Source organism: Saccopteryx leptura, chromosome 8 (genome assembly GCF_036850995.1).
Source record: "Saccopteryx leptura isolate mSacLep1 chromosome 8, mSacLep1_pri_phased_curated, whole genome shotgun sequence".
In the NCBI taxonomy this organism is placed as follows: domain Eukaryota; kingdom Metazoa; phylum Chordata; class Mammalia; order Chiroptera; family Emballonuridae; genus Saccopteryx; species Saccopteryx leptura.
The window spans coordinates 75,723,555-75,795,643 of record NC_089510.1 but is presented as its reverse complement, the minus strand read 5'-3'; the positions used below and the strand labels follow the sequence as shown (position 1 = coordinate 75,795,643).

At 38.8% G+C, this 72,089-nt stretch overlaps 1 protein-coding gene across 4 annotated transcripts; it reads right to left on the bottom strand.

Moving 5' to 3' along the window:
• Positions 1-19,971: 19,971 nt before the first annotated feature.
• Positions 19,972-62,536, bottom strand: ZMAT3 (zinc finger matrin-type 3). Of its 4 annotated transcripts, none has more exons than XR_010746771.1 (7): positions 62,311-62,536; positions 58,267-58,593; positions 32,683-32,802; positions 30,363-30,529; positions 30,141-30,241; positions 24,012-27,421; positions 19,972-23,972 (listed from the first exon to the last, which is right to left on the bottom strand). XR_010746771.1 is itself a non-coding variant. In XM_066346770.1 (7 exons), the coding sequence occupies exons 3-7, from the start codon at positions 58,534-58,536 to the stop codon at positions 27,213-27,215; spliced, it is 867 nt and encodes a 288-aa protein (XP_066202867.1). In that variant the 5' UTR covers positions 58,537-58,593; positions 62,060-62,179; positions 62,311-62,536; the 3' UTR covers positions 19,972-27,212. The 4 variants fall into 4 exon arrangements, 3 of the variants coding, with proteins under 3 accessions (XP_066202867.1, XP_066202868.1, XP_066202866.1); XM_066346770.1 differs by adding an exon at positions 62,060-62,179 and having other exon boundaries at positions 19,972-27,421; XM_066346771.1 differs by adding an exon at positions 62,060-62,149 and having other exon boundaries at positions 19,972-27,421.
• Between the last annotated feature and the right edge of the window lie 9,553 nt (positions 62,537-72,089).

Genomic DNA, 72,089 nt, shown 5'->3' with positions numbered 1-72,089 from the left:
AACGGGGGTGGGGGGGTAGGAGGAAGGAGGATGGGGCGAGGAAGGAGAGAGGGGGTGGGGGAGGGGAGGGGCACAAAGAAAACCAGATAGAAGGTGACAGAAGACATTTTGACTTTGGGGGAGGGGTATACAGCACAATCAAATGTCAAAATAATCTGGAGATGTTATCTCTCAACATATGTACCCTGATTTATCAATGTCACTGCATTAAATTTAATAATAATAAAAAAAAGAAAAAAAAGGCAATATCAACACAACCATTCTGGAAGCAAGTATGTATCAAGGACATTTTAATGTTTTGTACCTTCTGATCTAGCAACATCTCTTCTAGAAATATATGCTAGAAAAATAATCATAGAATTAGATATTATGAAAAACTATGTTTACTTAATGTTATCTACACTAGTGAAAAAAACTGAAAATAACCTAAATGTAAAAATAAATAAATAATCAATTGAAAAAAAGTAAGGCCCCTCAAAAGCCACTTTATATTATAAAACAATTAAAAGTGGCGTTTTTCAGGGACTCATAGCCTATAGAGGATCCTTATAATAACTTGTAAGTTGAAATAGCAGCAATAGCTCTTAGCTGATTTTCATTTTGTGGAGGTATGTATCTAAAAAGCTCTAGACTTAGGCTTCTGGGAAGAGAGTAGGTGTACTTTTTCCTATTCCTCTTACTAAGTGCAACTAAAATCCCTGGACATTGTATGTAAAGGAAACACAAGAATAATCAGAAAGCTGGAGAAAGGAAAGCAGAATGGCTAGACACATCAAGACCAAAGGGATGATTTGGTCATTTTCTTTTGGCTTCATATACCACAGACTTGTAGGGAAGGAAGCCACTTACCAAGTAACCAACAAGTACAGATTTTTTTAAAACCTGCTCTCTCTGGCAAAAAACAAACAAACAAAAAAACAAGAAAGGGGGAGCCAAGCAAGATAGAAAACTTTTAGAAAATAACTATTCTATTTCAGCCAAATACCACAGAAAAACTATGGACCCAACCCTACCCATGCCAACAAAGGCTGCGTGGGGAGCCTGGACTTCCACCCTCACCAGGCTACAGTAAGACCTTCCAACTCCCCTGCCAGGCTTGTGTCTGCAAAGGCAAAACAGAGGGCTGGGGCTTTCATTCCCACCAGACAGTCATGAGCACCCCCTCTGGCTGTGTCAGTGGAGATCACACAGGAGCCTGGTCTTCCATCTCCATTGATGCCTCCTAATTCTCCCCACTTGTGCAAGGTCAGAATCCTACTGAGGAATCACGATTTTCACCACTGCTCAGTGGTGATGAGGCCACTCTCCCCTCATGGTGTCAGCTGAGGCTACATGGCAAGCAGTAACCAGGCACCCCAACCCCACCCCAGCCAGGGAGGTCTAATGAGGAACCAGAATTCCCATCCCTGACCAAGAGTATTAAGAAGTCTCCTACCTGAGCATTTACAGCAGGGGTCCCCAAACTTTTTACGCAGGGGGCCAGTTCATTGTCCCTCAGACCATTGGAGGGCCAGACTATAAAAAAACTATGAATAAATCCCTATGCACACTGCACATATCTTATTTTAAAGTAAAAAAGCAAAACGGGAACAAATACAATATTTAAAATAAAGAACAGGTAAATTTAAATCAACAAACTGACAAATATTTCAATGGGAACTATGGGCCTGCTTTTGGCTAATGAGATGGTCAATGTGCTCCTCTCACTGACCACCAATGAAAGAGGTGCCCCTTCCGGAAGTGCAGTGGGAGCCGGATAAGTGGCCTCAGGGGGCCGCATGCGGCCCGCGGGCCGTAGTTTGGGGGCCCCTGGTCTACAAATATCAAGTGGGAAACCTGGACTTCTATCCCCACCAGGCAACCACAAGACTCTCTCCTTGCAGAAGCAGTGTTTCAGAAAGCCAGTTAATATAAAAGGTTTAAATAAGACCCACAGTCTTGTGACATAAGTCCCCATATTTTAATAGAAAATCATTTGGCATACCAAGGAACAGGAGGATCTCAAACTGAATAAAAATACAATGAACAGATGCCACTACTGAGATAACAGAGATGATAAAAGTATCTGACAAACATTTTAAAGCATCAATCATAAAAATGTTTCAATGAGCAATAATGAGTACACTTGACCAGTGTGATGGACAGAGACTTGCCTTGGGGTAGTAAATACACATTACAAGACACAAATGACGTATTGTAGAATTTTGTAACTGAAATCTATGTCATTTTATTAACCAATGTCACCCCAATAAATTTAATAAAAAGGACAAAATAATATTTGTCACGGCAACAAGGAACTACCTGGAGACCAGAGGACATGCTCCGAGGCGCTGAGGGGAGGCAACAGCCCAGTCAGCAAACCAAAGGACTCGAGCCCCATCCCCACCCTTACTCATATATTTATTAACCACTACAAATAACCCAAGGAAGCAGACAGCAGAAGTTTTCAGAGGGTGAAGTAAAGGACAAGAAACATGCTGACTTCTAATCTCTGTTTTGAGAGCCTAAACATTTCTGATACTGAATCTTATCCTGCTGTTTTGCTGTTTCCAGCATGCACTGTTTCCAGTACGGGCCAGAGAGGCCCCTGGACTCTCATCCACTCAGGGCTTTCACCCTAGGGCACCTTGCTGTCTCTAGTTGTCAACCTAACTCTGCATATTTTTATAGCATATTTCTACATATCCTTATTTTTTTGTTTTAGAAAGATTAACAAAAGGTAAGATGGTTGGGTGGTTCAATGATGATTTGCTTGTTAATGGGTGGTGGTGGTTGAAATGGAAGGTTAAGGGCAAGTATAGATAGAAACAAGTTTTTAGGGCTCACAGGCATGCCTGTATTTTGCAAAACTTCTTCAGCATGCCTGGTTAGATGTTTTAAAGTGTCCCAGGTGATGTCAGGCACTCTGAGTGCTTGGGAGTGAATTATGTGCCCTCCTCTTTTTTGGGTTCATTTCTGGAGGTGGATCCACTATCAGCTTCTGGATCTCTGGAACCGGGTTGCTTTCTAGGGGCTGATGCCAACTCATGATAGGGCTTCATGTTTCTCACTGGTATTCAAAGAGGACCTGTTGATGACAAAATTGCAACATACCCTCGCCCCCAGATTAGCAATTTAACTGGATTCTGCCACTCAGGGCCCGCTAATACGTCCCGGTACAACATGAGAGGCTTAGGCCATTGATCAGCTGGTAGAAAATGCCTCTTCGCTACACTAGGTCCAGATGAGGAAATGTTCAAAAAGTTAAAAGTAAAAGGAGCCTTATACAATTGTTCTTTTGGGATGCTTGTCTCCTCCTGACTCCACCTTTTTTGTTTGTGTAGTTGGGGCTTAAGAGGGTTGTTGGTTCTTTCTGTAATACCAGTAAGTTTGGGTGAATTTCTTAAGCTCCTGAGGCCCCTAAGAATGATCTAATGTTCCTTTTTTATTTTCCTTTCAGGGCAATCCTTTTTCTAAAGTCCTTCCTCCCCTTTTCTCACCTTTGTTTACTTTCTCAGTTCTTTCTCTTTTTGTTTCTTCCCTCTGCACAAACCTTCTGCAACTTGCATAAACTTTCTTATCTATTCAGAAATAACTAGCTTTCAGAACTTATTTACTTTCTTCCTTATCCTTTCAAAAGTATCTCTATACCTTATACCTTTTATCATTAAAACTATACAATTTCTTTATAATTAATCAGAATTCTCAACTTCTAAAAACCTTAACTTTCAGTGACAACTAAGTCAGTTATAAGCACCTTTAGATTGTATACTTTTATGAACATATTTTATGACCTTAAGAAAGAGGTCTTTTCATTGGCAAACAAACTCATATTTTCAAAAGATATAATAGAGATAACAGGAATCTTTTGTAGACCTAAGAAAAACAAATATTTTTTGTGAAAAACTTTAAAACACATTAATTAAATTAGTAGTGATATCAAATGTATTTCTAGACCACCTAGTTAAAAATTTTTGGAATAGTTTTATATTTTACAATATTATTAATAATTTTTCTATTGTTCTCAAGATTACAGTAGTTGCCAGCTATCTAGGAGAAGGCTTTAAGATATGTAAATGAACTGATTTCTCTTTTTTCTTCCTAAAATTACCCTTAGTTATTTTTTTAAGAGCCAAATTAAGATTATTTTAGTTGCCTGACCTGTGGTGGCGCAGTGGATAAAGCGTCAACCTGGAAATGCTGAGGTTGCCGGTTCAAAACCCTGGGCTTACCTGGTCAAGGCACATATGGGAATTGATGCTTCCTGCTCCTCCCCCCTTCTCTCTCTCTCTCTCTCTCTCTCTCTCTCTCCTCTCTATAATGAATAAATAAAATCTTTAAAAAAAAAAAAAAAAAGATTATTTTAGTTACAGTATTAAGTCCAGTTTTAACTTGGCCTGGTAATTTGTATAAACACAAGAATAGTAATTGATCATATTGGCTTTTTACAATCTGCTTTGCTGGAACTTTATAAGGAATGTTTAGATTGGGTTTTAATTAGCCTCTCAGAGCACACACAAAGCCAAGCTACACAGTTGCTATTAGACTCTGCCTGCAATCTTCCTGAAAATGTCCTTTCCCAAGTTGTAACAGGTTTGTGGCTTTGCTCACAGACTGTCTCCCTTTCCCAACCCTCAGGTCCCTTCTGAAGGTCTTGTCCCAAGGACACTCCCCAGACCCTTCCCAGGGTGGGTCCCTGAAGGGAGTGGAGGGGGAGGGAGGGTTGGGTGAGGGGGATTGGAGATTAAAGGGGTCCCATACTTAACACTCCAGCCTTTTGTTGTTGAAGGAAAGGGAGTGAAGGTCCCTTCTTCTGTAGGAAAAGGGGTGAAGGTCTCTTCTTCTGTAGCTGCTGCCTGCTGGTTAGCCTTGGTGAAATATCTAGGGGGAGGGGCTGGTCTGAGGTTCAGGCTAAGTGGTGAGAACAGTTTTTACAAACCCTTTCCAATCCCAAGGAGTCATTTCATATCCCCTCCTGATTGCTTCAACCGTCCCCTTGGTAAAAGTGCATTCCTAGTATTCTAACTCTAATTTATCTCCTTCAGACACCAAGGGCATTGTTGTTGGATTGTGAGCAAGAGTTAAATTCCAACCCGACACCTTGCAGCTCAGAGGCGTCCCCACAGCTGTAACTTGACACTCCGCTGCTCAGAGGAAAGGGAATTCCCCATGATGAGGGCGAGAGGAAAGAAAAGGGAAATCCCCTGGTCTGACCCTTAAAAGTGACCTCATCACAAGATTCAACGGCTTTTCCCCTGCTGCTGGTGTCCCTTACCAAACAGGATGAGTGGACATCTTTTTCCTTTGCCAGGCTTTGTAAGGTTGTTTCTTTTGGTACCTCATGTGGGGAACCACTTGTCATGACAGCAATGAACTACTCAAAGTAGCAAACCTGTCGTCTGGTTTCCCATTCCTCACACAGGGCACCACTTGTGGTGAAAATGAGCTACCCAGAGACCAGATGACATGCTCCAAAGGGCTGAGGAGAGGCAACAGCCCTGGTCAGCAGACCCAAGGACTGAAGCCCTACCCCCACTCTTACTGAGATATATATTTACTATCTAGTACAAATAACTCAAGAAAGCAGAAAGCAGAAGTTTTTCAGGTGGTGAAGTAAAGGACAAGGAACATGCCGACTTCCAATCTCTGTTCTGGGGGCCTATACATTTCTAATTGCTGAATCTTATCCTGCTGTTTTGCTGTTTTCAGCCTTCACTGTTTCCAGTACGGGTCAGAGATGCCCCTGGACTCTAATCTGCTCAGGGCTTTTGCCTTTGGGCGCCTTGCTGTCTCTAATTGTTAACCTAACTCTGCATATTTTCATAACATATTCTTTCAAATAATAATGAATACACTTGAAACAAATAGAAAAATTGAGTCTCAGCAAACAAAAGATATAAAGAAGAGTGAAAAGGAAATTTTAGAACTGAAAAAAATAGAATAAAAATTTAAAAGTAAGTGGATTTGACAGCAGAATGAAAGGTATAGAGGAAAAAATATGTGAAATAGAAGTTAGAACAATAGAAATTACCCAACCTAAACCACCAGAAAGAAATATTTAAAAAATGAACATAACTACAAGGAGCTATGGGTCTATAACAGCAGATCAAACATTTGTGTCATCAGAATTCTAAAAAGAGAGGAGAAAGATGGTTGGGCTAAAAAAGTGTTCAAAGAAACAATGGCTAAAAATATCCCAAAGTTGCCAAAACACAAAAGAAACATAAACCTATTTCCAGATGCTTAAAAAATCCAAAATAAGGAAATCAAAAAAAAAAAAAAATACACACCAGGACACATCTTAGTCAAACTTCTGATAATAAAAGACAAAACTCTTAGAAGTGAAAGAGAAATGAAAAATTATAGGAGCAAACAATTTGAATTACAGTATATTTCTTATCAGAAACTATAGACATTAGAAGGAAATGGTAGATATTTCAAGTTCTCACCCCAGAATCTTACACCCAGCAAAAATAACCTTAAGGGAGGAAGAGAAAACCAAGACATTTCCAGATGAAGAAATACTAAAAGAATTTACCACCAGCCTATCTACCCTGAAAGAATAGCCAAAGGACATTTCTTAAACAAAAAGGAAAATGTAAAAAGAAAGAAACTTGGAACATCAGTAGGGAAGAAAAACCAGAAGAGCCAAAAATATGGATAAGTACAATAGAATCCTTTGCTCTTCAGTTTTTCAAGTTATATTTGAGAATTGAAGCAAAAAGTATAATAGTGTCTGATGTGGTTCTAAATACATGAGGAAAAAATAGTGAATAAAATTATAAATGGGGGAGGTTAAAGAAATGTAATGGTGGGTAAGGGTTCTACACATCACTTAAACTAGTAAAAGGACAACACTAGTAAACTGTGATAAGGTAGGTATATATAATGGGATACCTAAAGCAACAACTAGAAATGTTATACAAAGAGATACCACCAAAACACTATAGATAAATCAAAATGAAATTGAAACAATATTCAAATAACCCACAGTAGGATGGGAAAAATAAACATAGAAACAAAATAGGGAGAGAACAAACAGAAAACAAAAAATAAAATAAAATGGCAGGTTCAAGGCCTAACACATCAATAATTATATCAAATGGAAATGGTCTAAATACAATAATTAAAAGACACAAATTGGCACAGCGGATTAAAAATCATGATCTGCCTATATGTCATTGAAAAACTCACTTTAAATATAGCAATATAGCCACATAAAAAGTAAAAGAATGGAAAAAGGTATACCATGAAAACATTAATAAGAAAAAGTAGTAGTAGCTATATGAATATCAGAGCAAAGAAATTACAAGAGTTAGAAAGAGACATTATATATTGATAAAGAGGTCAACCTGTTAAGAAGATATTGCAGTCCTAAATGTAGATTTGCCAGTCAATAAAGGTGCAAATTATGTGATGCAAAACTGATAAAATTAAAAAAGGAAATAAATCCACAATTATTGCTATAGATCTCAACATTCATTCCTTAACAATTACTAGAACTATAGAGAAAATCAGCAAGAATATAGAACTCAAAAAAAAATCAATAAGCATGAGCTAATCAACAATCATAGAATATTCCCATCCAACAGCAAAACACACATTCTTTTCATATAATTCTTTTCCTACAGAATATATAGCAATTTAGACCTTATTCAGGTCTATGAAACAAACCTCAACAAATGTAAAAGGATCAAAATAAGACAGACTATGTTCTTTGACCATGGTGGAATCAAACCAGAAAACTGTAAAAGGAACATCTCCAACATCTGGAGTTAAGCAACATACTCTTAATTCTTAAATAATCATGAGTCAAAGAGAAAATCTCAAGTAAAATTTATATATAAATTTACATATATAATTTATATATACAGATTTACATATATATACATATATATATACACACACATACACACAGCTGAACACAAGTTAAAATAAAACATATCACAATGTATAAACCACAACTAAAGCTGTGCTGAAAGTGAAACTTTTGACATTAAATGCATACATTAGAAACAAGAAAAATTTTTTTTTTTTTTTTTTTTAAGATTTTATTTATTCATTATAGAGAGGGAAGAGAGAGAGAGAGAGAGAGAGAAGGGGGGAGGAGCAGGAAGCATCAACTCCCATATGTGCCTTGACCAGGCAAGCCCAGGGTTTTGAACCGGCAACCTCAGCATTTCCAGGTTGACGCTTTATCCACTGCGCCACCACAGGTCAGGCCAAGAAAAATTTTCAAGTTTATAATCTACCCTCAATAATACAGAAAAAGAAGTGCAAAGTAAACCCAAAGCAAGCCTAAGGGAGAAAATAATCAAGATAAGAGAAGAAATCAATGAAATTAAAAACAAAAACAATAGAGAAAAAACAATGAAACACAGAACTAGTTTCTGAAAAGATCAATAAAATTGACAAAATTTGCAAGATGGAAAAAGAGAAAAAGAGAGAAGACAAATTACCAATATCGTGACTAAAATGGGGTATCACTACAGAGCCTGCCAACAAAGGGCTAGTCAGGAATACTATGAATAACTCTACACACATAACAAATATTAACATTTTGAAGACCATTTCATCAAAAAGCACCAACTACCACAACTAACCTTCACTATCAAGCTTTTTCCAAGCTACTCATTCCCAGCAATAGGTTAATTGAAGCATTGAAACAGCACCTTCTTTTCCTTTTCATTACCTTTGAAAACAAAATACTATAACAGTCATGTGGCTCCCCTTTCATCCACTTTACCTGAGGTACTTGTTCAAAATTCCAGCCAGGTTTACTTAATCCCAACCACTGAGGGTCGCTGAGACTAAAAAAGAGCATCTTGGGTATTCCACTGCTCACTGAAGCTTGAGAACTACAGGCTCTACCTCAAGAAGCCATGAAACCCCAGGAGCCCTCTGAATATTTTCAGAAGGTTACCTTTTATTCACTCTCGTTTTTTCTTTTGTTAACAACACCTGAGTGAAGGTAATCACCACAACTGAAGGGCTCTTTTAGCGTTAACCCAAAGGCAAGAATGATATAATACTATGGCAGACAAGTTTTTCACCAAACTCAACATGGAAAGAAACAGCCAGAGTGGGAAAAAGGGAAAATGCAATCTCCCATTCCCACATTTTCCCTCCATTATGTTACCCACATATACATCCACACTTTTGGTTGGTTTGCTTCCAGTTAGGCTCCTAATCAAATTTGTTACATGTGATAAGTTTGAGTATTACATCCCTGAATTGGGCACATATCCTTCTATCAGTCCATGCAGCTATATTCTTGCCCAGGTTGTGATAAATCAGTTGTATGTGTCCCCCAGGATGGTTATAAGATGATGGAAAGACATCAAGGATATAAATTTCTTTAATAGAAGAGGATATGAAAACTTTGAACATGGTAGTATAAAACAGACAATAATACAAACCGAAGCAAAACCTGCCAGGTCCCCCACAACACTGCACAGGGAAGTGCACTGCTATGGATGAACCACCCTCCCAGAGAGGAGATTTGCCAGACATGAGGCCTCTTCTCCATTTTCATGGAGACCTGATGCTTGTCTGTTCTGGAAAGCATGGAGGCTATGCCTAACTACAAAACACCCCAAATCTCTCCTATGTGTTTTTACAGCAAGCACTGAGAAAAACAAATCATTTTTCCATAAGCCTGTTCCTAGACTGAGGCTTCTAAAGTTCCATTCCTGTAACTATCATTTCCAAAACATGCCAGAGCCTCGGGCACTGTGGTTTCTGGAAGTGCCGCAGGAGAACAAGCAGCAGAGGAACGATGCCATCTGGCAACAGTAGAAGTTCAGTTGCCAGGTACTTAACAATGTGCTAAGAGACGGGCACAGTGTTACTGATATTTTAGGAGCTTTTGAAAAACAAGACCAAGACCAATTTACTCTCCCAGCTTCTTTTTCTCGCTCCCTAGTCAAATTCAAACAGGGTCATTGCCTCTTGCAATTATATTGTCTGGCCTTAGCTCCTGCTTCATTGAGAAATTTGGGCCAATGGGTGTCAAGTGTCTCAGCTTTCTTTTCTTTTCCATGTATGTTCTGCCTGAACTTCCCTTAAGAAGTAATGAGACACAGAGTGGTAAGCAGCATGAGACTAAAACCACCTGACTACCTGCCTGCTGCGTGGTATTGGGCAACCTTTCTGTGCCTCAATTATTTTTAACTTTTTTTTAAATTTTATTGATTGATTGATTGTAGAGAGAGTGGAAGGGAGTGAGAGAAATATTGATTTGTTGTTCCACTTTCTACGCATTCATTGCCTTGACTCCCATATGTGCCCTGACCGGGGATCAAATCCGCAACCTTTGTATATTGAGACTATGCTCTAACTGAGCTACCCAGCCAGGGTTGTGCCTCAATTTTCTAATCTGTAAAATGGGGATAGTAATAATATGTATCTAAAAGAGTCCTCATGAAGAGAAAAGGCTAACATTTACTAAATATTTTGAAAGCTCTCAGAACAGTGCCTGGAATGTAGTAGGTATATATCAGCATTTGCTATCATGATTCTAATTTCAGAGAAGGAAGACTCCTCCTTTAAGTTCCTGCACCGGAGTCCATGATGTCATCTCATCATCTCCAACAAGAGCTGGCCCCATCAGCACCTTCCTCCTCTATCAGTGATCACTCCCTCTTCCCTAGCTCCCTCTTCTTAGCCTTTAATGATGCATAAGTGCAGAGGGGTTAGGGAAGGGCCCACAGAAGAAGCTAAACTGAAGTTGGCCTTAAAGACTTAATAGGAATTTGCCTGATGGAAGGAGGGTAGCAGAGAGTTGGTGGGGGGATACAGGGGTGAGTTTGAAGCAAAGAAAACAGTAGTTGTAAAGAGCTATGATGCTTGAGGAGCTGCACAGGTGGTCATGGTGTGGGATACCAGGAGTGTGATCCCACAGGTGATTCTCTAAGGCAGGGTCACACCTCCTATGGAACCAGGAAGGTAAACGGAATGAGTCAAGTAAGCTGGTTAAGAAAACCAGAAATGTGGTGATGGATGGAGACTTGACTTGGGGAGGGGGGTGTAGAGTTGTGTTGTAGAATTGTGCACCTGAAACCTGTATAATTTTCTTAATCAGTGTCACTCCAATAAATTCAATTTTTTAAAAGAATCAGTAATAAAGAAGGTCTTAGCCTTGATTCCCACCTAAAAGCAGAGCCTGAGCCAGGGGCTCAAGCTCCGGCAGTTTATTTTAGAAGGTGTTCCCGAGGAATGTGAGAGAGGGGCTAGAAGGGTAAAAATGAGGAGAGAAAGCCGGTGTAAGGGTGAACATGGACCCAGTCACTGCTGTGGAAAATGGCAGCTTCTTCCCACTGGAGGCTCTCGGGGAGCTGTAGAATTCAACACCTTGAATATGTTACCAGGGGGAGCCAGGTTCAGAGCAGCTCATTGTATTCAGCCAATCTAAAGAGACAAACCAGACTGAGTATATGAGTGTTTTTAACTCAGAAATACCAGTACCCTGGAAGGCAGGGGAGTCCTGTCCACATAGCTGCCTTCACACTCTCCTGGTGCTGGAAGTTTTTATAGGGTTCAGGGAAAAAGGAAAAAAAGTAAAAAGTCCATGCAGTTAGTCATGTAAGAATGTGCAGAAGGTGGGGGTTCAGCTGTAGAAACATCCCCTCTGCAAGTTCTTCTGATGCAGCACAGGCCTAATCAGCATGGTCCCATCTGGTGTCCTTGGTGAATCTTCAAGACAGCCGAGGGCAGATGTCTCCCAGGAACAGCTGGGGCCATCTGCCTCTGGGAGTTATCTGGGGGTAAAAAACCGCCCTGTTTTCTTAGGATACAAAGTAAAGATTTAAAATTGGTAAACTAAGTTTTAATTAATTTCTAGGCCTTAACTTTTCACAGTAAATCCTGTCGCTAGGCTTTTATAAACTATTGTGATTTAAACTCCCCTAACTGTCAGGTCCCTCCCCAATGTAAGCTTTCCCTGACATTCTTACAAAGGTAAACTTTTTTGCTACATTTCAAAGTAAAGGCCAGGGGGCCATTGAGAGAGACTAACAAGCAGATTAACTGTTTCCTAACTGCTACGGATCTCCTACTCATTGCAACCAAAAGGTTACTTATTACTAAAGCCAAATTTCTCACTTCTGGGCTCCCCTATCAAAATCACTCACCTGAGATGTAAAAGTGGAGCTTATTTATCAACTATCAATAGTTCTTGGTCGTGGTTTCTCAGGGGTAGCCCCACAGGGTAGGAACATCTTCTCACTTAGATGTGCACCTGTGTCGGAAAGGTTAGTGTATTCCTTCCTACATCCCACCCTGCAGAGAGGCTGTGGGCAGTAAGTGAGGCTCCCCATAACAGTAGCCCCCCCGGGGTCTAATAAGGGAGATTGTTGCAAAGTGGAGAGAGCTCATGCCCCATCCAAAGGACGCAGCCACACAAATTCCATCTAATATATATAGAAATGTTGGCCAATATGGCCAGAAATTAAAAAAAATTATTTTTATTTTAGTGAGAGCTGGGGAGGCGGAGAGACAGACTTTTGCCTGTGCCCAGACCAGGATCCATCCACCCAGCAAGTCCACAAGGGGGCGATGCTCTACCCATCTGGGGCTGTTGCTTCCTTGCTCAGCAACTAAACTATTTTTTAGTGCCTGAGGCAAAAGCCACAAGCCATCCTCACTCCCTAAGGCCATCTCACTCAAATACATCCAAATCCATAGAATCCATCAAGCCACGGCTGCAGGAGGGGAAGACAGAGAGAGAGAAAGAAGGGAGAGGGGGAGGAGTGGAGAAGCAGATAGTCATTTCTCTTGTGTTCCCTGACCAGAAATCAAACCTGGGACATTCACATGTCAGGCCAACACTCTACCACTGAGACAACCAACCATGGCCAAACTTTTATGTCAAATCTCCCAACCTTGTTCTCTTAGTAAGTGATCCTATTTTTTCTAAAACACTGTGGGGCCAGGCAAAACCTACTTACCAGACAGGTTAGTCCTAGGCTGCTAGTTTGTGTCCTCTGCTTTCAGAAAGCTTGATTTTATTCCATGACAATAGAATTTAATTTTTTTCCATGGGGAACTAGCAAACGTTTTGAAGCAAAAGAATGTTATAGCCAGATTTTACTTGGAAATATGCTCCTTCTGCAAATGCTTGGCATTTCCTCTTCTAACCATCAGCCATGAATTCCAAAGTTGTAACCACCTGCGATAGGGTGGTTATGAGGCAGCACACAAATCTCTCTTGAAATCCAGCCCAGGCCACAGTTTTTCTAATCAGTAGTGACTTTGCAAAGTCCTTGAGCCCAGAGATAAATTCCTGTTTTCCTTGCCAGCTACCAAGTGATAAAGTGGGGATCACATGCAAAGAAACCCGAGGCTGCTCATTCTCTCCCCGGCAACTTTGGCCTTTCCAAATGACGCTCTTACTGACTGAGCTAACCACCGGGCCATTGCCTGCCTTTTAAATATGATTCTGATAGAGCAGTGAACTCTACAACTTTGGATTTATTTCTCTGGAGTGTATTTTTAAGCTGTATCCTAGGTGAATTAATTCATATCTAATGTAGCACAAGAAAGAGTTTGGCAAATCTGGGAGAGAGATGAGGAAATACAATTAAATAAGAAGCACTATGACAGATATTTTAAAAAGAGGATGTGGCCTGACCTGTGGTGGCACAGTGGATAAAGCGTCGACCTGGAACGTTGAGATCACCAGTTCAAAATCCTTGGCTTGCCCCGTCAAGGCACAAATGAGAGGCAACTACTACAAGTTGATGTTTCCTGTTCCTCCTTTTCCCCCTTTCTCTCTGTCTCCTCTCTCTAAAATCAATAAATAAAGTCTTTTATTTTTTAAAAAAAGTAGAGGGTGTAGAAATTCTCCAATAAAACATAAAACTACATATTTACAATGCATAGGAAATGGTTTGGAAGGATACACGATACTAATAATATCAATAATTACTAAAGTGGGATTGGGAAAATGGGAATTTTAAGGAGTATTTCCCCATTTCAAACATTTTTTAAATATTTGGCAGTGAAAATGTAAGTAGTTAAGTAATTGAACATAAATTTAAGTAATGGAAAGAAATTCCCTCTCTCTGAGAAAGTTCTTTCAGGTCACATATATATACTTTGAAATAGCTCAAATAGTTGTGATTTAAGTGCTCTGCTCCACAACTTACTTGCAAAAATGCAGAATGACTGGATATATGAAAATTTGCCCTAAGATGCCACTGGGAGAAAAAAAGATTTTCTCAATTTTGACCACAACGACACTATAGTGTTGGGCAGAAAAGGTCACATCACTTAACAAATGAAGTCCTGAGTTCTCTTCCTTTGGAAGCATAGCATTGTATTATACTTACAGGCCATGCCCTGTCGGGTTACAGGAAGGGAGGGTGGGTGGCCCCTGCCTTCAGGAAGAATCCCAGAGTGATACTGACCATGGAGAGCTAGCTGTTCTGCCTCCCTGACCACGAAGCAGGAAACTCACCGTCCTGCATCACATTCTGATTAACACATATTCTTCTGAATTTCTGATAAACTGCACTATTTCACTCCAAGTTTCAAAGCTTTAAGTGGAAAGCGAATTTTTCAACACATTAAGATAATATTCATAACGTGTTTTTAAGATTATCTGAGACCCTGGCTGGTTAGATCAGTAGGTTAGAGTGTCATCCTGAAATGACAAAGTTGCAGTTTCGATCCCCCAGTCGGGTCACACATGTGAAGCAGCCAATGAGTGGAGTGCACAACTAAATGAACAATAAATGAATGCTTCCCTTCCTCCTCCCCCTCTCTCTCCCTTCCTCTCTGTCTCACTAAAAAAAAATAAATCAATCAATAAAATAAGCCCTGGCAGGCTAGCTCAGTTGGTTGGAGCACAGACCTGAAGGGAGTTCGACCTCCAGTCAGGGCACACACAGGAACAACTCAATGTTCCTGTCTGTCTCTCTCTCCCTGCTTCTATCTAAAAAAGACAAAAACAAAAAGATTATCCGATATATAGTTAGTGCCTTATAAATGTGATTAAGTAAAGTAGTTGTACTTAAAATAGGACAAAGTATTTGCTCAAGTGTTGTGATTATTTACGGAACTAGAGGTTTCCATCATAGTATCCACCTGCCTGCTCTAGCCCCTTGTGGGAAAAGCTCTCCCAGACAGTAAAAGCTAAGTGACATATACAATGCAGCCATGACTGTTTGGGTCCAATCATTCTAAATCTGGGCTATGTGTCCGACTCACAGAAGGAACACACCCTAGAACAATTAAATCAAAATCTCTGGGCTCTGCCCCAGGCATAAATTTGTTGTTGTTTCTAACTTCCCAGGTGCTAATGAGTTTGAGAACAACTGCTCAACCTGTAATATGTTTATGAATCACTTGGGATCTTGTATTAAGTTAGGTTCTAATTCAGCAGGTCAGCAGTGGGGCCTGGGATGCTGTATTTTTTAAGCTAGAAGGAATTGTAGCAAGGATTTAATCTGTAGAGTCTATGGAGAAATGTTTTAAAAATTCACTATATGGCCCTGGCAGGGTAGCTCAGTTGGTTAGAGCGTCGTCCCAATATGCTAAGGTTAAGGGTTCAATCCCTGGTCAGGGCACATACAAGAACCAACCAATGAATGCATAAATAAGTGGAACAACAAATGAATGTTTCTCTCTCTCATCAACCAATAATTTTTTTAATTATTACAATTCATTGTACTATTGTTTTTAAAAAGAAAATAATGAAAAACCACCTAATTGTCTATCAACAAAAGGATAAATGAATTGTGCTATAGTCACATGGTGAAACACTATACAGCATTTAAAATGAACAAATTATGGCTATATATATCACCATCGTTAAATCTCAAGAACAATGTTGAGAAAAAATAAAAATATTTGCATATTATTGTTTATATTAATTTTGAAAGCATAAACAACAATGCTACATACTGTTTATAGATACATATAGAATTTATATAGTAATGTATATGAAAATAATAAATACCAAATTTAAGACTGTGGGTTTGTCTGTCTAGGGATTAGATTGGAACTGAGGTGTGGTGTGCAATGGGCTGAATTGATAGTGTTGAGGAGGTCAGTGATTATATGTATGTCCATTTAATTCTCTATACTTTGTATATATGAAATATTTCATAATTTTTAAAGTTTTTAATCACCCATGTTTATAATTGTATTATACAAAATAGCCCAAAGGTGGAAACAACCCAAATGTCCATCGACAGAGGAATGGATAAACAAAATGTGGTACATATATGCAATGGAATATTATTCAGCCTGAAAAGAAAGGAAATAATGATACATGATACAACATGAATGAACCTTGAGGACATTATTCTAAATGAAATGAGGTAGTCACAAAAGACAAACAGTAAGATTCTACTTATATGAAGTACCTAGAGTAGTTAGAGTCTCAGACAGCAAGTAGAATGCTGGTTGCCACAGGCTAGAGCCCAGGATAGGGAGGAATGGGGTATTGTTGTTTAATGAGTTACAGAGTTTCTGTTTGGGAAGATGAAAAAGTTCTGGAGAGATAGGGTGGTGATAGTTGCACAACAATGTCAATATACTTAATTCCACTGAAGTGTAGACTTAAATAGTTAAAATGATCGATTTTATGTTATGTATATACTAGTTTACCTTAATATTTTAAAGTTTTTAATTTTCACAGGTTGCTATTAGAAATTCTGAAAATCATACAAGGAAATAATATCACATGGTCAAAAACAGGGGTAGTCAACTTTTTTATACCTACCGCACACTTCTGTATCTCTGTTAGTAGTAAAATTTTCTAACCACCCACTGGTTCCACAGCAATGGTGATTTATAAAGTAGGGAAGTAACTACTTTATAAAATTTATAAAGCAGACTTACAGCAAGTTAAAGCATATAATAATAATTACTTACCAAGTATTGGGTTGGGGAATAAGTTCGTAGCGTTTTTATATTTTCTTTTATTTTACAACAATTTGTTTGCTGTTTGGCAAAGGGTAAGTATTCATTCGATAAAACTCTTTCTGCTCTACAAAACTATGTTAATTGTATTTTTGAGTTATTTAATTTTTTATTAGTTTTGAGGCTTAGAAATGGAATACCCAGGAGGCAAAAATCAACATTTTCGACACCTGCTCTTCTTTGCTTTTCATTGAGGTCAAAAAGCTGCCGAAGCAGCCCGGGACATTTGCGACGTGTATGAAAAAGGTGTCATAGGCGAGTCTACAGCACGGAAATGCAAAGTTCAAAAATGGCGACTTTGACGTCGATGACACGTGCCGCAGCGGAAGGCCTTCTGAATTCGATGAAGAACTGGGAAATGCTCGAAAAGAATGCCACAGTCAACAAGGAGCTCTACATTGCCCAGCTACACCACGTGAATGAGGCTATTCGACTGAAAAGACCTGATTGACATGGTCAAACCATCCTCCTTCACGACAACGCCAGGCCCCATGTTGCACAAGTCGTCAAAGCCGCACTCCAGTGGGTGGGAGGGACCAGGTTGACTACCTCTGGTCAAAAAGAACGAAACAGACCCACTGGTGCTGGTACAGACAGCTACCGGGCACACTGGGCAGCGGGTGGAAGGGGTGTGGAGTGCCACCACTCATGCTGCAGGGACGATCTCTGCACAGACACCTAAGCAACTGGTAATGTGCTCACCGTGGGTGAGGAAAACAGGAGATGAGTTCAGGAATGCGTTCAGAATGTATTTACTCAAAAAATTCAACTAACTTTTTTTTAAAAGATCAATTCTCTAAATTATCCCTATTACTAGGAGGGATAAAAAGAAATAACTGGAATTCAAACCTAATCCTACTCCAATTCTAAGTAACTAAATAACCCAGAGGTTAGGTGGCATGCTCAAGAGCATACAGGTGACGGAACTTGGACCAAAGTAAGTATATACTTTTTCTAAGTGTTTGAAATATTTAATAAAAGACAAGTAAGTCTCCTTCGGTTCTGCCAGCTTATTGAAACATAAACCATTATGTTCTTCCCCCAAATAAATTGTGTTTGGAAAAACTTTAGTTCTTTATCATTTAGTTTTTATATTGTCAGCATGATTTGCCCCTGAATACCATTTTTAAAATGTTCAACATTCTTCTTTGATGGAGATTTTTCTAGTCCTTTCCTCCAGTTTGGGGCTTTCGTTAACCATCATTTTATTTTAGCTTCTATGTTTGCTGTTCACATAACCAAACACATATGGGGAAATGGATTTTTAAAGCAGAATATTTTTAAAACATCACAAAAAATCCTACAACACACACACACATAATATATACATAAAAATGCATCCTGATTCCCAGCACACCACTTTTCTCACTCTGCATACATCAGCAGCCAAAACTGTAAAAGAATAAACTCCTTGATACCTCCGAGACATGGTGTCTGCCCTTGCTCTATTTAAGGATGAAAACTCCTCTCCTCCACTAGGTGGTTTTTAACCAAAGATCCTGCTTCAAAGACACCACATTCAAACTGCGTACTGTAAGATTTAAAAAGTCCACAGGGTGGCACTAGATACCTTTGGTCAAAGTCCATAATCTAGTAAGCTATTTCTAGAAAACATGAATAAAGAGCTTCTGGAATCAGCAAAAATTAAAAATTGAAGCTAATATTAAAGACATCTTGTTCCTTTCTGGAGGATGGCTGCCAGCCAAAGTATATTTAAAACTCTAATTAAACCTAGAGACATTCAAAATGCCCAGCAGACGTCATAGAGACCGCCTATGGTGGCACACACTTTCAGTGGCAAATTTACTCTGCTCCTTTGGACATGCTTCACTACAAGTATTTGACATCTTAAACATATTTACATATACTCCCTTCTAACACACACACTCTCATCTTTCTCTCACACACACGGATATAACACAGTGGAGTGTATTTTCAAGTGTTTCTTTGTTTTTGTTTTCGGTAAGGATTCATATTGCATTCCTATTAAATAATATTTACATTTCACAATAGTTGCCTGTCTTCATCTTTTTGTAAGTTCCCAATTTTCAACAGTTTATGAATGTCCCACAAACAGGCATAAAACAGTGGGCTAAGTCTGAACTCAGATGATAAAAATCTTAAAACTCATCACAAAAAGATCTATTTCTGACCTCTCTACAATCTTATATCAATTTATAATTCGTTGGGGAAGTTTATTGCATTTTTAAAACAGGCAATTTTAAAGGATAACACACAGCGCTTCATCTTGAATAGATTTTCAGCAAACGCATAAGCCTCAAAAAATGCCTATAAAAGAGCTGAAAAGCTCTACTGATTTAAGACCTTTTTTTTATGCCCAGTATTATGCTCTCTTTTAAGCTAGAAGTCTCTTGGAGATTATTTAATAAAATGTGCTGATGCCTTGAGTATTTTAAAACACACAGAGTCAATGTGATCTATTCAGTTCATTCAGAAACATTTTGTGTGTGCAGACAAGAATTTTTCCCACGACAGGAAGTGTATGTGTCTTGCATACCGATTAAAGAAACCATAACAGCACCTTCCAGGCCTATAATCTGCTTTTTAAAATGAGCATTTAAATTCAAAAGCACATTGCATAAAGTAAACCAGAGTGCTTAATGGCCATACCCCAAAATATATTTAATTTTAAGCCAATTATGAGAGTATTTTATATGTGAAATACCCAAAAGATTAATTGGAATATGCCTTTTAATATGTGTTTATTTCTAGAAGCAGGAGTTATGATCCTGCTAAGCTCAACTTTTCTCAAAATTTGAAGGGAAGATGAAATTTAAAATATATCAATAAAATTAAGAACTCACTCATCTTAGGCTAACTCCAGCAACGTGGAGAGGGTAGCATAGTGCGGGCAGCTAAGTCAATTCTCTTGCAAGATCAAGAGCTAATAATACTCCACATGAGTTCAAGTCTGTAGCAGATGATGTGCAGACTCATGAAGGATGAACCCACCACCACTGAGCACCAGCATCAAAATAATACCTCCATGCTGACGATGTACCTTTTCCCTTGAGCTCCAACTCATAACCAAACAATGTGCAGACAAGACTCAGAAACTGTTTTATTAAATTGAACACAAAATGCTTGTTATAATGTCAAGCCTTTATCAGAAATCAGTACATAGTGAAGATACACAGCCAAAATGAGCCATCAACATAAGCAGTACAAATTTTAAATAACTTTTTTTGATTTATATATTCAATATGCAGAAGAAAATAAGACCAAAAGCGCAAATTCAATTTCACATTTTACACTTGATTGGTTTTAATCCCATGACACCTGTCATTTCTACAGCCCCAGAACAGAAACAGATTTCCAAAGCGGTGACTGGCACTTAGCCCCAACAGTATACACAGATGTTAAACCCTGTAGGACATTTAGAAATAATTTTAGAAAACAATTTCAATATCACAGTTTGGGCTGGCATTTTTTTTAAGCTATATCCATTACCAGAGAGATTGTTGTAATGAAATAGCAAAAACTGCTTTAAGAGCTTGCCATGCCATTAAATGAAGGATTCGAAAGTCTCCCTTGGTTTTCCAAAATCTTATCCTCTCATTTAAAACAATAACTGCACCAAAATACAACCTTAACAGTGAAAGCAAAGTCATTTTTGCTTCTGGATCTAGAGCATACATCCAAGAGAGGCAACTTATGGTCCTAGCAGATTCATGGAATGCTGTCGTGCAGTCTGACATACTCTAGTAAGGTATTTCAAAGCAGACACACCATGCCCAAACTAAATTATTGTGGGCAGCCAAGGATACCTCAAGGTGAATACCAATTAACAGAATCAACAGGAAATTCTTATAAAACAACACATGAATTTACAAAACCACAGAAAAGTGCTCAAGTACCAAAAGAAGGCAAGCAATGACCAGCCACTCTGAGTTTTGTTCCCGTAAATGCCAGATTTGCAGAGTAGAAATAAACTTCATATGTACTTTGCCCTAGGATAATACCGTCCATTCTGACACATGGGGTCACTTTTCCTTAAAAAAATAGATCATATAGAGAATATACATTAATCAGTGATATAGAACATTTATTTTCACTAGTGAGGGGGTCACATAAGCACTTACATAGAGTTATAAAGGACTCATGACAGTCACTGAGATGCAAAAACAAATCTAGTAAAATGGGCATTAGTTAGTATTCAACAGCGAAATGATATTTTTAGCAATTTCATTGGCTTAATGAGAAACTATGACTGTGAAAAAAATCTTTAAGTTCAAAAAGTCATGAAATGCCTAAAAATGAACATCAAATTAGTAAAAAACTTATTTTCCTTTTAAGAGCCCCCAAAAGAAGTGATATTTTAGAAGCCAGAAATCTTATCAAACTAGCACAAGACTCAATCAAGAACACTGACGTTCCAATTCCAACATATCCATTGCACCTTCATGCCCTGGAACAAGTCACTTAAATTCCTTGTCCACCAAAAAATGGCATAATGAAGTCATGTGTCCAAAAAAAACATTTTTCCAGACAGTACGAGTAAAGCTAAAGATGGTTACTAAGGCTCACAATTTCAACAATTCATTGTACAGTACAATCATTTTCAATCCTGCTAATTATGGCTAGAGGAAGCATGGGCAATCACCATTCTCAGGGAACTCAAAGGCTTTAGATAAATTAATGGTTTCAACTTTCTAACCTACTTAATCTGCTCTTTGAGAATTGTTTAAAACAGCTAATCGTCTATAGGTTTAATTATAGACTTTCCGGGAGAACAGGTCATAGTGAAGGAAACATGATCATGTGAGAAAAGCAGCAGCAGATTGAAATGAGGTATAAGCTGATTTAATAAACCCTAATCAGTAAACTTACAATTATTTTTTAAAAAGCTGCATAGTTCAGCAAAGAATACATCATAACAAGAGGGTAAGGGAGAAATTCTTATCATGAAAGTTTAAAACATAGGACAATGAAGCACTTAAGATGACCACCATGAGAAAACTTCAGTTGGAAAGAAGTTGTATTCCCTCGCTCTAAGCACATACAAAAACAGACACTGGAAGGCTAAGTCCACAGGAGAAAAAGTGTATGTTCATTGGCTCAGGTGTCAACTTCATGAGTTCAAGAAATATATTATCTAAACTTATGACTGAGACACTGCTCTTTAAAAGATACTGCTATTCAAACAAACATTAAACTCTAGTTAATGACACATACTAATGTGTTTAAGGGAACTGTGTTGTCTAAAATTTACATTGAAATGTATATTTAAAATAAACTATGGATTGATGGATGAACAGAGGGAGAAACAGATATATGGTAATACAGGTATAGTAAAATATTGAATGTAGAACCTAGTGGTAGGTATATAGTGAAACTTTTTCAACTCTGCAAATTTATGTTAAATTTCTTTGATAAAATTAGTTTAGTAGTGTTTTATTCTTTAATTATTTTCGTTTCTTGATTTTAGAGAGAGGGGGAGAGAGGATGAGAGAGAAAGAAAGAGACAGAAACATCACTCTGTTCCTGTATGTGCCCTGACTGGGGATTGAACCCACAACCTCAGCATGTAGGGACAACACTAACCAACTGAGCTATCTGGCCAGGGCTTGCAGAGTGTTTTAAAGATTCAAAGTACTCAGCAATTGGGAACTTTAAAAATTATTTCAGAAGAAAAATTTTGTTTTAAAAGTCCTTGGACCTGACTTGTAAAGATGCTTTTTTAAAATGTAAGACAAAGTAACATAATTAATATTTATTGGCATGACAATTTCTTCCCACACTTCATTTGCAAAATACATAATTCTCTCCTCTCTACAGAAGACACAAGTTTGAAAAAGAACACTGTAATGAAGTTTTCCAAACATCAGTGTCCAGCTCTTCCCAACTGACCACACCATCAGTCAGACTACTGCCAGCCTAGGACAACTGAATTCATTTTCAGGGTGCATGGTTCCTGATCAATACTAATAACAGTTATACTTAATATTAAATTGAGACTTCATTAAGAAAAAAAAAGATGTAGAATACAGAATTCACATAAACCTTTGCTATTTCAAGCTCCTGTGTTTAATGAACTGTGATTAATGGCAATAATTGTATCATCTCTTCTCTCTGTGAAATGCTAAAACTTGCTCAAGGCACTCATATTCTGGGCTTAACGGAGACAGGGTCACATAGGACCACAAGCCTGTATTTTTTGGTAGCTACCCAGAAAAAAGTTTGCAAATGATCCTCCCACTCATAATGGGAAGAAAAAGTCAAAAGAGCTAGCAAAAGAAATATCATGTGGGAAGCTATTTACACAGTTATTTGTCCATTCAGTTGAATTGACAGTAATAACTCACAACAGTAGGGACCCACCCCCCCCAAAAAAAAGAAAGGCAGCAATAAAACACAATTATGTGAGAAACTCCTGAACAGTGATTTGTCTGGTAAAAAAAAAAAAAAAAAAAAAAAAAAAAAAAAAAAATTTAAAAAGGTTGGTAAGATAGAATAATTTTAAACCTCTCTTCTACAGCCTGCCTTAAACTTTTGCTTATATTGACAAAACATTCCTCTATTTCTAGAGCAGCTCTATTATCCTTATATGCCTCACCAAGTTCTTTACAGAGTACTTCCAGCCTAAGTTCCAACATTGAGGGAACAAAATAGATTAGGTTCCCAATCCACCATTCCTGCTGCTCTGTAGAGAATACCATGTGGGACAATTACATGTCTCCCTCAACATAAGCAAACTCATTTCACATAGGTCACTGTTGCTCATCGTTCCAATTCAGGAGTGGAGAAATCATAAGTCCCACGGCTAATTCTTAAAATCTATCTAAAAAGAAAGATTTACATATATATAAACAGCTTTCCTTGTTCAAAGTGTAGCTAGGTAGCTAGAGGAAGTATACAGGGCCACAGAACATCTCTGCAAAACAAGGTGGAAGATCTCATGCTTCCTTAGATGGTTAAGTGAGAGGGACATAAGGATGACCTCAGATAGCCATAATTCTTCACTCAATCTCAGGATTTCAAAAACCTAAATGATTTTCTAAGTGTACCAATTTATTAAAAAGAAGTATAATTCTTCACTCAATCTCAGGATTTCAAAAACCTAAATGATTTTCTAAGTGTACCAATTTATTTTTCAGAATGAATGGTATAAAGAAGGTATTCCTTACAGAATTCAGTGCAATAAGAGATAGGCAGACAAATGGAATAAACAATGTACACATATTTACAAGTTGCTGTACGTGATATATAAAGACCAACAAAATATTGTCTGTTCAACGTGGAGTCAAAAGGATTACATGGCACACTCAGTTTTGCCACTTAACTTTTTGAAAAAAAAAACAACACTTCAAAGGCATATAGAATCCAATCTTTTAATTGGAACATGGAATTTTTTCTTTACAGCTTCTTGCCCTCAATATCTTAGTCGAGTTTCTATTATCTTCTAACATCGATTTTGAATGACAACTTACACAAAGTTATTCACCAAGAAAAGAAACTCTGATGCCATGAGTTCTTGCAGATGATTACTGAAATCTACTTAATTTAATTGACTACAGGTTTTCCGTTGTTTAGGCCTCAGTCAGTCCTTGTATACAGCATGTAAAAGATACTAACATGATTCCTGGGGGGCACAGGGTGCAAATTCTAAAGCAAATTACAGAGCAGGATTGGACTTCACAAAATGAAATCAACAGAGATCACATATCACCGACTGCAGTAGTAACAACCACCTTCGTGGACAGGGAAAAAACACTGTCTACAAGAAACGCATGAAGATGAGAAGCTGTACCATGCAGAGATGCATTCATTTAGGCATTTCCTTTCTGACAGCCTCTGCCACCCTTTATTTCACATATGGAATACAGAAGATTGGAAGGTCACAAGCCCAGAACACAACCCACTATCTCAGAACTATGTAGGGGCTTTTTAGGGGGGATGTGTATGTAACCTCTATAAATGATCATGGAAGTTATTTATCAACTTCCTGGAGTTCAGAAATTAAGAACCAAAGAGAGTTACTGTAGGCAATATGGCATCTAAAGTGTCATATAAAACAAACAGAGCTCTTTTTTAGTGCAAATAAATATAGCAAGTAAGAAATAACACTATAAATCTTTTTTCTTTAAAAGAAAACGCATTTATGCATTCATAACATCCATTAAGGGCACTAGGAGACGGGAAACCTGAATACACAGGCCGGGACGAACACCCGGGCCTGAAACCCACTGCTGTTTGTATACATACATATAATGAAACTGTTAAGTGGGAGAAGGAGGGAAACCCTTCCTTTCATTTCATTTGCAAAGAAAAAGCTGGAAGTGGAATGAATGTCACTTTTACAAAATGTAAATTCTTTTCCACAATCTTTTACTATTATCTGAAATAAAAATTCAATGAAATCTTCTCTATGGTATCACATAGAAGTATATACCTATATTTTTATACGTGTGTGTATGTATATAAATACACATACAGAGAGAATGGAAAATGGAATTTTTAAATAATCATAGAACCAGTGGCCAGCACTGTAATATTAAAATCTACCAAAAAATTATACTTAGCAGCAAAATGAATAATCTACTGACCAATTCAATAAGTTCTAAATTGCCCTACACTAATCAACTGTATTTTATAGATTACTGCACAAAGGGTTATACTAAAAGTCACAGGTCTAGATGGAATCTCAACTGAACATTATTTTATTCTGCCATTTCTGAAAAAAAAAATCATTAAATAATTCTACTTTTCAAAAACCATCACTTGCCAACAGAAGAGTGACTTGATACTGTAACCGAGGTTAATCACAAAACTGAATTTTACACATGGGTCTGCATTGTTCAAAAACTGTTTAGAACTATTAAAGGAAAGGAATTATGATTATAAGTTTCCTTCTCCCCAACTCTGCATTTAGAATTCTCAAGGAAAAACAGGAGTTTGGTTTTTTTTAATTAGTAATATTAACAATCAAGTGTGAATTGACCATAGTGCAAAGATACTGCCCAATAAAAACTTCTATGTGGCCTTTTAAAAGAAGTATGGATAAGCACCAGTCTAATCCATGTAAATATAGTAAGCAGATAAAATACAGTTAATGAAAGTTCATAGAGTACTCTATTAATTAATCTAGACATATACTAGAGCTTTATTTTAAAAACAAAATATAAAACTAATAATACTGTTGTAATTATCAGATACCAAGTAACTATAATGATTTCTATTATCTTTAAGGAAATTGAATTAGAAAAAATTAAAGTCATGTATTGTTCTACTAGAGATAATGATACAAAAATTTGATTAATTTTTTAAAAATTCTCTCTATCTATGAAACAGTAAGGTAGTGGTATTTTTCAGGGTAGCCAAGAAACTAACTTAAAGACAGAGATGAGTGTAAGTAAAATACACAGATCAGTTTATCTACAAAGTCTGCCAAACCAAATATCCAGAAATCTAAACTTACGATTGAGGCCATCCTCTAAGTAACAAGTTATTATCAATAAAGTAACTCTAAATTGAAAAATCAAGCATATCTTTACATTTTCTAAAACCAGCTGAAAAATATATATTTTTAAAAATATCACATCTATCTTAAATTCATATTCAAATGTGGGGCTTGGAAATCCCACAACAAAGCTGGGGCATGAAAATAAACTTAAACTAGAGGGAAAAAAGAGGGAAGAAGGTAGCATTTAAACATGTGAAATCCATGACCAGAAATGAAGTTTCACTTTATGGAAGTCCACAGCACATCCAAAGTGTCTGCATCCAAAGAAACCTTCATCTCAATAATGGGAAGACATGATAAAGGGGGAAATGGCCTGGAAAAGACCCTAATACAGTTTATAATAGTTCATCCCACTGACAAACATGAGTCTTGGTGGCGGTTCCAAAGAAGCCTTGTAAAACTGAAATCTCTGCTTACCTATTTTTACTGTGATCTGAAGAACTCAATAAAATCCTTTCCTTAAGTGTACATAAAACTAAAATTGCAAAAAATAAAAATGAGATTTTTACAATAGTTAAAGCTCTAAGTGGTCAGGCTACTAATTGACCAGAACTTGGTCAAGATAAAAAATTATTTCTCATGGGGTAGGCAAGTCACATGCTCTAAGTAACTCAACACAACTGATCTGAAAAAGTATCATGACCTAAGAAGCACGTTCTTCTCCCTCCCCAGCTTTGACACCTCACGGAACCACTGCAGGTTACACGTATTAACATTAAGCAGAGGAATGTACTCATATCAAAAGGATCACAAAGCAGGGCATGTTGACAGAAGGCAAACAACAGGCAGGACGAGCTGCTCTATCCGAACACAATGATCACTATAAATAGCCCAGATTCTCCATCTCATTCCTGTACCGCTGTTCAGACACCTTGCTTTTATGCTGTTTGCTCTCTAAATGGTGCCGGAACTCCACCTCTTCACCAGCCCCAACGTTGCACATTGAACAGTAGAACTGGCCACTGGGAGTGACGCACATGGCCAGGTCACGCGGAATTCTCTGCCGAGAGCGGCGATTGAAGTATGGACCTGAGAAAGCAAGAGATAAAAGTAACATGTTCATTTCAAAATATTCGCTGAGTGAATGACAATCATCTGATCGATTCACTGGAATTTGTATTTCTAAGTTAAAATTATGAAATTCACAGATTCCTAGCTTTACATGAACATGAGAATGGATTTTTTAAATTATAATTTTATACAGGTTCAATCTAAAAGCCAATATGATTCTTCCAACTATTGTCAAAAAGGCTACAATAGAGCCAAACCCAACTCCAAATGACAATGTCTATAAAAAGTAAATACAGTTTTAAAAATGACTTATTTTCCAACATTATATGAAGTATTTATAATTATGTTAATTCTTTAATCCTAAAATTCTATTTCTAAGAATTATCTTTAAAAATACTAAGAATTTCTGCATAGCCTGACCAGGTGGTGGTACAGTGGACAGAGCGTCAGCCTGGAATCCTGAGGCCCAGATTTGAAACCCCAAGGTCACTGGCTTGAGCATGGGTTCATCTGGCTTGAGTGCAGGCTCAGAAGCTTGAGTGTGGGGATCACTGGCTTGAGCATGGGATCATAGACATGACCCCATGGTCACTGACTTGAGCCCAAAGGTCACTGGCTTAAATCTAAGGTCACTGGCTTAAGCAAGGGGTCACTCGCTCTGCTATAGCCCCCCCCCCATCAAGGCACATATGAGAAAGCAATCAACAAACAACTAAGATGCCACAATGAAGAATTGATGCTTCTGATCTCTCTCCCTTCCTGTCTGTCCCTGTCTGTTCCTATCTGTCCCTCTCTCTCTCTCTCTCTCTCACACACACACACATACAAAGAATTTTTGCATAAATATTTATCAACAAGGAAATTTATGTCATCAATGTTTATAAAAGGCTTTGTGAGTGGCCCTGGCCGGTTGCCTCAGCGGTAGAGCGTCGGCCTGGCATGCGGGGAACCCGGGTTCGATTCCCGGCCAGGGCACATAGGAGAAGCGCCCATTTGCTTCTCCACCCCCTCTCCTTCCTCTCTGTCTCTCTCTTCCCCTCCCGCAGCCGAGGCTCCATTGGAGCAAAGATGGCCCGGGCGCTGGGGATGGCTCCTTGGCCTCTGCCCCAGGCGCTAGAATGGCTCTGGTCACAGCAGAGCGTCGCCCCTGGTGGGCGTGCCGGGTGGATCCCGGTCGGGCGCATGCGGGAGTCTGTCTGACTGTCTCTCCCGGTTTCCAGCTTCAGAAAAATACAAAAAATAAATAAAAAATAAAAAAAATAAATAAAAGGCTTTGTGAGAGAGTGGGGAAAGGAGAGTTCCAAAAATATGTATGGAAAATTATGGTAAGAACTGTAATGGAAAACCATGCAGTCACTAAAAATAATGAAAACACTTAAATTACATGAAAATGTATTTGTAATATGCTATTAAGTGAAATATGAATATGACAAAATATAAACATATTTCTACTTCTAAAAAGTAGTACGTAGAAAAGGTGGAATGACAAAAATGTTGGTAGAATTATTGATCATTTTATTTTCTTCTCTTTATATAACTGACTTCTTAAACTGAAGAATCAGCTTATTAATTTTATGTTTTCTTTTCTACTATAATAAATATTTAAGGCTTTTCTCAAGATATTACTTCCACTGCATACTGCAAATTTAATACATTTTTATTACTGTTTGGTTCTAACAATTTTTAATATCTCATATAACTTCTTTGACCCATGAGTTATTTAGGAGTGTTTTTAAATTTCTAAACAACTGAAAATTGTTTGTTTTTTTAATATCTTTGTTATCAACACCTCATTTAATTATTCTTTAGTTAGAGAACATAGCCTAAATTGCCTTCTGACCTAAAGTTTATTTCATCTATGAATATCGCTATCTCAGCTTCCCTCATTTCAGCTCATTTTTATCTAATCTTATAACCTCTGTCTTTTAACTGAGAATTAGTAGATTTACATTTATTATAATTACTGATATATGTTTAGGCTTCTATTAATTATATCACATTGTTGTTTCTAAATATCCCTATTTTCTATGCTTCTCTTTCCTTTCCAATTAACTTTGTTTTCTTGTTTGTTTCACTGTGAGTAACCTGTGGTCGTGTACGCACTGGAAGCCCGGGTAGGAGACGACGAGGGACTAGTCATCCTACTTTCCCTCCTGAAGGTAACCACAAAACTCAGAAAATACTCCTAGGAACGAACTGTTCTGAACTGAAAGTATATATCAGAATCAGTGAGAAAGCATTTTCAAAACACATGCGTGTCTGGGCTCTACTCCAAATTTAATGACTGAAAATGTCTAAGTCCTGGTTCTGGCACGTGTACTTTACAAACACTCCCCAGGTGATTCCAATTCACCACTCTGCTTAAATGCCACTGCTATAATGCCTTTTATTTTCCCCAGTAAAATTTAACATGGTGCAACCTTAAACCAAATAGCTCTTTTTAATAATGCATTTTACATTCTTCAGCTGGAAAATACTAAAAGAAATATAAAGAAGCTATGATAAAAAATCTTAAAACATAAACAATAGTTTAAAATCAAAATAAATAACATACTTAATAGAAAAAAATAAATAAATGAGACCTGAAATAAATACCAGCTTGAAAAGCCACTAACCAATTCAAACAAAACAACAGCTCACCCCAATCCTCAGGGCTATCTATTACTATTAAAGGAAATAAAAATAAAGGAGACCATCTGCATAACATAGCCAAGGTATGTGGGAATCCACTGAATACCTGAATTATTCTGTACTGTATACATATTTCTCCTATTAGACATCATTTTATATTCATTCCCTTCTTTCCGGGTCCGCCGCTGACCAGCCTCTGAGGATTCTCTGGAGAAAAGAAATTTTAAAAGAGTGAGACTTCTTAACAGGGATTCACTTTAACTCTTTCTCTCTATAGACAGTCAGTCTCACACCACAACATGGCCCCCGAGAAAATGGCAATACCTACGAGAATGAGTTACTCTGAGCTTCCGCCAGCCGCAGTCTCTTGGCATGATTCTTCCCTTGGTAGTGAGCCTGCGCCACAGCCGGAGAACTGAAGGAGGCATCACAGAGCTTACAATAATCGTTCTCTGTGGCCAGGATCACTCTGCCTCCCGGCTTAAAGGAGGCCATCTGACATCAGTGACATAAGAAACAGAGTTAAAAAAATAATAATAATCAGGAGCTTATTCCCTTTTACTCCTCCTAAGGCTAGGAAACAATCATGGGTTTGTGGGAAAATGACCAATGTACAAAAATAATGAATGACTAATTGCTATATCCAATGAAGAAATTAAAAAAAAACGAAAACTTATAAACTCAGCACGGATGATTTAGGGTAGTATAGGTAAGGCCTAACGTCACATTATCAGAAGAAGTAAAGTTGGCCCAGAATCCATCAACAAGCATTTACTGAACTCCTACCATTTTTAGGGCCTGCTACCAAATGCAAAAACTATATACACATGTATTTTTAAAATGAGCCCCTACTCAAAGTCTACAGATGAGCTACAGATAATATAATTAGGGGAAAATAACCAGCAGATCCAGACAATTGCATTCAGGTTGGGAAACGATGAGTTAAGGTAAACCGAATATAGTTCCTAAAAGATAGTATACACTCAATAAATGTTACCAGGTTAACTAAAAATGACAAACTAAATTTTGCTGGAGGAGAATAAAATATACAAGAGTCTGGAAAGCATATTATATCAGGACCAGCAGATAGAAATAGCAGTTTCTTTCACCTAGAAAGGAAGGTTTTCTGGAGACAGGATAGTTTCTTCAAAATCACAACAGGCTACGCTATTAAAGAAGGCCAGGGCCATTTGCCGAGAAGGGTGGAGCTGGTGGGAAACAGTGCCCACCAGGGAGCAGTCATCTAGTTCTAGAGCAGCCTTCAAAAACCAGCACTGTGACAACTGCAGTGACATTCAGAAAAGCAAAATGATACCATGGTGGCTATGAGTGGTGGTCTAAAATTAAAAAAATCCTTGCCTCACCATGTGTAACGTCATGGACAAGATACTGAGCTTACCTGAGCTTCTAATAAATTTCCAGGTGAGACCAATGTTGGGGCCCATGGATTACACTTTGAGTAATAAGGCCAATACCTTAAGTTATTGCAAGCATTACATGAAGTCAGGGCCCAGGACTAGAACGAGGCAAGGTAGGCAATGTGCCATGGGTACAGAATTTAAGAGAGCATCAAAAAACCCAGCAATCAAGAGAAATAATTTTTGGAAAACGTAATTGTTTGATTTTGTAAACAATAATAATAATTTTAAAATGATAAATAATATTTTAATGGAATAGTTTTATAAATCAAACCTAATCAAAAATAAAATCAATAAGGAACAAAATATCAAAATTTTAAATAGAGACAAGATCAGTAACCATGCTATGCCAAGCCACACTGCAGCCTGGAGCAAAAGGAAAATCAGTAATACTTATCCTGTCTTCAAGTTTTTGACCTTTTGTTCACCACTGACTATTCTTACACTCATTTTGAATTTTTAAAAATATTTATGTTGACGACTGAGTTTTTTGTCTCCCTTTTAAATTTTGTGTCCAAGGGGAGCGCACCCCTTACCCCTGCCCTGAGTGAAATAACGCATGAAATGTGCTTCGCAGAGTCCCTGGTTCGGTAAATACTCAATTAGAGTTATTCTGTATTGTTCTAAGGACAAAGAATACCTCAAAGACAGATTAAAGAATAGAATCTATATGCCAGAGGCTATTAAAGTACAGAAATATCTTGCTTGAAACACTAGCTCTATCTTTCAAGGAGTTAAAGGAACTCTTGCTTTCACCAGAAAGAGTTTATACAGGTTCTCTGCAGAGAAGTTAAAAAAAAAAAAAGAGGGGGTAATCTCAAGAAACTGACCTTAATGGCAGGCAAAATATAAAGTAAATGGGATTAACTGCAATAAAGACATAAATGCTTAAAAATCTCTTGTTCCATTGAGGGTGAGTTGGTTTTTATTCTAGCTTAGTCTAAACATTAAGGATCACCGAAGCCGGAATTTTGAGAAACACACAGAGAAAGATGCATGAAATAGTATTTGTTCCATCATTTCATGCATCACAACCAAAGCCAATAAGAAATCTCAAGGTTTGTGGATTGTGGCATGCATTAAATCCAGCCTTACAGTTCAAGGAGTTCAAAGCACCAAGTGGGACCTTTCAGTAGTATCTGCACAACTGTACCTTGGTGGGCACAAGAATGACAAATTCCATCCATGACCATTTGTGCATGGGACACTGTCCACTCTCACACGTCTCACCTGCGGAGGGACTGGAGCAGCTGGAGTAGCCACAGGTTCTACCTCGTTGCTCATTCTGGCAGGAGGAGGACAGCTATTTGCTGCATAGTAATTTCTAAGTTTCTTACCATGATTTTTACCCTAGAAGTGAAATAAAACGGGTAATCACCATGAAGAAAGAAAACTTGTCAAGTTGAGTTAATATACACACTAAAATAATAATAATAATAATAGAAAAAAGAAAACAATCACTAGTAACACTATATTTCATTCTTTCAGATATATGCAACACTCAGGTAAACAGACACTAGCTAGATTTGATTACTTGATCTTAAAGTAAAAGAGTCTATTCCTTGGCTCTAACAGGATGATTAAATTTATCTAGAAAAGATAAAGGAACAAAACCAAAAGAAATTAATTTCCTATATATCTCAAGAAAAGTACCAGATTTCCCAGCAATGTGTCCTCCCCAAACGTGATGCTATTCATACACTACTGACTAAATATTTCATGACACTCTGATCTAATCTACTTTATAAGTCTGTAATAAAATAGATAATTTAATTATTTTGACAAAAATAGCTCTTATAGAGTATCATTCAACTTTGTGCATTAGCTCATGTGCTGCTCATGAAAATCCTGGGAGAGGAATTTGTTAGTAGTATCCACATACGACAGCTGAAAAGTTGCAGTCCGGAGAGCATGGGGGATTGCCACCAGCACTGCCAGGGCCAGGCAGTGGGGCAGAGCTAAAGGAGGTCGCCAAATCCAAGGCCCTGTTTTCCGACAGCAGACGGCTTCAGGATGCACTGTGAACCTCTATAAAATGGACCTGCTTCTCTCGTGTTTTCTTTAAATTATCCTTAACACAACTATATTCCTTGAACTGATACAAACTGGTCAGAAGGGTCGGTGATCTAAAAGCATTCTAAATGAGGGTAGAAAAGTATATTAGTCTTTCAACTGCACTGTAAAAATCACACCTGCAGGCAAACATTTATTTACCATCTGCTATATGCTAAGCCCCAGAAGGAAATATAACTAGCACAAGATCTAGAGGAGGTGACAGATACATATGCAATTAATGAAAGTACTGAGCTAAGTCCCACCTTCTGACCACTGGAAAGCCCTAAAGGTGCTCTTACCTTAGTCACAGTGAGCTCCAGGGAGTCAAATCCAGTGGACACATTTGTTGCCTTCATATTCTGACTCTAAGCAGCATGGCACAATTGATACTCTCTCGTTCTATCGTATTCTAGAACGCCCACTTACACCCCCACTTGTCACTCTCTAAATGCTGCCGTGTCCACAGCAGCTCTTCTCTCTCCATCTCCATTCCAGCTCAGATATTTTACTCAGTCTCAAAGTTTTAAAATATAATCAATAAGTTGCTGACTCCCAAAATTATCTCCATCCCTGTTATGAACTCAAGGCTTGTGCCTCACCAGAAATGTCACATATTGAAATCTAATCCCAGTGTGATGGTATTAGGAGGCTAGGCCTTTAGAAGGTAACTGAGTCTTCAGGATGAAGCCTAGTTAGTGCCCTTTTATGAAGAGGCAGAAGTCCCCCTCACCCTCTAGGGCCATGTGAGAATACAGGAAACCAGTGGTCTGCAAGCTGGAAAGGCTCCTCACCAGAACCCACCATGCTGCACCCTGATCTCAGACTGCCAGCTCCCAGAACTAGGTGAAATAAATGTTCATTGCTTAAGCCACCCAGTCTCTGATAATTCGTAATAGCAGTCCCAACAAACTAAGACAACCCCTGACCTTCAGAGCATTCTACCTAACTGATTTCCTGCCATTCACATTTTGCAGTCTTAAGAGGCATGTCCAGTCCTGACCAATTGATTATTGTCATCCCGATACACTGCCAAGGCTGTGTGTTCGATCCCTGGTCAGGGTACATGTAAGAGTCAACCAATGAATGCATGAATAAGTGGAACAACAAATCACCGTTTCTCTCTCTCCCCCCTTCTCTCTCTCTCTCTACCCCATCCTTTCTCCCCCCCCCCCAATCAATAAATTAAAAAAAAATTTTAAAGAGCCATGTCCAACTTAAAATAACTAAAAGATAACTTTGGATTCCTCCCCCACAGAACTTTCTCATCACTGACACAAGTCACACACATGTCAGTAACTCATGAAAAGCCAAGGGGTCCTCTTCTTAATTCCATCTCTCCTTAAAACCAACATATCTAATCCATCAGCCAGTTCTGTCAACCTACCTTAACAATATATCCTAAGTCATTCCACTTTGTGCCATGGACACTACAAATACCAAAATACCAGTGATCCAAACTGCCAACCTAGAACAAGGTGATTCAAGAGTCTAAATTTTCCACTTACAGCCCATTCTCACTCTGCCCTCTACAATTCTCCTCATACCTATCTGCCAGAAGTGATAATTCTAGACATAAATCAGATCATGCCACTCTCTCATGCAGAATCTTCTAGTAGTTTTCCACTATACTTAAAACACAAATCTTACCCACAAGGCCCTACATAATCTGGCCCCGTCTCCTTCTCAGATTTTATTTCATACAGCACTCCTTCCCCCGTCTCATCATGTTCTCACTCACTGGCCTTCTTTCTGTTCCTTAGACATGGTATATTCATTCTAGCCCCAGGGCCTTTGTACTTGCTGTTCCTTGTGCCTGGAATGTTCTTCTTCTAGAACGCTGCATGGCTGTCCTTCTCATTTTTCAGGTCTCAGCTCAAACAGCACTCACTCAATCTGAAGTATCATGCCTATTTCCCCTCCCTCCCCCCACATACTCTCCATCACATTGCCACATTATCTATCTAAAATAATGTTGTTTACTTGTTTTTTTTTCTCTTTTCTACCCTCTGAAATGCAGACTCTTTGAAAAATAAGAACCCTGTCTATCTTGTTTATTATTCTACCCCAATGTCTAGAACATTCTCTAGCATGTAGCAGGCAATAAGTAAGTATTTGCTAGATAAATGAATCAAGAAGTATAATGGAGATAAACTGCTAGAAGAACAGAGAAGAAATTTCTTACTTCTGTCTGAAAGTGTCAGGTATAACTTCCCTAAAAAAAGGACATGTAAGTCATCTTTTAAAATGAGAAAAAGTTTACTAGGCTGTTAAGGAGTGAAGGGAAAGAAAATTGTGAACAGAAGAAACAGCCTGAGCAAAGGCCCAGCCTGCTGGAGAGATGGTCTTCAGGATCCTGTAGAGCAGAGGTAGGAGTTGAGATACACGGAGGGCTAATCCTTAAAGGTTTTGTCCATGATACAAAACCTGACCTTTAAAGGCAGGAGGGGTTCTCTAGAGAACTTTAAGCAAAGTAGTGACATGATTGAGTTGCATTTGATAAAGATTATCCTGGGATCAGCATGGGGGATAAATCAGAAGAAAAAAAAAAGCTAGAAGCTGGCAAGATAGAGAGGAGAGCCAAAGACAAATCCCCAGGACACAAATATAGAGTGCAGTAGAGGCCAAGGGTCCAGAAAATGAGATGAGACCGCTTGGCCTATGAAGCAGGCTGAAACCAAACAAGTGCAGTAAGTATCATGAAAACCTAGAACAAGGTGATTCAAAAGAAAAGTCTAGTTAAATACATTAGAACCCAGGAGCTCTACTTCTCGGTATTATCAAACAGAAATACACATCTAAAGAGATTTTTCTAAGAATGTTTCTAGGACTGTTTGTAACAACTGAAAAGTGTAAACAACTTTCTTGTCCATCCACAACATAGTGGATAGGTTATATAGTCTATTAATACAATGGAATAAACAGTGAAAATAAACACCCTAGGGTCTCTCATGGCAACATAAATGATTTCATAACAAAACACTGAATAAAAAGAATAAGTTGCAGAAAATATTTACAAATAATCTCAATATGGAGGTTAAAAACATGGGAAAAAAAGAATGCCACTACATTTTATATAGATAAACATTTTATATAGGTAGCAAAAGTACAAAACAAGTATGGCAACAAGAAATACCAATTCAGTACAGTGGTTACATCTGGGAGCAAGGGGTTACAACTGGGAAGAGCTGGGGGTAGGGGATGGGCAGAGCATCAGCTGACCTGGTCATTTTCACTCTTGAAACTAGAGGGCAAGTACACATGTGCATTATATTATTTTAGCACCTTTTTTTAATTCCTGAAGGACTTCATAATTTAAAACAATAACAAAAACGGGAATGGTTCACCAGGTCAAATGCTACTGTGGGGTCAAGACACATAAGTTAATGCTTAGACTTGACAAGACAGAGGTTGGCCCTGGCCAGTGGCTCACTGGATAGAGTGTCAACCCAGCCTATGGACGTCCCAGGTTTGATCCCCAGTCAGGGCACATAGGAAAAGCGACCATCTGCTTTTCTTCCTCTCCCTCTCCCCTTTTTCTAGTTCTTCCCCCTCCCGTAGCTAGTGCATCGATTGGTTCGAGCACCGTTATCCTCAGATGCTGAGGATAGCTCCACTGATTCGAGTATAGGCCCCAGATGGGGTTGCGAGATGGACCCCGGTTGGGATGCATGCAGAAGTCTGTCTCACTATCTTCCCTCCTCTCTCTTAAAAAATAAAGAGGTCGATGTCAGAGAAATAGCGCCATGAGGAGTGCTCCTGACACCTCTCCCTGAAACTTCAACAAATTCAACAACTAGAGACAGAAAAACAATCTTAGGAGCATCTGAAAGACACATACATCAAACAAAGGTATGATTGGGCAAAAAAGTGGCTGAATATATAAATCACTGTGAAGGAAATAAGATGGAGAACGGAGTATTCCGCTTTCCTCACTGATCTGAGGAAGGGCTGCTTTAACTTGGAACTGAGAGAAAGCGAGGGCTGAGGGCGCGGAAAAAGCTGAGCTAGGGCAGAGATGTTCAAGCCAAGGAGAGAGTGTGCCCGCGGCTCAGCCCACGCAGAGCTAACACCAGCAGCAGACCATAGCAGAGGTGGGCAATCAGTTGCCTTCTTTACTCCCGGTCTCCAGCTCGGCGAGCACGGGCAGTGTGCGAGTGGATCCACCTGGTGCTTTGGGCGTGGGTGCCCACATTCCTGGATGGAGGGGTTGGGTCAGAGACTGTCAGTAGTGGCCCTCTGTGTGGGCTGTGACCAGAGTTTCTGAATAATCCTGGCTTCCCAAACAACAGCGCATGGCAAGTGCACGAAAGCCAGCTTCCCTACACCCGGACCTATCTGGGCCTGGCGCCTTCTCCAGCCATACAGGCTAACAAAGCACACTTCTGCAGTAGGGGGAAGTGATGGGGGAAGGGTGCGCAGGCAGCTTGCAGACAGCCCCTGGAGAGCAGACCTGCAGAGAGCTGAGGCATACTAGACATGCCTGGAGGCTCATAGAAAGACACCTGAAAGGCGATCGGCTCCCAGCCCTGCCTGATTATGCTGGCAGCTCTGGCTGGCAAAGCCTTGCCCAGAACCCTGTGTTGAGTGGGGATAGAGGGGGATTTGGCAGCTCTTAGGGGCTCTTACTCTCCAGGCAGTGCCTGGGGCAACTTCACAGCTGGGTCCCAAGCTGCTGGTTCAGGAAAGAGAGATTTGGGGAGAGGCTCCGGGAAAACAGACTCTCCCATTGGCAGAGCCTGCAAATGCTAACAAGCCCCGCCTACCAACTGGACTGAGGCCTAGTTTATGTCATCACCATAGCAACCCAACAGCAAATTTCTGCCTAAGAGTGCCACAGGCCAAAAAGAGACAGAAGAAAGAAAAAGGAAGAAGATAACTTCTCAAAAGCAGGAAAAATCCACAGTCTTTATAACTTTTTTGATTTATTTTCTTGTATTTTTTATCTTTTTTTTTCTTCCACCTTAGTCATTTTATCCTCTTTCCATTTTATTCTTTTTCATTTTGAACTTTATTACCCATAGGTATTACATTTTCCATTCCTTTTTTTTTTCTCTGAGTGTTACACTTCAAAAAATGACTCAATTTTTTTTCTCTCCCTCTCTTTTTGTTTCTTTTTTTCTCTTTTACTTTTTCTCTCATTCAAATCTCACCCACAAACAAACTATTTTATTCTGGATTCAAACTTTTTCGTTGTAGCGTTTTGTGTGCTTTTTACTTCGCTGTTTATCTCTTTAGCATTTCCCCCAACTCCAGCTCTCTATTCTATAGTTTTTGTGCCACTTAATACAATAGAATTTTCATTTTTCACTGTTTTTTTTCTTTATTTTCTTTTTCTTTTTTTCTTTCCTCTTAAACTATTTCTCTCATTCAACCATCATTTACAAACAAATTATTTTATTCTTGATCCAAATTTTTTCCTTGTGGCATTTTCTGGATTCTTGTCTCGTTTTTTGCCTCTTTGTCACTCCCTCCCAACCCAGGCTCTCATTTCTACATATTTTTGTTCCACTTAGCACAATAGAATTTTCAGATTTTCACTGCAATTTCTCAAAAAAATTTTTATTATCAACTCTTATTAGTGTTATTAACAATACCACTCTCAAATGCCATTAAAGAAAACAATCAAATATCATGGATACAAAAGACAGAGAGGTAGTTCAGATAGATGAAGAACAATCTATAGAAAAATATTTCAATAGCTTAGAAACCTTGGAATTAAATGACAGAGAATTTAAAATTGAAGTCCTAAAAATACTCAGGAATATACAAGAAATCACAGAAAGGCAATTTAGGGAGCTCAAAAAACAATTCAATGAACAGAAAGAATACTTCCCCAAGGAAATTGAAACAATAAAAATTAATCAAACAGAGATGAAAAACTCAATTCATGAACTGAAAAAAGAGGTAACAAGCTTAGTCAATAGAACAGGCCAGATAGAGGAAAGAATTACTGACATAGAAGACGGGCACCTAGCAGCACTATAGAGAGGAGGAAGACTCACAAATTTTAAAAAAATAAGATAGCCCTACAGGAATTGTATGACTCCATCAGAAAGAGCAACATGAGAATAATGGTTATATCAGAAGGAGAAGAGAGAGAAAATGGAATGGAGAACATATTCAAACAAATAATAGATGAGAACTTCCCAAGCCTGTGAAAAGAACTAAAGCCTCAAATTCAAATAGCAAACAGAACACCGAGTTATCTTAACCCTAACAAACCTACTCCAAGGCACATCATAACGAAATTGGTACAAACCAATGACAAAGAAAAAATTCTCAAGGCAGCCAGAGAAAAGAAGAATACAACATATAAAGGAAGGCCCATTAGATTATCAACAGATTTCTCAGCAGAAACTCTACAAGCTAGAAGAGAATGGACTCCAATATTTAAAGTTATGAAAGAGAGGAACTTCCAGCCAAGAATACTATACCCATCAAAGCTATCCTTCAAATATGAAAAAGAAATAAAAACATTCACAGATACAGAAAAGATGGGGGAATTTATAACCAGAAAACCCCCACTTCAGGAAATACTAAAGGAGGTTTTCTGAGCAGACACTAAAAACAAAACAAAATAAAACTACAAGTAAAAGCTCCATCAAGATCACAATAAAAACAAGATTAATCTGTGACAAAGAAATGAAAAAGGGGAGAGGACAAAGATTAACAGTAGCAAAGGAGGATGGAGTGCAGAAGCACTCATGAGATAATGTACCACAATGAACGTAATATGTATCCTTTCCATTACTTAATTGTAACAACCCCTGGAAAAACCATCACAGAAGCACATGGCTTGAAAAAAGAAGAAACAGAGAAAAGAAGTATGGATTACAACCAAACAAAAACAAAAGATAGAAAAATAATAAAAGAACCAAACAAGATATAAAACTATCAGAAAGCAACATATAAAATAGCAATGGGAAACTCTCAAATGTCAATAATTACATTAAATGTAAATGGATTGAACTCACCAGTAAAAAGGCACAGAGCAGCAGAATGGTTTAAAAAAGAAAATCCAACTGTATGCTGCCTACAAGAAACACATCTAAGCTACAAGGATAAAAACAAATTCAAAGTGAAAGGCTAGAAAACAATACTCCAAGCAAATAACATCCAAAAAAAAGCAGGTGTAGCAATACTCATATCTAACAATGCTGACTACAAGACAGCAAAGGTAATCAGAGACAAAAATGGTCATTTCATAATGATAAAAGAAACACTGAATCAAGAAGACATAACACTCTTTATATATATGCACCAAACCAAGGAGGACCAAAATATATAAGACAGCTACTGACTGAGCTAAAAACAAAAAACCAACAAAAATACAATCAGACTTGGAGACCTCAATACACCTCTGACGGCTCTAGATCGTTTATCCAAACAGAAAATCAATAAAGAAATATTGGCCTTAAATGAAACACTAGAACAATTGGATTAGACAGACATACACACAGGACATTTCATCCCAAAGTGACAGAGTACAAAATTGTGTCTAGCATACATGGACATTCTCAGGAATTGACCATAAGTTGGGCCACAAAAATAACATCAACAAATTCAGAAAGACTGAACTTATACCAAGCACATTTTCTGATCAAAAAGCTTTGAAACTAGAATTCAACTGCAAAAAAGAGGTAAACAAACCCACAAAAATGTGGAAACTAAACAATATACTTTTTAAAAATGAGTGGGTCAAAGAAATAAGCTCAGAGATCAGAATACATACAAACGAAAATAACAATACAACGTATCAGAATCTCTGGGATGAAGCAAAAGTAGTAATAAGAGAGAAGTTCATATTACTACTGGCCTATATGAACAAACAAGAGAGAGCCCAAGTAAACCACTTAACTTCACATCTTAAGAAACTAGAATAAGAACAAAGACAACCCAAAACAAGCAGAAGAAAGGAAATAATAAAACTCAGAGCAGAAATAAACAAAATAGAGAACAGAAAAACTATAGAAAAAAATTAATAAAACAAGGAGCTGGTTCTTTGAAAAGATCAACAAAATTGGAAAACCCTTGGCAAGACTCACCAAGGAAAAAAGAGAAAGGACTCATATAAACAAAATCCAAAATGAAAGAGGAGAAATCACCACATATATCATAGATATACAAAGAATTATTGTAGAATGCTATGAAAAACTATATGCCACCAAATTCAACAATAGAGAAGAAATGGATAAATTCCTAGAACAATACAATCTTCCTAGACTGAGTCATGATGAAGCAGAAAGCCTAAACAGACCCATAAGCAGGCAGGAAATAGAAACAATTATTAACAACCTCCCCAAAAATAAAAGTCCAGGGCCTGACAGCTATACTAGTTAATTCTATCAAACATTCAAAGAAGACTTGGTTCCTATTCTACTCAAAGTCTTCCAAAAAATTGAAGAAGCAATACTGCCAAACACATTTTATGAGGCCAACATAACCCTCATACCAAAACCTGGCAAGGACAACACAAAAAAAGAGAACTACAGACCAATATCTCTAATGAATACAGATGCTAAAATACTAAACAAAATACTAGCAAATCAATACAACAACACATTAAAAAAAATGATTCATCATGATCAAGTGGGATTCATCCCAGAATCACAAGGATGGTTCAACATACGTAAAATGGTTAACATTAATAATACACCATATCAACAAAACAAAGAACAAAACCCGTACGATCTTATCAATCGATGCAGAAAAGGCATTCAATAAAATACATCATTTTATGTTTAAAACACTTAACAAAATGGGTATAGAAGGAAAATATCTCAACATAATAAAGGCCATCTATGATAAACCATCAGCTAGCATCATATTAAATGGCATAAAACTGAGGACTTTTCCCCTAAAATCAGGAACAAGACAAGGTTGTCCACTCTCTCCACTCTTATTCAACGTAGTGCTGGAAGTTCTAGCCAGAGCAATCAGACAAGAGAAAGAAATAAAAGGCATTCATATTAGGAAAGAAGAAGTAATGGTTTCACTTTTTGCAGATGATATGATCCTATACATCAAAAACCCCAAAGACTGCACAAAAAGACTACTAGAAACAATAAACCAATACAGTAAGGTTGCAGGATACAAAATAATATACTAAAGTCTATAGCCTATATGCAAACAATGAAACATCAGAAAACGAACTCAAAGAAATAATCCCCTTCATAGTTGCAACAAAAAAAAATAAAATACCTGGGAATAAACATAACAAAGAATGTAAAGGACCTATATAATGAAAACTACAAAACATTGTTAAGGGAAATTAAAAAAGATATAATGAAATGAAAAAATATTCCTTGTTCTTGGATAGGAAGGATAAATATAGTCAAAATGACTATATTACCCAAAATGATATACAAATTTAATGCAATTCCCATCAAAATTCCAATGACATTTTTTAAAGATATGGAACAAAAAATCATCAGGTTTATATGGAACTATAAAAAAAAACCAAATAGCCAGAGCAATCCTAAAGAAAAAGAATGAAGTTGGAGGCATTACAATACCTGACTTGAAGTTATATTATAGAGCCATGATAATCAAAACAGCATGGTATTGGCAGAAAAATAGACACTCAGACCAACGAAACAGAACAGAAAGCCCAGAAATAAAACCACATGTATATGGTCAAATAATTTTTGATAAAGGGGCCAACAACACACAATGGAGAAAAGAAAGCCTCTTTAACAAATGGTGCTGGGAAAACTGGAAAGCTACATGCAAAGGAATTAAACTCGACTACAGTTTGTCCCCTTGTACTAAAATTCAAAATGGATCAAAGACCTAAAGTAAGACCTAAAACAATAAATTACATAGAAAAAAACATAGGTACTAAACTCATGGACGTTGGTTACAAAGAGCACTTTATGGATTTGACTCCAAAGGCAAGGGAAGTGAAGGCAAAGATAAATGAATGGGAACACATCAGACTAAGAAGCTTTTGCACAGCAAAAGAAACTTAAAACAAACAGACAGCCAACTAAATGGGATATAATATTTTCAAACAACAGCACAGATAAGGGTCTAATATCCAAAATATACAAAGAACTCATAAAACTCAACATCAAACAAGCAAACAATCCAATAAAAAACTGGGAAGAGGACATGAACAGACACTTCTCCCAGGAAGAAATACAAATGGCCAACAGATATATGAAAAGATGCTCATCTTCACTAGCTATTAGAGAAATGCAAATCAAAACTACAATGAGGCCCTGGCCGGTTGGCTCAGCGGTAGAGCGTCGGCCTGGCGTGCGGGGGACCCGGGTTCGATTCCCAGCCAGGGCACATAGGAGAAGCGCCCATTTGCTTCTCCACTCCCCCTCCCTCCTTCCTCTCTGTCTCTCTCTTCCCCTCCCGCAGCCAAGGCTCCATTGGAGCAAAGATGGCCCGGGCGCTGGGGATGGCTCCTTGGCCTCTGCCCCGGGCGCTAGAGTGGCTCTGGTTGCAGCAGAGCGACCCCCCCCCCCCCGGAGGGGCAGAGCATCACCCCCTGGTGGGCAGAGCGTCGCCACTGGTGGTCGTGCCGGGTAGATCCCAGTCGGGCGCATGCGGGAGTCTGTCTGACTGTCTCCCCGTATCCAGCTTCAGAAAAATACAAAACAAACAAACAAACAAACAAAAAAACTACAATGAGATACCACCTCACACCTGTTAGATTAGCTATTATCAACAAGACAGTTAATAACAAGTGTTGGAGAGGCTGTGGAGAAAAAGGAACTCTCATCCACTGTTGGTGGGAATGTAAAGTAGTACAACCATTATTGAAGAAAGTATGGTGGTTCCTCAAAAAATTAAGAATAGAACTACCATATGACCCAGCAATCCCTCTACTGGGAATATACTCCCATAACTCAAAAACACTGGTATGTAAAGACACATGCAGCCCCATGTTCATTGCAGCATTGTTCACAGTGGCCAAGACTTGGAAACAACCAAAAAGCCCTTCAATAGATGACTGGATAAAGCAGATGTGGTACATATACACTATGGAATACTACTCAGCCATAAGAAATGATGACATCGGATCATTTTCAACAACATGGATGGACCTTGATAACATTATACTGAAGAAATAAGTAAATCAGAAAGAACTAAGAACTATATGATTCCATACATAGGTGAGACATAAAAATGAAACTCAGGGACATGGACAAGAGTGTGGTGGTTAGGGGGGTTGGGGGAGGAGAGAGGCACAAAGAAAACCAGATAGAAGGTGACAGAAGACAATTGACTTTGGGTGAGGGATATGCAACATAATCAAATGTCAAAATAACCTGGAGATGTTTTCTCTGAACCTATGTACCCTGATTGATCAATGTCACCCCATTATAATTAATAAAATTTAAAAAAGAGGTCAAGTGTGACTTTGGTGAGAACCATTTCAGTAGAGTAGTGGGGGATAAAAAGTATGTGAATGGCTTAAGGAGACGATGGGAGATGTGAAAATGGAGACAACCAGTATAGACAACTTTTTAGAAGAGTTCTATGACAGGGAACAGAGAAATAGTTAGAGGGGAAACACACAGTGAAAGATTTTTTAAAGACAGTTTTATTTAGCCTACTTTGCATGACAACAGAGGAAGTCAGAAAAAAAAAACAGAACGGATGATGCAGAAGCTAAAGCATGGCTACAGGAGCACAGTCCATGAAAATGCAGAAGATGAGGTAGACAGCACTAACAACTTTCGGTAGAATCAGGTTATCTCATTTTTAAAGCAGCATCCACAGTTCTAGTCAAACTGATATTGCATCCATAACAAAATAATGGCAATTAAAAAATTTTGAGCACTTATGTGACTGATAGTGTTCTACACAATTCACATTTAACCTTCATGAAATTTCTATCAATTAGGTATAATTATTATTCCCATTTTACATATAAGGAAACTAAACTCAGAGAGTTAAAATGTGCCCATGCAATTAGATAGGTGAATAGCGGCTGCCTAAATCCACATCTCCTCACATATCCTCTACAAACAATACAGAATGATGAGAAAAGCAAATTAAACTACACACAAATCATGCCCTCCACATAAGCAGCCATCGCAGAGTGTCCAGACTACAAAAACAACTGAAGGCAAAAAAGAAAAACATCAAATCCCAGGTAGCAATCACTCATGCTCCAGCCACAAACCTTCACAGTCAGCAAGAACAGTCTGACAGAAACTACAAGAACGAGAGAAAAGGGAACTAGCAGAAGACCTAAGCTAACTTATATCTACCACCAGAAAGAGTACACCCCAAGTTTGTAACACATGATCCAGTCACTGACTGCAGGAAAGGAGCTCGTGCAGGTGGTCTGAAGTAGCTGTCACCAAAGCGGCTTCTGGGGGCGACAAAGGCAAAGAAAGAAGCAAGAGTCACCCTTTGGCAATTGGGAGGTGAAGGGAAAAAGAAACAAAGTAGGAAAAGCTAGCATCCCGCAAGACAAAAAGAAGAAAACAAAAACTGGGAACATATAAACCCTCCTCAGAACACCAAAAAAAAAAAAAAAAAAAAAAAAAGCATTAAAGAACTGGACCTTGCTGCAGTGATAGGAGAGGATTCCAATGAATTAAGAATCTTATAAGCCACCCAAAATCCACAAAATGAACATATGAAAACTATATAATCAAGTCTATACAAAATTACTACCAAAAAAGTCAACACAATCTCAGCAAATGAACCCCCCTTTCAAAAAACACCAGCACGAAGTAGAAGAGAGCCATTAAGAATCCAAATTGAATTAAATAAATTCAAACAAGAATCTGGAGATATTAAAAGTCATTTTGACTCAGGAATTCAAAATATACAAAGAAAAATGGGCAAACATAGTGAGAAATAAAAAGAAGGGTAATTAAACTCAAGAAAAAAAAAGAGACTCAGGTCAAAAATAAGGAGTAAAATACAAGTACCAAAGGAGAATAGAAGCAAATGAAAATGTAAAGAGGCATAGAAGAAAGATAAGATGCAATCAAGAAAATAATATTATATAAAGAAAAATTCTGAAGGGTCAAAGAGGAAACAACAGAAATGGAAAACAAGAAGGAAGAATGTATGTAAAACTGGAGTTAATGAAGAAGTAAAATAAAATAATCAAGCAATATTTGTAATGATAATTATCCAAAATTGTGTAAAACTGTCCAAAGTCAATACTGAAAAGGCATGCCAAGTATCTAGTTAGTAGGCTTTTTTCACAGAGATATAGTGTATTGAGAGAGGGAGGGAAGAAGGGAACATGAGTGTGTTTTGTGGATAAACCCAAGTTTCTTACTATCAAAGAACGTAGTTAAATATTAAGAATGGAAGACTAGAAAGAACATTGTCTCTGCATACTGACAGTGGAAGTATCGTCTGAATTCACTTTTCAATATATGTACACATAGATAAATATAAACGTGTATAAATACGTATATGTTATTAGCTCTGACACTGAGAGGATCTAGAAACAATAACACCCAGTACCAAAGAGCACACCTTGCACTGAGATTTTGTCTTCTAAATACCATTCACCAATAAGAGAAACCTGGCTCCTTGAAATGGCTGGCATAAGGAAAGCACAAGAAAATCCTAGAATATTTTATATTGCCAGAAAGTAAGAAAGTATGCAAAAATTATGGCCTAATCAGTGGTGGTGCAGTGGATAGAGCCTCTACCTGGGATTGTGAGGTCCCGGGTTCAAAACCCCAAGGTTGCCAGCTTGAGTGCGGGGCCTCTGGCTTGAACATAGGATCATAAACATAATCTCATGATCACTGGCTTGAAACCCAAAGTCACTGGCTTGAGCCCCAGGTCACTGGCTTGAGCAGAGTCACTGGCTCGGCTGGAGCCTCCCACCCCTGTCCCTGCCTCATCAAGGCACTGAGGAGAAGCAATCAATGAACTAAAGTGCCGCCAACTACAAGTTGATGCTTTTCATCTCTGTTCTTGTTTCTCTCTCTCTCTCTTTCTCTCACTAAAAAAAAAAAAAAAATTTACAGAGACGTGTCAAAAGGACACAAGCACTAGCTTGAAAGGATTCACACAAATACGGGATAATTTAAACATCAAATAACAACAGTTGAGATTATATCCCTAAAACAAAATAAGAATCCATAAATCCATAATGATAGAAATAAATAACTGCATAGAAAGATAGGTAGACTGATAAGAAAAAGGGGAAAGTACTTTCTTTTGTATTTTTCTGAAGTTGGAAACTGGGAGGCAGTTAGACTCCCACATGCGCCCGACTGGGATCCACCTGGCATGCCCACCAGGGGCGATGCTCTGTCCATCTGGGGTGTCCCTCTATTGCAACCAGAGCCATTCTAGCGTCTGAGGCAGAGGCCATAGAGCCATCCTCAGCGCCCGGGCCAACTTTGCTCCAATGGAGCCTTGGCTGTGGGAGGGGAAGAGAGAGACAGAGAGGAAGGAGAGGGGGAGGGGTGGAGAAGCAGATAGGCGCTTCTCCTATGTGCCCTGGCCGGGAATCGAACCCAGGACTCCTGCATGCCAGGCGACGCTCTACCACTGAGCCAACTGGCCAGGGCTGGAAAGTACTTTCTTAAAATAAAATTCCAATTAATACATGTACAAAGTGATTAAAACAGGGGAAAAAAGTCACCATTTGGCAAACACCACAGTAATAATCCCTGCAGGAATCATTAATAAATGCTAAAATCACTGAGTAAAAATAAAATGAGAAATAAATATCCACATAGTCTCAAAGAATCTCCCAATATGATACTTATTAAGCACAAGACAAAAAAAATGGTAACTCTTCCTCCTCCTCCTCCTCCTCCTCCTTCTTCTCTCTCTCTCTCTCTCTCCCCCCCTCCTGTCTCTCCACCTCTCACTCAATTAAAAAATTGTTTTAATAAACTTTTAAAAATCAATAAAGGATTAAAATTCAGGAATACCACTCAGAAATTACAATAAATAAAAAAAGGAATGATAAGAGATAAGCAATATAAAGAATCTACTCAACTAGTCCAAAATAGGCCTAATAGAATTACCAGAAAAAGAGAAAATATAGAGAATACCATCGAAGAAACAATGCCAAAGAAAATTCCCCAGAGCTCAGGAGAAATAGGAGTGTGCAAACTGAAAAGATCTACTAGTTCTGACCAGGACAAATGAAAGAAGACCCAGACCTAGACACATCCATCATTGTGAAATTTCAGGTAACAAGGATAAAAAGGAGAGACTAAAAGCTTTAAAAAAAAAAGGCCCAAATTAAAGTAGGTCACCCACAAAACTGTCTAGTATGAAGGTACAAGGCAAACATTTTGAGATGCACAGAGCTCAGAAAAATTTCTCAGTACTCCCCTTTATTTTAAAGAGATGTGTTGTAATACACGTTTACATTTATTCTTTCTTCCTTCAAGTAATCTAAAGATGTACACAAACCAGATTAAAAAAAAAAAAAAAAGGAAAAATGCATATTCAGAAAATAGCCCAAGCAAGAGAGCAAAGAGAACTCTAAAACTGACAGCGTGTGGCAAACCCAGAGGGCAACCAGTTGAAAATGGAACAAGTAGAAAGACTGATAATAAGAGAGGTTCCATATAATAGTGTGATTGAGAGTTGAAGGGGAAAATGCAAATATGGTAATGATACATTCTAAGGAAAAAAAGGGAAAACACAAAAGGCAATGAAAAACTCCAGAAAATACAGAAAGCTACACAATTAAGTCATGATCCAAATGTGAACTAGTCCAAATTAGAACAGGAAACCAGTGGGTTTCATGAAGACAAATGAAATGGATAGTAAGCAATAAAAAGACAGTAAAAAACTAGTAAACAGGGTTTTTTTTAAAGGTGTAAGATTCTTCTCCCTATTTTTAAAGTGTCAGATACTCAAGAAAAAACAAAAGGCTATTTTCAATTTATAATCCACATGTGAAATAAACTAAAATAGGTGGGGTTTTTTGTGACAGAGACAGATAGGGACAGACACAGGAAGGGAGATGAGAAGCATCAATTCGCTGAGGCACCTTAGTTGTTCATTGATTGCTTTCTCATATGTGCCTTGACTGGCAGGCTACAGCAGACCAAGTGTCCACTTGCTCAAGCCAGCAACCCTGGGCTCAAGCTAGTGAGCTGTGCTCAAACCAGATGAGCCCACGCTCAAGCTGGTGACCTCAGGGTTTTTTTGAACCCGGGTCCTCCACGACCTATCCACTACACTCTATCCACTGCACCACTGGCTGGTCAGGCTAAAATAGATTTTTTTGAGCAATTGGTACCATTCAAGAAAGGGTTATCCATTTGAACATCTCTTTTGAGCAGTATGGAATTGACAAAAAAAAAAAAAAAAAATTCTGAGGTGTCCAAATTTAAATTACAGCAGGTCAGAGCGTGGAAGGAAGAGAGGAGAGGTTAATCAGTTAACAGCTATAGGCCAAAACCCACACAAGACTACTTACATCCTTGAAAGTATAATGAAGCTTTGAATTAACATCCTGATGGCAATTTCCATGACTATTTAAAGAGAACAGCCAGGCACCACCAACCACCAGGTACCTCTGCTTCTTGCTTACACAGGAAATTTATGGAACGATGCCTACCACCAATCCAAAAAGAACAAACACTTCTTCCTTATGGACTTTTCTCATAACTAGCCCACTTCACGTTCTCCCACCCCTTTTATCTACAGCCAATGTAAATATTTTCAAAACAACTACATCTTTCTTCCCCAAATTCATTGTGTAAAAGAGCTCCACAATCCCAGGATGGCAGACATATTGTCTTCTCCATTTTGCCCTGCTGCTAGTGGTTTAAATGGCATGCCTTAGGACCTGATCCTTTTGCTGACTAGTATGTGGCTCAATAAACCCTTTCTTTCAGGAAAGCAGGTAACTATGAAAGTTTTTAACAGAATCATGACATTGGAAACACAGAGAAGGAAATGGCTTCAGAGTGAACAGTATTTCCCTACATGTTAATGCAAAAACTGGTTGCAGATGTTCAACTGTAATCAACCTCCAAACAGCAGGTTTTTTGATTACAGAATAAACAAAAACATAATCAACTCTGACACTCTCAAGAGTAAAACAATAGCCAACCCACAATGGGAGATAGAAAGGACAATAGAAAAGGTAGGAGATGGGTGAGCAAAGGAGAATGTGATTATAGCTGTTCATTATAAGTGCTTTGTTCTACAGGCATTATTCTGAGTGAAATATCTTTAAGTATTTTAAGAAAGCAAATTACCAGTGGCCAATGCTGGAAATATGTCAAGTAGAAATGACAGTTTAGCTTTATGATCACAGATGACCTTGGAAAGGGCCATTTCAGTAGAATACTGGAATGGAAACCAGAGTGCAGTGGGCTGGGGAACAAATGGGAAATGAAAGATGGAAAGAGCACAATTATACCCAACAGAACTCGAAGGGCAGGAGAGAAGAGGAGAAAGGATTGTCACAGAGGGATTAAAAGGAAAGGGAGGATTGCTGTTGCTACTTTTATTTACATGAAAAAACATTTAAGCATGGTTTTAATTTGATCAAGGTGAAAAAGTGATGACAGGTGATAAAATCCAGAGTACAGGACAAGGAATCAGCCTTGTATGATAAAAGGGATAGCTATTATTTAGAAATAAAGAGAAAAAGAGGTAAGGGTGCATTTGAATGGGGAAGCAGGAAGTTGGTGTGGTCCAGTCAATGGCAGGATCATGGCGAGTTTCTGTCCCCTAATAAAGTGTATTTTAACCAGCTAGCTCAGTTCACTGCAAGTTCATTTGGAAAACAAATCAGATGGGAAGATTCTGAAAACATAAAAATTAACTGAGATTATAGTTGCTGCTAATCATGCCACTCAAACCTGAGTGATCAATGTTCAAATGTATGTGCCAAAATCAGTACTTTAAATATTGGTATAACAATTACATTCTCTGAATTATGAATTATGTCCACTACATTCAGCACCATAATGCTAGAACTGCTTTTTCAACTCTGATGTCTCTTTCTAATTAACCTAATATGATAGGTCATTTGGCTACTAAATATTACAAATAGAAATCAAAATTTATGATAAATTTTAGAAATGTACTTTGAGGGCCCTGGCCAGTTGGCTAAGTGGTAGAGCGTCGGCCTGGCGTGCAGAAGTCCCAGGTTCAATTCCCGGCCAGGGCACACAGGAGAAGCGCCCATCTGCTTCTCCACCCCTCCCCCTCTCCTTCCTCTTTGTCTCTCTCTTCCCCTCCTGCAGCAAGGCTCCATTGGAGCAAAGATGGCCCGGGCGCTGGGCATGGCTCCTTGGCCTCTGCCCCAGGCGCTAGAGTGGCTCTGGTGGCAATAGAGCGACGCCCCCGGAGGGGCAGAACATCGCCCCCTGGTGGGCAGAGCGGGGTGCCAGGTGGATTCCCGTAGGGCGCATTCGGGAGTCTGTCTGACTGTCTCTTCTCCCCGTTTCCAGCTTCAGAAAAAAAAAAAAAAAAAATGTACTTTGAGTATTTTTTTCAAATGAATATGCAAATTAGCAGAAAAATTGGTTGACTTTATTTTGAACTGTGGATGCCTTAGCAAAATTTACCCTTTTTTTTTGCTTTTTTAAATTTCTGTTGACCTTCCATTCTAAAGTGGTTCTTCCTCTGGGCATTTATGCTACTGAAAGTGTTGTTACTCCATGCTAGATTTGTGCTAAGTAACCTGAAGCCTGCAGATTTTAATATAATAAAGACATGTTTTTTCTCCAAAGGTTTTATTTTTAATTAAGATATAACTAAAGCTATAATTTTGAGACTGCAAAAATAGGTAACCTCATTAAAAATTTAAAAAAAAAAACCTGCTAAGGGTATTTTGAAACAGACTGACTGGTTTAAAAAGTTCTGGAAACAAAACTGAATCTGTGTATCTGCTACGGCAGCCCGGCTTGGGAACTACAGGATGTCAGGAAAAGATGGTAGTAGCTTAAAGGGAAGTATTTATTGAGCAGTTCCTATTGGGCGCCCTAGATTACTGGAACATGATACTGTCAGACTTGAGTGTAACACTGTTCAAGCCAGACTGAGAACTGCTTACAATACCCTGGGCAATTTGAAACTTTGCGATTTCAACAGTAGCATCAACTAACTAGACTGTTTTAGGTAATATAATCACAGTGACTTATCACTTCACAAGAATGTGTTTCTAGCTTATAAATAGGCTACCACTGACCCCTTTTATCTCCCACATAACTAAAATAATGAATTGCAGTCTTTGTATCACTGTAAATTAAAAATTACAAAGCAGGTTTTCAGAGTCAAAATAAAACTTGACTTTCATCATCTCATTAACCATTTTGTTTTATTAGTCTACAATCATTGCATTCTGCCGAGTCCTGCTTCTGGTAAGCCTTACTCACTGGTCTTACCCACCTTACCCATGCCTTTAGTTGCCTTCTTTGATCACTGCCTGGTTGTTTTTTCCAGTTGAGTTTTTTTTTTTTTAATTATAGTTGACATTTGATATTATATTAGCTTCAGGTGTTCAACAAAGTGGTCAGACTTTTATATATCTTACCAAGTGCTCCCTGGATAAGTGGCGCACCAACCTGACATCACGTACAGCTATCACAGTTTTACTGATGACTTTCCCTATGATGTACTTAACATCCCCATGACTATTTTGTAACAGCCAATTTGTAATTCTTATTCTCTTCTTCACCTTTTTCACTCAATCACCAACCCCTCACCAATCTGGCAACCATCAGTTTGTTCTCTGTATCTTTGAGTTTTTTGTTTTTATTGTTTACTTTATTTACTAGGTTCATATATAAGTGAAATCATACAGTATTTGTCTTTGTCTAACTTACTTCCCTTGGCATAATACCCTCTAGGCCCATCCATGTTGTCACAAATGGTATAAGGCCTCCTTTTTCATGGCTGAGTAATATTCCATACAACACATCTTCTTTATCCATTTATCTGTTGATTGGAACATTTAATCCACTTACATTTAAATAAATTATAAATAGATATGTAGTTATTACCATTTTATTTTTTTGTTTTTATAGTTCTTCACTGTTCTTTTCTTATTCTCTTCTTTTGTATGTTGATGACTTTCTGTAGTATTATGTCTGGATTCCTTCCTCTTGTAGATTTTTGCTGAGTGGTTACCATGTGATTCATATATACCAAGCTATGTTTATAGCAGTCTAATTTAAGTTGATGGTTGGTTAAGTTCAAACACATTCTATAATCACTATTTTTACTTACCCCTCCACATTTATGTTCTTCTCATTACATTTTACTTCTTTTGTGTACATGTTTGTGTGTATCTCTTAATTAATTGTTGTACTTACACATGATCTTCCTACATTTTTTGCCTTTTAACTTTTGGACTAGCTATAGTGTTAATTGATTAAGAGCTTTTATGTGTTTGCCTTTACCAGTGAGAATTTTTTCTTTATGATATTTTCTTATTTTTTATTTTTTCTTCTACTTTTTTTTTTCTTTTTTTTTTTCCTTTTTCTTTTTTCTGAAGCTGGAAACAGGGAGAGATAGTCAGACAGACTCCCGCATGCGCCCGACCGGGATCCACCCGGCACGCCCACCAGGGGCGATGCTCTGCCCACCAGGGGGAGATGCTCTGCCCATCCTGGGCGTCGCCATATTGTGACCAGAGCCACTCTAGCGCCTGAGGCAGAGGCCACAGAGCCATCCCCAGCGCCCGGGCCATCTTTGCTCCAATGGAGCCTTGGCTGCGGGAGGGGAAGAGAGAGACAGAGAGGAAAGCGCGGCGGAGGGGTGGAGAAGCAAATGGGCGCTTCTCCTGTGTGCCCTGGCCGGGAATCGAACCCGGGTCCTCCGCACGCTAGGCCGACGCTCTACCGCTGAGCCAACCGGCCAGGGCTTCTTCTACTTCTTAAAAGAACCTGTCAGAAATAAAGAATATAACGACTGAAATGAAGTATACATTAGATAAAATCAACAGCTAATTATAAGACTCAGAAGATCAAATCAGCAATTTGGAAGACAAGGTAGCAGAAAACATCCAATAAAAACAGCAAATAAAAATTTTTTTTCAATTTTTTTAGTTTGTGTTTTATCATTTTTTAAAGATTTTATTTATTCATGTCAGAGCAGGGATGAAGGGGGGGAGAAGAAGAGGGAGGAGCAGGAAGCATCAACTCCTGTATGTGCCTTGACTAGGCAAACCCAGGGTCTCGAATCAGCGACCTCAGCATTCCAGGTGGATGTTTTATCCACTGCGCCACCACAGGTCAGAAAAAAGAATTTTAAAACAATGAGGCTAGTTTAAGTGATCTCTAATATGCAACATTAAGCATAACATTCAAATCACAGGGATACCAGAAGAAGTGGGAAAGCAAGGGGTTGAAAATATATTTGAAATAATGACTGAAAACTTCCCAAACCTTGCAAAGGAAAGAGCCCTACAGATCCAGGAATATCAGAATACCAAACAAGCTGAACTCAAAAGAGATCCACACCAAGATACATCAAAATTGAAATGCCAAAGGTAAAAGACAAAGAATCTTGAAAGCAGAAAAAAAAAGCAGTTAGTTACCTACAAGGGAGCTCTCATGAGACTTCCAGCTGATTTCCTAACAGGAAATTGCCGGACAGAAGGGATTGGCACAAAATACTCAAACTGATGAAAAGCACAGACCTACAACCAACATTCCTCTTCCCAGCAAAGCTATCATTTACAATCAAATAAAGATAAAGACAGATAAATTAAAAAAAAAAAATCAAAGACAGATAAAGAGCTTCCCAAACAAGAAAAAGCTGAAGGAGTTCATCACCACCAAACCAGTGTTATAAAAAATGTTAAAGGGATCTTTAAGAATCACTACCTGTTTATATGCCCTCTGTGCAGCCTTTGACACGTCCTCCAGGTTAACATTCCTATGCTTTCCTTCTATTTTAATTTACCCACCACCAGGTTACGTTCATGCTCTGATTGTTTTTTAATCTGATTCTCTTTGATCCACATTCTCTCATCTTGAGCATTTCAGACTTGTTGAAATCCAGATCTCACTTCTAAAATTATTTTTCTCTTCTGCTCTCCTAATGAAATCGCTGTTCTTTTATATATTAACTGCTTGCCTTGTCTCTCTATAAAAAATTTCTCCCTCTTTAAAAATTACCAATAACACTGGTTTCATTCAGAGGCGGATTTAACAGCACACTGGGCGCACACCCTGGGCCCAGACATCTGAGGGCCCCGCAAAACCCCAACTTTACACTTTTTTCTAATGACACCAAATTTGGTTTCATATGTGCAATTTTAACATTAATAGTACATAATATTTTTTATTTATTTAAAAATATGGTTAACATGTATTTTTATTTTCCCTGTCTCTCTCTCTTTTTTTAAGGGGCCCAATGTTTTCTTCTGTGCCTGGGGCCTCAACCAACCTTAATCCGCCTCTGGTTTCATTCAAATCTTTACTTTTAATCTCTTAGAAACATGCTAGTATTACTCCCCAACTTTTCATTTTCTATTAGGGTCTACTTTCTTAATACCCACTTGCTCTTTCCTCACTGTGTTTACACTATTCCTTGGCCACTTAAATTGTCCGCTATGACGTCTGCCCCTCCTCTTCTCAGTTTTCCTCTTAATAATTCTAATTATTGAGAAACTTACCAAAAATTTTACTTCCCTTTTCTTATATTTTCTAAATTATGTATTCACTGTATGATTGACAGAGCTGCAATTAAGTATATTCACTGATATTGTCAACTAAAAAGTTCAAAGCACACAGACACAAATGTAGAATAAAAGAAAAAAATAAGTGCTGATTCTGTTTCTTATGAACTTTAAGCCTTATACTATAAGACCCTGCTCAAACTGAATTCTCTCTATGCATAACCAGAAGCATCCATCACTGTCTATAAAGACACAAAGTGCTACTAGGAGGGAAAAAAGAAAGAGGTATATGTATAATCCACACACACATATTAAATTACACATTGCCCAAGAGTTTTCTCTCATAAAAGCAGACAACTCTTCTTTAAAGAGCATGTAAGTGGTTTTTCTGCCAAGTTAATGATTTATTAGGGACTTTATACAGCTAAAAAGCAAAAGTTTAAAACCCAGGTTTGATTTTTCAAAGTCTTAGGCAATGAAACTGAACATTCCACAGGACTGAATGAAGAAAAAAGCTAGCACTGAGTTTTTGGTTTTAGATGGATCTTTCTAACAGACTCCACTTGAACAGTAAAACAGGCAAAGGCAGACCCTGTATCAAACTACTGTGGGGGAAAGTGGTACACAAGAAAGAATGAGGGCCGAGATTGGGGAAAGGGCAGAGATTGGGGAAAGGGCAGAGATTGGGGAAAGGGTAGAGAATGTAATAAGATCAGAAGATGCTTTTATGAACCAGTGATAACATGTGCCAAGACCTGCGAGCTCTAATTAACTCAACTCTCTACACCGGATGGCAAAACAAACCCAACACACAATCAAAATAGTGATGTGCAGTCACAAAGTAACACAATCATCAGTCTTTATGATCAAAACAAAACAAAAAAGACTTACACACAGAGTAAACAAAAACTTGAAGTTGGTAAAAGTTATAGTGGCAAGATAGAAAAAACACCTGAGTAAGCCATCTTTCTACCATACTGACTTATTACTGCAGATATTCATGGAGAGAAAAGACAGTAAAATCAATAACGACACAGAAGACATCAGTGGCATTTGACCTCGATTGCTTCTCAGGTCTCATTTCTCCAAAAAAGAAAAGTATATGATTTAAATAGATGACTACTAGAATAAAAAGAAATACTGTACCCTCTCTTTTAGCCAAAAGTTAATTTTCCATTTGTCCTTTAAAATTGTCTTTTCCACTAGCTTTCCTACATGAAAGTAAAAACCTTAAATCTTAGAAATAATTATCAATTTACACTGATGGGCTATAAGAAATCTGAATACACTTCTTATAAATGAAGAGAAAGGCTCAATACTCAAGCGTCATTTTATTTTCACTACAGGAGGTATAGTGATAGGATATATAAGAAGAGTCACCGCCCTGGCCGGTTGGCTCAGTGGTAGAGCACCAGCCCAGCATGTGGCTGTCCTAGGTTTGATTCCCAGTCAGGGCACACAGGAGAAGTGACCATCTCCATCCTTCCCCCTCCTCTCCCGGTTTACCTTTCCTCCCACAGCCATGGCTCAATTTGTTCAAGTGAGTTGGCCACTGGCACAGTTCCATGGAGCCTCCACTTCAGGTGCTAAAAATAGCTCAGTTGCTAAGCAATGGCCCTAGATGGGCAGAGCATCCCCAGTAGGGGGCTTGCCCAGTGGATCTCAGTAGAGGTCCATGCAGGAGTCTATATCTCTCTGTCTCCCCTCCTCTCACTAAAGAGTAAAAAAATAAAAAAGTCACTCATTTAAAAAAAAATAAAGGTTAAAAAAGAAAAGTATAAGATTCATAGACAGAGATTACCTTGAACCAATGCAAACTGTATTAACTGGAAGAGAATATTTATAAAACTAATTCTTCCAAGCAATTTTGACACTGAACTGAGTTTGGTATATCATGTGTCAAATACCTGTTCTCTCTGGAATCACAGGTTTGTTCGCCAACGTAGATGGCACACATTCACTTACAACAACAGGTAAGCTATCAAACACCACACAGCTAAGTAGAGGTTCAGACCCCATTTATGAAAAATAATGCTTTCTTTTAAAGTAAAAATATTATATTTGTTCAAACTAATACTGAGTTGTTCACTAAACCATCTTGATTACTTCAGGGATATCAGGAGAAACAACTCAGGGATGGGCAAAGCCCTAAAATGTTCTCCCACTAAATCCCTGATTTTCTTTTCTTCTCTTACCTGATAATGAGCCTGGGCTTGCTGTGCTGAGTTCAAAGTGACATTGCAGAGTTTGCAGTATAGGGGCTTACATAGCTCCTCCAAGGTAGAGTCTTGCTCCCCTCCCTTAGGTGACTCTTCTTCCCCTGCCAGAGGTAAGGAACCCTCCTGCCCAAAAGGCTTCTGCACTGGATGCTGCAAGGTTCCTGTAGACCTGGTGGCCACTGACATAGGAGGAGAGGGTGAGGGCTGCTTAGGCAGAGCAAGCCCGGAGTGTTGCAAGAGGATCATCGGGTAGAAAAGCCTCGAGCATAATCCAATGTGCAAGGAGAAGTTGGGTCTTCAAATCTGAGTCAAAAGCAAAAACACACTCACTTTAAAAAGTGACCTCAGCAATACATTTCAATGACCACACCACCTGACCCCTTCCTCTACTTCTTCAACCCATCTTTGGCACTTCTGCCTCATCTAACAGATTTCCCATCTGTTAATCCACATTGACATGATGCTCTTCCACTGAAAACAGATTTATAGACTTGGCTTTCTTTTGCTTGGCACAACTCCAATTGCAGTCCCTCTGGCCCATGAACAGTAATAGCACTGCATCCATGACTAATTAAATCTAAAACTCACATGACTAAAATGGACATCAAAGGTCACCTAGTCCAGATCCTTTCCCTCAGGGACACTTAAACACTCTTGATAATCATGAATAGACAGCATGCCACCAGCTAAGAACCTTAGCAAATGACTATATTCTACCCAAACTAGCCTTTCCCCCAATTATATTTTAAAAAGAAGGAAATAAAGAGTTCACTGCCTGACCAGGTGGTGGCACAGGGGATAGAGCGTCGGACTAGGACACAGAGGAACCAGGTTTGAAACCCCGAGGTCACCAGCTTGAGCACGGGCTCATTTGGTTTGAGCACAGCTCACTAGCTTGAACCCAAGGTCGCTAGCTCGAGCAAGGGTTCACTGGGTTCACTGTAGATCCCCAGTCAAGGCACATATGAGAAAGCAATCAATGAACAACTAAGGAAACTAAGGAACCACAAGGAAGAATTAATGCTTCTCATCACTCTTCTTTCCTGTCTGTCTGTCCCTATCTGTCCCTCTCTCTGTCTCTGTCACCAAAAAAAAAAAAAAAAAAGAGTTCACTTCTCAGAATCTTTAGAAAGCACTTCTAGAACTAGCTAAAATATCAAGGAACTTTAGGAATAACTCAGAGTTACTATTTGACAAGACTAAATAAAAATATACCTTCTGGAAAAAAAAGAAAGTGTGCTTTCTGATCAACTACTAATAGAGTTGAGCCAATGACTCACACAGCAGAGGTTGCAGACAGCCTGTACGCCATGCAACTACAGATATGCTCTGTTTAAAACATACAATATTTTATTTTGCTTTCATTATTTAAATTGAATTAGTCAGCAACATTTAAAATCAAGAAACTTGTGGCTTCTCTTGATAGAAGGACAAGGTGGCAGCACTTGGCACACAGTCCCATCTAGGCAATGACAGCTAGTTAGTGCTGCAAGGCAATGTCCCTGCAGCCAGCCACCTTCCTCAGGCCACCTCAGTCCGCACCCAGGAGGCTCCCTGCTGGCCCCTGAGTTTAGGACCTCACCTCATACAGCCTTAGACTACATGATAAATACCTTATAAAATAAGAATAGTTCCTCACCTTCTATAGGCAAATTAGCTGCATAAAATAATGTATCAAGCAAATGTCCAATAAGGTCATGGATTACAGTACCACAAGCCTTAATATAATTCCAGTTCCTCAGTCTTTCAGCTATTTCTTTACCCCTTCTTATTGAATAACTGACAGTCTCTGTTCTGTCTCCTTCAGAAAAGGTGCAGTATGTTCCAATACTTCCTTAATTTTATCCATGATTTCTCTTGCCTCCTACTCACATGGTATCTTCTAACCCTGAGTACCTCAAAATGAACCATAGTACACACTTTGAGTTCCCATGGTTCTAATTAGCCCAAGTTAAAGTCTTCATTTAAAAATCCACTATTCCTTTTACTCTCTCAATATTATTAAAATCCCTTTTCTTGGTCAGTAGAATATGGCTATTTTAAGCTGTTGAAATTTGCCATCTGGAATAGAAATGTGGATGTTTTGACGACAGATTTACTAAAATTAACCAAATAAATTTTGAAAAGTTAGAAGTCTATTTTACCATATTTCATAAAATATACACTCATGTGGAAATTACAATCAAGTACAACCTTTATACTAAATTCAGGGTCTTGGGGCAGCAGAAAATATCAGCGCAAAGGGGAAATAACATGTTTAAGAACAAATTACATAAATTATTAGTCATAGTATTAAATAGTACCTCTCATAATGATAACATTTAGAAAAAAGCAGAAATATACTGTCCTTAGCTCTGGGAACATAAAGAAAAACAATGCATATTTAGAACACTTAGAGTCACGTTCTCTATCATCATATTATTCCTCTCAATTAAATCAAGCAAAGACAGATATATGAGCATTTTTAAAAGGAAAACTAAGGAGACAAAGATGATGACTTCTAAAAATAATTTAACTACCTAATTATAATTCATCATATTAAAAGACCACACATACTACCTGTATAGAGACACACTATACCAAATTGCCATAAACAAGCTGCCAGTTCAGAGAGAAATGGTTGAGGAGGGTGCTAAAACATCTGGATAAAGGAAATCAGCAATATGAATAGAAAATCAAATGCTACCAATTGCTTAGGCATGTCCGGACCTGTTTTACCAAAGCTCACTCCCAATGAGGAAATTCTAGCGTGTCTTGCCTAGTGTTGCCTACAGATTTCCATCAAAGGCCCTTCTCAAAGCACAGAGGTACAAGAGGCCCCTTTCCAGTGGTGATACAATCTCCTGAATTAAACAAAAAAAGCTCACCAAGTAGACTTACATTCTTGCATTTTATCTTTATGATTTTTAAAGAATAGCTACTCCCAAATTATTTCCTGTAATATTCAACTATCAAAATGTCAACTTCCAAGAAAAAAAAAGTGCATGACAATTATGTCAAATATTACTACATTTGCAAACAACTATTAGCATAAAATACAAACCTGAAAGAAATAAAATTAAGCCTTCAGTGAAAGAATGAATGGTTAAATACAAACGAAAGCAAACGTGACTCAAAGCCATTCAACTACTGCATTAAGTGAAATTAACTTGATGGCTGATGTAAATAAAATATTCCTCAGATCATAAAAGCTATTCTATTTGATGCTTAAAGTGGCATAAATGAAGGAGTTATGGTTGTTAATGTCCCAGTTTAGAAGGGGCTGAGAGAACAATAAAGAAAATCAAAGCTTCACGTGTGCCCTCTTTAAAGAAAAGATCATTGCATAGTTTTCATGACTGGACTGGGGCCTACTCTTCACATACTGTGTTAAACCTAATCACTTTCTCATCCTGAGAAATCTACAGAGGAACGAGAACCGTATAAAGGAACAGGTTACTGGCACCTCAGCAAAGTCTGTAATTGGAGATTCTGGAAATGAGGGGAAGATGGTGAGTATTCATTCAGAGGTCATCAGAATGCAGCCAGAAGGACTGAGAGAAAAAACAAATAAAATCAACTGAGGCAAGGTATATCATGTAAGGAAGTCTCAAAAGAACACACGAATCTGGGGGAGAAGAGGCCTTGGTGATTTGGCGAACGTTCTCCAGTCTCGGCTATGATGGTGCTTCATCCCGGGGCCATTTACGTCTTTGAATCAAAGCCACATATATCTCAGCATCGCCATATATACCTTACATTCCTAAAATGTGCATGCATACACACGCACCTCAATCCCTTAAGGATGCCATCACGAAAGATGGAATCCCCCGTCTCCCACGAGGCAGGGGCCAGCGCGAGAGGCAAGGCTGCTGCACGCCTAGATGATCCAAACAGAGCACGTGAAAGGCTTAAAAACAAACAGATAAATAAGCCTGTCACAAGGAGGGCAGGTGGACAGCCGCAGCCGAAAGGACAGCTAGTCCCCCGGCTCCTGAGCTCGTCCTCAACGCCCCGCGGCTCGGGATCGCCCGCACTTACCGGAACCCCCGGGACGCGCCGGGAGTCTGGGCGACGCGTCCGCCCAGGACGCCCGCCGCCGTCTGCCCTGCGCGCCCCGCTCGGCCCGGCTCAACCCCGCCTCCCTCGGCGCAACTTTCTCAGCTGGCCCCTGCCGAGCCTGCTCCGCAGCTGAAGACTGACTCAAAAAGTCAGTCCAGCCGGACCCACAAGGAAACAGCTGCAGGAAGTGACTGCGGAACCGGGAGGCGGCGGAGGAGGAGACTGAAGGCGCCGGCCCGACGTCGCCACTGCGCATGTGCCTGGAGGAGCAGGCTCGGCGGCGTGGCGGCGGCGGCTTCAGCAATCTGGGCGCGCGGGTGCGCTGCATACAGGTGCGAACACCGCGGGGGGTGGGGGGGATACTGGGCGGGAACCCGGAACAAAGGCAAGAGTCAGAAGGAGGATGCACCACCGTTAATCACAGCCAACAGGACCTGAGAGATGTTCATCCATGACCCTGGAAAGTCTATCAGACCAGAAGCCAGAGCTGAGCCTTTGCAACTTTCATCTGCTGTCATTGAGATACAGTGCTCTTTCCTTCAGCCCTGCCCTCAATCTATTGGCTACCGGCTAAGGAGGCTGAGTGGAGCTGCCAACGTCCAAGACCTTTTAAACTGCAGCGACAGAACATTTAAATTGCGCATCTTCCCCAGGAAGGAGGGAGCGAAATTGCCTACTCCGTGGTCTCCACACAAAAACGTGCGCACGCCTGGCACATACACACACACAAGCCCTACCCCCTACACCAGTGGTCCCCAACCCCCAGGCCGCAGAGAAAGAATAAATAACTTACATTATTTCCGTTTTATTTATATTTAAGTCTGAACAATGTTTTATTTTTAAAAAATGACCAGATTCCCTCTGTTACATCCGTCTAAGACTCACTCTTGACGCTTGTCTCGGTCACGTGATACATTTATCTGTCCCACCCTAAAGGCCAGTCCGTGAAAATATTTTCTGACATTAAACCCGCCCGTGGCCCAGAAAAGGTTGGGGACCACTGCCCTACACCAGTGATTCTCAATCCTTTTGAAGTTAGGGCGTATTTAAAATCCTACAAATAATTGTAGACGCACTATATACAAATTTCTGAGAAATGTTATAATAATTAAGTCAAATAATAAAGAAAAAATATATAAAGTCCAAGCGTGTTTTTATGGTAATTAAACAAAATAAATATGACAAAATTAAATTTATTCTGACATTAAAAAACATTTTTATGTTACATTTTTTGACTTATGCTTTTTAGAATTCATAAAAAAGAGGGGTTAAAAAATTTAAAAAGCTACATAAAAGTTATCTTTTTATATATATATAGATACATTCTTCGTCAGATTTAGTAAATTTGGCAGGTCCCTGTGCAAATGTGTTAAGTTTTTTCATTCTTATGTTTATGAGAAACATGAGCCTGATGTGTCCTAGCGATTTCTTCAATGTTTGGGCACATATTTGAAAGGCAAACTCATTTCCTTGTCAATACATTGAAGAATTCCTCTCTTTTTACTCTTAATTGTGTTGAGGGTAGAAAATCCTAATTCACATAAATAGGATGTTGAGAATTGTAGTAAAATGTTCAAAGCTTTTTTTAGATATTGCCACATATTCTGCTTTTATAGAAATCCAAAAGGCTTCAAGAGACAATTCCTTATGTTTAATCCACGGTCAGTGGATATAGCTGCCAGTTCTTCTGTTAATGGTAAACCAAAATCACTTGAAGCTTCCATGAATGGGTTTCTAATCCAATCATATTGTTCAGTGTTAAGTGATGGAAAATGCTATAAATTAAATTCTGCCCATCAGCCTTCAAGTCCTAGTTTACTTACACTTAACTTTTGCTCACTTCCAGAATTGGATTCTTCAATATCACTCTTCTTTTTGAGAAATCTATCCATTTTATTTGGGTGTATTTATCTAAAAATAATATAATGATGTGTTAATAATAAATATAATAATGATGTGTTAACAAAAAGAGTGGTATTTCCATAATGAAATGGTATAATAGAGTAACTGTATTTATTTTTATATCTGAGCACATACCATAAACCAGCGCAGCTAGTAATTCCAGGTCCTGAGTGGGAATGGTGTGGAATTCAGAAAATATGCAGAATTAAGAAACTAAGGGGTCAGGAGGGCCCTGTAATTGCTGCTGTCAAAAACAAATCGCGCCCAAAAATCACATCTTGTTTTTATTTATAGGGCAAAGTGAGCCATTAGCAAATCAATGGTCTCTGATCACGTTTCCAAGGCAACTCAAGAATTTTACCAAGTGCAGAAAACCCCCACCATACATGTCATCTTAACTTTACAGCAAACAAAGGATAGAAGAAACTTGCCTCCAGTCTTTCTGGGGAACATGGGGGGTAGTGTAAACAATCCAACACCATAGCTTAACAGCCTTTTGCAACCTAATCAGGCAAGTGAGGTGGTGGGGGGAGGGGTGGGCAGACTGTCAGCTTACTGCCAATTCCCCACACCTCTGTCCCCCAAAAATCTAAACTCCAAAAACCCTGTTGGTTTTTTGGTCCCCAACTGGCACATATTTCCCTGGAATACCATAGGACACACCTGGAAATCTTCTAGGGCAGTGGTCCCCAACCCCCCGGCTGTGGACCGGTACCGGTCTGTGGGCCATTTGGTACCGGTCCACAGAGAAAGAATAAATAACTTACATTATTTCCGTTTTATTTATATTTAAATCTGAACGATGTTTTATTTTTTAAAAATGACCAGATTCCCTCTGTTACATCCATCTAAGACTCACTCTTGACGCTTGTCTTGGTCACATGATACATTTATCCATCCCACCCTAAAGGCCAGTCCGTGAAAATATTTTCTGACATTAAACCATTCCGTGGCCCAAAAAAGGCCCTGGCGCACACTTTGAGAACCACTGCCCTACGCTAACATCGGCAAAAAATTGGAAGTCTTTCTCCAGGCCCCTGGAACCTCATCCGCAAGACAGGAAAGACCAAGAAGAAATTGGCTAACGCTAGAATGTCACAAGTGCCCCGTCCTTTCATCCTTTCATAGTCAACTTTGACATCTTTAGGGTTGATACTGAGAGATAAGCTGAGGAAATGCCAGCTCTAAAATTCTATTAATTTTTAAGTTCTACCATAGGAAGATTTGCTGGGGGGGGGGGGGACATTATGTTAAAATACATATATAAGTTTACCATTTTCATAATTTTAAGTGTATAGTTCAGTTGTCAGTAAGTATATTTACATCATTATGTGCTTTTTTTAAATTTTTTACTCATTAGTTAAAATGTCAAGGAGATCAAAGTATAGCAAGATGTGTCCAAGTAGTAGGCAAATTACTACAGGAAATTAGGCTGTTTCTTTGGCTGAAACACACCATCCAGTACCACCACTAACAAACCAGAATGGCTTTTCCAGAAATGACTTCATAAACGCAGTGACTGTTTAGCGTACACACACAACTAGTGTACACAGACTGTTTAGGGAGAGTAATCCATCATGCCTAGGTAAAAAACAAAATTTTTCTGACTTGATTCTCCAAATACTTATGTATACATATTTTATGTGTCAAAATTACAAATGGCCACATTGTTTTTAAAACAATCAATGCTGCTGAAATCCACTCTCCTGACCTTTTTCTGCATGATCGTTAGCCACTTCACAGTCCACACTCTAGCTAGTACCACAACTGGACCCTGGCTTATCTTTCCAACCTGACCTCCCATCAGTCTCTTAAACATTGAACAAAACAGTCACTCACATTCACTTACTGGGCCCCATCAATGTCACACATTCACCTGCCTCTGTAATTTCTGAAGCTTGAATACAAAAGGCTTCCCCACCACCCCTCAACCATACATTTCCAAATCCTACCCATTGATGATTCATCTGCTCTATGAACTAACTGCAGAAAGTATGCATGTCTTGAAGTTTTCAACTTTTATGTTTCGTTGTTTTATGCCATTTTTGTATATCAGGATAAAAATCTGAACTATTAACTGAAGTGCCCTACCCTATAGCTCTGTACACACACATACATTTCCATGTCCTCTACCCCTAGTCCTAGATTCTTCCCAGTCAGCTAGGACATGGCCTGCTTTGCCTCAGGGAGAAAGAAGAAGGCAATTCTCAGAGGTTTGTTTAATGGACATTTGGAGTTCACGGCTGTGATGGCAGTCTCATAAGTCAGAGGTTTTGGTTTGGAATAGCTATAATTCAGGAGTTGTAGCTCCTAAAGAACTGAAAAGGAAAAGGAAAGTAGACCACAAACAATGTATTAGTCAATTTTGCTGTAAAAGCAAACAACTCCAAAATCTCAATGGCTTATGGCCACAAACATTTATTTCTTGCTTGGATTCCATGCCATGGGGAAGCTCCATGGGTCTTCAAGGTCCCAGGCTGAGGACACAGTCCCCATGTGTGACTTGACAATTATCAAGGCAGAAGGGAAGAACCAGTGTGTTGTGGGAAACACATGAGGCCTCTTAAAACTGCTTCTTCAATGTGTCATGACATGTCTACTCAAATCTCATTACCCAAAACCTTTCATGTGATCAAAGTGCAAATCAACGGAGAAGCCTACTGCTTCCATAGGCAAATCACATGGCATTGTCCATAGAGTATAATTTTTCATACAGAATGGTAATGGTGGTAGTGGTGCTTAATTATAAACAATAATGTAATCAACCACAAACACAAGGAAACCAATTGTTCTTACCCTTGAGGTATTAGTGTTTATCCCAAGAAGGGCCTTTTATCTCCCCCCACTTCTAGTTCCTGGGATTGGCGGCTTTTGAAAGAAGCTATGGAGAAAGAAATTTTAGACCCCCAGATGTGTTTTAAGGTCTGAAGATAAATATCTAAGCTCTATTCCTGGGGTTGTGAGTAGGGAGAGGGAAATCAGAAAAGCAACCAAGGTCCTAAAGTTTCTCTCTAATAAGCTAACAGAGAGCAAAATGTTAGCAAGAAGTATTTGGGCATGAAGAGCTAGATAAACATGATCAAACCTGCTTCTGATTTAGTATTTAGAGTATTAAAAACAATTCAAGGGGGCTGAGAGGGCCTAGGAGTACAGGGTTGAAGGACCTAGAAGTCAGAATAAGGAAGGACAGAGCTGAATACATAGCTCAATGACCCAAATGCAACAAGAAAATGAACATCAACTTCTGATGCCAAAGCCAAGAGTATTTGCATCTGAAAACCAGACATCTCTCCCTGCCACCTACCTCCCCACCTCACCCTACCTACCCTCACCCCAGAGAATTTAGAAGTTACCTTCAGAACGGGAGAAGTCATATAATGATAAAGTGATTACATTTAAACCAGAAATGATTTGGAAACAGGAGAGATTTGTAACAGAAGTGCATGTGGAATTGGCTAAATTAAGTTTTCTGTCCCTAGGAAGAACAAGTTCTCAACATTAAGACTTAGTTCAATTTTTTTTTTAATTTTTATTTATTTATTTATTTTAGAAAGGAGAGAGAGAGGGAGAGAGAGCGAGGAGAGAGACAGAGAGAGAAGGGGGGGAGGTGCAGGAAGCATCCACTCCCATATGTGCCTTGACCAGGCAAACCCAGGGTTTCAAACCGGCAACCTCAGCATTTCCAGGTCGACACTTTATCCACTGCACCACCACAGGTCAGGCTCAATTATTTTTTAAAGATTATTTTTTTTGCACTCTGTGTTTCTGGCCTGATATGGCATACATAACTACTATATTTGTACCATCCTGTTTGATCAAATAAATGGATGAATGAATATGTGAATGAATAAGGTGTTTCTGTTTCCTCCCCTTTATAATAGAGTTTATTTTTGCCTGACAATTATACTTCACAGAAATGTCTCTTTGGTGTAACTATTATGTGTGAAATCCTGAATTTATCAGGAGGAATCTCTCATATTAAAACATATTTTTCATTATGCCAGATTCCCTACTGAGAAAATCCATACTTTGCAGTAGTTTATTTACCAAGATGGTGATTTTAACACATTTTTGGTGTCATAGCTTGAGCCTCTGGGTAATCTAGACCAGACATCTTTATGCTGTCTCTAAAATCGGAAAAAGGAGAAGCACTCATACCTCTGCATGTACTGATGCAATTTGTCAGGTCAGATGCCCTCTGGAATGTAAATCATCCTTTGAGACTCTAGATTCTTTACTTTTAGACCCAGGTCATAACACATGTGTCTTGCAGACCTACTTCTTTCTTTAAATCATCATTGTTGAGTAGATGGAAAGAAAATATTGTGAAAATCTAATATTAGATTAGATAGTATCTAATATTAGATTAGATTAGTATCTTTTTATTATTATTATTCAGCGAGAGGAAGGGAGGCAGAGATCCCCCAAATGGGATCCACCCAGAAGGCCCACTAGGGGATGATGCTTTGCCCAGCTGGTGCATTGTTCTGTTGCTCAGCAACCGAGCTCTTCTTAGCATCTGAGGCAGAGGCTATGGAACCATCCTCAGCACCTGGGCCTACTCACTCCAATTCAGCCAGGGCTGCAGGAGGGGAAGAGAGAGATAGAGAGAAGCAAGAGGGGGAGGGGTGGAGAAGCAGATGGGTGGTTCTCCTGTGGGCCCTGACCGGGAATCGAAGCTGGTATGTTGTGGACCGTAAATGGCAAAAAGCCATTGTTAGATTCGAGGCTTAGCAAAAGGCTAAGTTCTCCCCCCTTCACCTCCATATTAGCTATGATGCTGAGTATTTGCACCCACTCCACTTGCTTCCTTGGGTTGCTGGAAGCAATATACATGCCCTTCCTCTGACTCTTTGTTTTTGGATGTTGGTAGATTTCACTAATACATCCTGTTTTATGCCTTGGGAGAGTTCCTGTCTTAGCCTTGGATGTGCAACTTTGTACCAGGGTCCTTGATTTGCATATGGCTATATAATAAAGCCAACTGGGGCCATGGGGCACTCAGATACTGCCAGGCATTTTGAGGCGTCCTCCCGGTCCCATAGTTTCTAAGCCTGCTATTCCTGAGCTAGACCCATCAGTAAAAACTGTAGGTGCTTCAGGAATGGGCTCATTAACAATTGTTTTAGGAAATACAAATGTAGTAATTAATGAAAATTGAACTATTTTATCAGCTGGGTAGTGAGAATCAATTTGGCCTCTAAAATTTGTAAAAGCAATTTGCCATTTAGTGGAAGTTTCCCAGATCATTGTTGTTGATCCTTTGAAAAAAGAACAACAATAATTCGAGGCTCAAAACCTATAAGCTGTAAGAGTCGCCTACACCCCTTGATAATCAAGGAGGCAACAAGATCAAAATACGAAGATAAAACTTTTTTAGAAGTAACAGCCAAATGAATCTATTCAATAGGACCTGAAGCTTGCCACAATAGTCCCGTTGGAGTGTAGCTTGAGGGACACATTAGTAAGGCAATTGATTCTTCAGGATTTATGTGTTTTAGTTGTGCTTGTTGCAAGGCTTTTTTTTACAAGCTTTAAAGCTTGTTGTCCCGCAGGTATAAGTAGCCGAGGAGAAGCTGGTTCAGCTGAGCCTCTAAGAATATAAAAGAGTGGTTTCAGTTCCCTGGTAGTTAATTTCAAGGATGGTCTAAGCCAATTAATGTCTCCTAACAGTTTCTGATTTCTTTTTAATGAGAAATATAGGCGTATTCCATGGACTATTAGATGGTTCAATGTGCCCAAGCTGTAACTGCTCTTGTACCAATTGAGCAGCTGCCCTAAGTTTCTCCTGAGAAAGGGACCATTGGTCTACCCATACAGAATTATCTGATTTCCAAGTAATTGGGTCTGCACAATGCATTATTGGGGTAGCAGGAGCTACCAAGGCCCCTATGCTAAATTTTGATATCCTAATCCACGCCTTCTGGTATTGAATGTCACTTCTATGGTGGGGTGAGAATTCCTCACTGTTCTTTCCTGACCCTTGGTGGGTAAAAATCCCTGGTTGTTAGATTCAGGAAAGTGTGCTGGGATTGCCAGAGTGTAGGAGCAGAGACAGGGAGGTAATGATAGGGACCCTGTGAGGCTGAGAACAAAGGAAGACAAACGTTTGCATTCCATTGGTCAGAGACCCTTATCAAAAGTTTATGTTTGAAATTCGCCAATAAGCTAGACCCAGCCCCTGTTGCTATGCTGCGTGCGACCCCCTTAGCGAATAGGTAACTGCCTCATCTGCTTCTGTATAATGCTGGCTTACTTAGGATATATAAGGACCCAGCTGTAAGCACCAAGCGCGGTTCCCATTTGTAGCTCCTTGTGAGTACGGTGTCTCTGGACATCAGGGAATTCGCCCCTGTGTAGGTTAAACTGGCCAATAAAGTTACATCTATACTCCTGAAAGTCTCCGATATTTGTTCTCATACCTGGTGGATGTTACATTGATCAAGCATTTGAGTGCTAACTAAACTATTAGGACTGACAAGCAACGCCCCCATATTTTTCAAAACATCTCTACCCCACAAATTAACTGGCAATCCAGGGAGCACATAAGGCTGAAAAAATCCAGAATGACCTTCTTTATCTTCCCATTGTAAAAAACTAGAACTTTGTTGAGGGGATTTACTCTGCCCTATACCTTGTAATTCTGTGGCTGCTGCATGAGTGGGCCAGGAAGGAGGCCAATGTAGCTTAGCAATAACAGATACATCAGCTCCAGTATCTAAAAGTCCTTTAAATTTATGCCCTTGTATTGTTAGTTCCATTTCAGGGCGTTCCTGACCTATTTTTTTAATCCAATTGGCAAAATCAGAGGAGCCAAATCACCAATTTCCTTGGGGCCCCTTTTGCAGGATGTGGCTTGAGAAGCAGAATTAGTATCCTTATACTATTCTTCTAACTGCTTGAATTAGCCGTGAGACAAATTCTTGAAATGATTCATTAGGGTCCTGCTTAATTTTGCTCAATTCTTTTGTTTTGCCTGAGTATAACCTTACACATAAACAAGACAATTTACACACAAAAAACACAAGTATAACATATAACTTTGATCAATCCTAATACTTAAGTTGCTATTTGGCTCCTAACTCTGAACACACCTCACAATGCACTAATCAAATCAGTAAGTCTTAAGGATCTACATTCTATTCTATTTAAATTTAAATGAGCGCTCCTTACAAGTTCTAAAAACATTTTATTTTTTCTAAATATTAGAGCCAGCATTTCCAATTTTTGCATGCAAAAAAACCTTAATTCAGGTGTTAAAAACAGACACATTTTAGACAACATTAAACAAAGACTAAACAGAGACAAGAATTAGACGAACCAGACAAACCAGAGAGAAACCCGGGATTTCAGAGCACATCCAGATTAGAAAGATGCCTGCCTGATATTAGTCAGGGCATTTTCAGACACAGGGACTGAAGGATGTGACTAAACAAAATCTCCCCGAGAAAATTTGCTCTCGGCAGCTGCTGGATATTTTCTATAGTCAGATCCAACACAGGTCCCCTGCCTCAACCTCCAGGCAAAGAACAAGAAAGAAACAAAATGATAGTTCAGAAGACTGCAGTCAAAACATTAAAGAAAATCAGACCATGACAGGAAAAGCTGCAATCTTCCTAATACCTGAGTCTCCTTTCCATTCTCAAGAAAGTCCAACTTCCACAGCATATAATTACCCCAGAGAGACAAGCACAAGCACTTGCCTTCCAGCCGTTTGGGGGAAGAGCCTTTGCCCTAATAGTATCTAATAAACCAAGTGAAAAAGGGGCAGTAGGCCCATACTGAACACAAGCAAGTTTAAGCTCTTTCAGAGTTTTAAAAGGTACAGGTTCATGTTCTCGCACTAGTCTCCCTGT

What these genes read in the sequence shown, in the direction of transcription:
- ZMAT3 (XM_066346770.1), bottom strand. Translation starts at nt 58,536, where the DNA reads ATGATCCTCTTGCAACACTCCGGGCTTGCTCTGCCTAAGCAGCCCTCA. An exon ending in CTGCTCCAGTCCCTCCGCAG is followed by an intron (nt 30,530 to 32,682) that starts GTGAGACGTGTG and finishes CACTGATGTCAG; the next exon opens with ATGGCCTCCTTTAAGCCGGG. An exon ending in GCTCAGAGTAACTCATTCTC is followed by an intron (nt 30,242 to 30,362) that starts GTAGGTATTGCC and finishes TCTTTTCTCCAG; the next exon opens with AGAATCCTCAGAGGCTGGTC.